The sequence below is a fragment of the Polyodon spathula genome, chromosome 18, assembly GCF_017654505.1.
Source record: "Polyodon spathula isolate WHYD16114869_AA chromosome 18, ASM1765450v1, whole genome shotgun sequence".
Lineage (NCBI taxonomy): Eukaryota > Metazoa > Chordata > Actinopteri > Acipenseriformes > Polyodontidae > Polyodon > Polyodon spathula.
Window position 1 is genome coordinate 34,778,837 of NC_054551.1, and position 70,801 is coordinate 34,849,637.

Here is a 70,801-nt window from a genome sequence, read left to right on the forward strand (position 1 = left end):
CACATGCTCCAATCAGCAGGGGCAGTGGCTTATTTAGAGTGTGTGCATGGATTCTATTGGTTCACACTGCTCATCTCCCAACACTGGTTCAACCTATAGGAATTGGTCTAACCACAACTTTCATTTCAGTCTGACAGCAATATTCAGAAACACTTGAGTGGTAAGTAGGCCAAATTAATGGATTTTTCCCTATTGAGAAAGCACACGAGTGAGCATTAACATGCAAGTGCTGGTTCTGAGCATAGCTTAAAAAAATTCTGCTGCAAATCAAAAACCCCAACAAAGCAAAAGTAAGTGAAGTGGTAATGATGGTTTAACCTCACAATAATAGTGAACTGGGTTTCTTTCTTAGGCCATAAGGAGAAACTGCACATCCATTCTCAACAGTAGAATGGAAGCAGCCCTCTCTGTGTACAGCCAGTGCTGCATACTCACATGGAATTGAACATTCCCATCAGCGCAGTAAAGCAGAACCCAATGGCAAACATGGACTTCATTCGCACCTGCAACCAGAGACCCGACAATGACAAATTGGGATGCTGGCAGGAAGCATGGTCTAGGGGTTAGAACAGTCTAGAGGAACAGGCTTGTGTAATTGTTAGGAATCAAAATTCAGTAAACAGATTAAAAAAAGAGCCGACTCTTACCATGGAGAGATCTCGATTGTTACTCTTCAGTTTCTCTTCTTGTCTCTCTGTAAAGAACAACACACTGTTATTGCATTACTATAATGAAACGATACCCATGAGTCAACCCTTGCAAGGAACTACTTTCCCCACTTCGACAGAAGAATACAAAAAATAAAATGCATCCAAAATAAAAAGTAAGCAGAAATAAAAAGCCCATTCCACATCTCCATTGCTATCCGAGCACACGCATGCCCTCCACAGTTTACAGTGCTCAGTATTATAGTTTGAGTAGCGAGGGTGCTACTCCAGGGGTGATCCAGGTACAGAGCATTCCTTGTGTGTGATTCATAGTGTTGTTAGGGAGAGGAAGGGCCAGCTTTACCAATCTTCTTCTTCTGTTGTTTCCCTGCAGATTCGGTGATGGTCTCCTTCTTCTTCTCCACTGAAACAGGAAAAAAAAAAAAAAAAAAAAAATCGCTACTGTAATAAAACAAGAGACACATTTCAAACTGGATTCATGATACACACAGCATGTTACATGCACTCACATTTTTTACTCTGCTTTTCAACTTCAGCCTTCAGCCTTTTGTACTTGTCAGTTCTATAGACGAGCACCCAAGTTATACCTGGGCAGGGGAGATGAAAAAACATAATAAAAATCAGAACTTTATCAATTCCAATTCCTTTTCAAAATCAATTCCCAATTCCCTTTTAATTAATTCCAATTCCAAGTCTTGGAATTGATTACAAGGGAACTGGGAATTGATTTTTAAAAGGAATTGGAAAGGGAATTAGAATTGAAAAAACAGGAATTGGCCCAACCCTGCTAGAATACAACTTAGATGGACTTGAATGATCCTGCAAGTAAATGCACAAGCACTGCAAATCGCACGCTGCGCTAAAGCGCTTGCTTAAACAAGGAGTACAGTTTTGGAATGCTTCCTGAAAAGAGGCTGGGGTCAAGGAGCTGCTCAGACCCCTGGCACTGCAGCAGAGTGGCAGGGCTGCAGGGTAGACGGGTCGCTCAGACCCCTGGCACTGCAGCAGAGTGGCAGGGCTGCAGGGTAGACGGGTCGCTCAGACCCCTGGCACTGCAGCAGAGTGGCAGGGCTGCAGGGTAGACGGGTCTCTCAGACCCCTGACACTGCAGCAGAGTGGCAGGGCTGCAGGGTAGACGAGTCGCTCAGACCCCTGGCACTGCAGCAGAGTGGCAGGGCTGCAGGGTAGGCGGGTCGCTCAGACCGCTGGCACTGCAGCAGAGTGGCAGGGCTGCAGGGTAGATGGGTCGCTCAGACCCCTGGCACTGCAGCAGAGTGGCGGGCTGCAGTGGGGGCGGGTCTAGTACAGCTGCTACCTTTGTCACCTGCTGAAGGCAGCAGCTTCGAAGCAGACACATTATCTTGCCAACCCCCCAAAGACGATGCGATCACGCTAACTAAATCCACAGTGCAGATTACTGGATTACCAGTAATGCTTCAGACAGACTGCTCAAAAAAATGCCAGACTTTGCTTTCACCTTCAATAAACCCCAGTGATTTCAAATAAATAAACACATAAATAAAAAGGGGTGAAGCTCAGTTGCCTTTTAACTTCCCCATTTTCTGTGTGAAGCTTAAAAGCCATTTGAAAAAGCACTATATTTATGTCTTCATAATCAGAGCTGAGACACTGGGTTCCAATCCCACACCATAGCCATGAACTATACAGACAGACAGACAGACAGACAGATAATGTAGTTAAAGCCAGGGGTCACAATTCTAACAATTTTTGTCAACAGTAGATACAGTTGTCAGATACAGTAACAGTGGATACCGTTGTCCTAAAAGCTGCAACATCCATGTTTGACCCCGTGTGACCTTTGCAAAGCCACATGACTTCCACTTACACATCAAAGGTCTGGATCAACTAACCAATCCTCTGAAAGTCAGAACTGAGAGGTTCCGTGACAGGAGTAATAAGACACGCATTTTCATTCCAAAGTAATTTAAATTATAAAAAGCAGACCTTTTTAAAACCACTTACAGACACTCAAATTTAAGAGAAACGTTTGCAATGCACCGATTTATTTACCGCACTGGTAGGCTATACCGCCAGCCCGAGCGGTTCTGAAAGAGCTGGCTTTTAAAAACACAAACTGCACAAACATGGTGTTCTGTTATCCTACCACAGCCGCACACAAGCCCATAGCATCAGCTATAGCAGGGCTAGTACTGGTCCTCGTAAACAGCAAGGTAAACCGGATAGGGAAGCATTGCAGGAGTGCAGGCAGGCTGCCCATGCGACTCACCTTCGGCTAACAAAGCCGTGCAAACCGAGATGAACACGATCAGGGCGGTATCTGCAAACATCGTCGTCATCTTGCTCGTTTGCTCTTTTGCGTGGTTTTTCTTGTACAATGTTTTGAAAAGACGTGTGATTGACAGCAGCCACACTCTCCACCGAGGCAGGAGGGACTCGAATTGAATCGTCAGCACTGACAGACACCACAGTGTCCGGAAATAACGAAGAGCGGCTCTTCCTCCGTGATAAACAATGGCATTGTGGGATACGAGCAGGCCTCCAGCCCCTTTCAATATGCTAATCAAAACATGTGGCTTTGTCGATTTATAAGAAAATGAGAATACTACTGTATCAAAACGTGTGACTCTCGATTTATATGCACATCTGTAAAGTGTGACAGACGTGCAGTTACAATGACGCGTAAATCTACTGAAGGAGGCACTCCCACCTCCACGGTATCTGTGGCAGGGACATGCACCCCCAACGCTGGTTAATGAGATTACCTTAGCTTTAGGCACACTGCGCCCCGAGGTATGGTGAAGCATAGGGAAGCATTGTAAAGCACAGAGAGGTCTGGTAAAGCATAGGGAAGCATTGTAATGCACAGATAGGTCTGGTAAAGCATAGGGAAGCATTGTAATGCCCAGAGAGGTCTGGTAAAGCATAGGGAAGCATTGTAAAGCACAGAGAGGTCTGGTAAAGCATAGGGAAGCATTGTAATGCACAGAGAGGTCTGGTAAAGCATAGGGAAGCATTGGAAAGCACAGAGGGCTCTGGTAAAGCATAGGGAAGCATTGGAAAGCACAGAGAGGTATGGTAAAGCATAGGGAAGCATTGTAAAGCACAGAGAGGTCTGGTAAAGCATAGGGAAGCATTGTAAAGCACAGAGAGGTCTGGTAAAGCATAGGGAAGCATTGTAAAGCACAGAGAGGTATGGTAAAGCATAGGGAAGCATTGTAAAGCACAGAGAGGTCTGGTAAAGCATAGGGAAGCATTGTAAAGCACAGAGAGGTCTGGTAAAGCATAGGGAAGCATTGTAAAGCACAGAGAGGTCTGGTAAAGCATAGGGAAGCATTGTAAAGCACAGAGAGGTCTGGTAAAGCATAGGGAAGCATTGTAAAGCACAGAGAGGTCTGGTAAAGCATAGGGAAGCATTGTAAAGCACAGAGAGGTCTGGTAAAGCACAGGGAAAGCATTGTAAAGCACAGAGAGGTCTGGTAAAGCATAGGGAAGCATTGTAAAGCACAGAGAGGTCTGGTAAAGCATAGGGAAGCATTGTAAAGCACAGAGAGGGTCTGGTAAAGCATAGGGAAGCATTGTAAAGCACAGAGAGGGTCTGGTAAAGCATAGGGAAGCATTGTAAAGCACAGAGAGGTCTGGTAAAGCATAGGGAAGCATTGTAAAGCACAGAGAGGTCTGGTAAAGCATAGGGAAGCATTGTAAAGCACAGAGAGGTCTGGTAAAGCATAGGGAAGCATTGTAAAGCACAGAGAGGTCTGGTAAAGCATAGGGAAGCATTGTAAAGCACAGAGAGGTCTGGTAAAGCATAGGGAAGCATTGTAAAGCACAGAGGGGTCTGGTAAAGCATAGGGAAGCATTGTAAAGCACAGAGAGGTCTGGTAAAGCATAGGGAAGCATTGTAAAGCACAGAGAGGTCTGGTAAAGCATAGGGAAGCATTGTAAAGCACAGAGAGGCTCTGGTAAAGCACAGGGAGCATTGTAAAGCACAGAGAGGTCTGGTAAAGCATAGGGAAGCATTGTAAAGCACAGAGAGGTCTGGTAAAGCATAGGGAAGCATTGTAAAGCACAGAGAGGTCTGGTAAAGCATAGGGAAGCATTGTAAAGCACAGAGAGGTCTGGTAAAGCATAGGGAAGCATTGTAAAGCACAGAGAGGTCTGGTAAAGCATAGGGAAGCATTGTAAAGCACAGGAGAGGTCTGGTAAAGCATAGGGAAGCATTGTAAAGCACAGAGAGGTCTGGTAAAGCATAGGGAAGCATTGTAAAGCACAGAGAGGTCTGGTAAAGCATAGGGAAGCATTGTAAAGCACAGAGAGGTCTGGTAAAGCATAGGGAAGCATTGTAAAGCACAGAGGGGTCTGGTAAAGCATACGGAAGCATTGTAAAGCACAGAAAGGTTTGGTAAAGCATATGGAAAAATTGTAAAGCAAAGTATGGAAAGCATGCAAAACATAACCATGGAAAATAACCATGGAAAAAAAACATTTATAAACGTACAACTGGTCTAGATAACACATCTCCAGATTGAAAGATGCAAAAGAGAAAGTTGAGGATGTTGAGTTGGATGAATTGCAGGAATGCTCCTGCAGCAACGAGCCATTGCAGAAAGTACAACTGGTTTTGAGAGAAGGACAGTCGAGGAAGGAAAAGCAAACATGTGAAGTGTGAGTTTCGCACAGCATGTTAAAAAAAAAAAACATGATAAAGAAGACTGAGAAATGCAGAGATTCACAACTGGGGTGTGTTTCATTTAGTGCGGTATCATTATGAAGGATTAGCAAAGGACCATAAGATACAATAATATTTTTTATTCTGTTACATACATGTTAAAACAAATAGTAAAAGTTCAGAAATATATCAAATAGCATGCGTGTTTCTTAAGCTTTTGAGTCCTGCTTTGAAGCTGCTGTAAACATAGCCTGCTCCCTAATTATAATGACATCGTGACATATTATTATTATTATTATTATTATATTATTATTATTATTACTAGCAATAGTAGTCTTATTAGACTACCATAGTAGCTTAACCGTGTGGGATGTTTCATATAATTCATTCATTAAACACACCTGTGCCTAATAGAGACAGTTAAGCGAGAACTGCTGCTGCTGATTTTGAATCTGACACACCGGTGAATAAAGTAGGACGGCAGGAGCAGGGACGTTGGCTTGTTGTGGGGGCGGAATCCAGCGATAACACATCAGTATCATTTCTAGATAGATAGAGGCCACAATGTGTGTATGGCGTTGCTTGTGTTAGAAGCGCCTGTTGGAATGCATCCAGGCTCCAGCACATCACCACACACCGGGTGAGGGAAGGCGAGAGAGTGATTGCATCGAGGAGGAGGAGGAGGAGGAGGAGGAGCAGCAGCAGCAGCAGCAGCAGCAGCTCCACGGCAAAACCCCCTCCGAGCGATTCACCTTACCCAGAGCAAGCATGGCAGGCGACAGCGAGCGGCGGCTGGAAGAGCATGCCCAGAATGACCACGCAAACAGGCAGCCGTTCCTCATCGGAGTCGCAGGAGGCACTGCTAGCGGCAAGGTAGTTTGTTTGTTTAGCTGAAGTGTTTACGTGTGGCATGTTTTATTTGTATTTTATGAAGTGTGTTTAAATGGTCCTTCTGACGCGCTGTGTGATGATGAGAAGCGCTGTAAGTGCCCCGGCGACCGCTTGTCTGAGGCTAGAGCGCAGAGACGGATCTGATCGATTATCAGCAGTCGCAGCACATCCTCGTTCTAACGGGAAATTATCTGCAGTGTTGTACATACAAATAACAAAGTTTGCTCTTTTTAAAGGCAGCAGCAAAGCGATTCATTCAAACAAAAAAATGTATAGTATTTTTCTCGGCCGTCTTCTGGCAAGGCCGTGTGTGTGTGTGTGTTTTATTTTATACAGTCGCTTTTCGGTAACATGAGCGGTTCTGATTACAGTTGAGTACGTCATTGCCAGCAATGCGTGTTCTCTCTTCTGCTATAAGCACGCCAGCGAACACGGATGTTGCGTTTAAAAAGTATGGTGTTGTCGTGTTCTTCACACAGTTTAAACATTCCGGCCGGGTTATTGCAACTTGGTATTTTGGTTGTTGCAATGTCCTTGTGTAGGGGTTTTCCGTGTGGTGGTAAACAATATTTAACACGTTTTATTAACTGCATTTGAAAAGAATATGATTTATTATTAAACCCAAAATTCATGGGCATGGTTAAAGGGAGGGGGTTTGTTGTGGTGTTGCTATTATGACGTTTCCTTCCAAGATGGCTCGGCCCAAGCCAGGCGGATTTGTACCTGTCTAACAGAGGTCTAGCACTAGTGCTGTTAAGAGGTATTCTTTTTGGCCACTATAATGGTAGCTGTATTTCTTTATTGCGGCTCCTGTGAAGAATGATGTCACAGGCAGTTCTGGGGCTGCACAGAACTATTCTGTATGGGCAAACGCAATGCAGTTGGCGTGTCCTCTTGCGCAACAGGAGCACTAACGTATTTCATTAGATGGGCTGAATTTTAGATAACCCCTTCTGAAGACACGTATTGGGTAGGCGGTGGAGGCATTGCTTGCTTTCCACAGCTAATCTTTCCCCCATGCAGAGGAGAATGGTTAGTTTAAAAAAAAAAAAAAAAAAAAAAAAAAAAAACGCACAACCCAGCGATATTGTACTTTTAGATAACATCAGCATCACTAACGCCCCCTGGTATGCTGTACCTGGGTCACCACCTGATATGCGGATGGGCTATGTGATTTCACGCTGCGTTTTGAAGAAGCAGAGTCGACCTGGGTGACCAGAAGCAACATTCACATGACCACCCTTCATATCTGTACAGACTTTCAACATGGCAAGCTTGTTACTGACACTGCCAGCCAAGCTTCTGTGGATTGAATTGTCGGCCCAAATGGTGATGAGTGAATGTAGTGAAATCTCATGGTAAAACCTGGAGTGGGTGAAACTGCTACACAGGTGGAGTCATATTTCCATCCCTGAACTGGATTCATTGGTTGATGCTGGCTCTTCACCTTGGTGCTCCAGCCTGACTTGTGTTTGTCAGTGGTGACAGTAATCTGGTAACTGTCACTAGGAAGCTTGTTGGGTCCCTGTAGTGTATAGGAAGGGAGCACCCCATGCTTCTGTTTAAGGTCTGCTGTCATTCTCTTTATGAATGACCTTCATGACTCAATGGGTCCTCTTGATTGCCACATGTGCTGATGATGCAGTCGTCGCTGCTGGGCTGTGGCTGTAGTGGAATGCAGGGCTGTGTGCCTCACCGGCACGGCCTGGACTCTGCCACACGAACCATAATCGTGATGTTGAGCTCTGGAGACCAATGAACAGATTACTTGCATGCATTTATTGTTATATATTCATTTACTGGTAACTCAAACTGTAAACACTCCACTGACTATTAGAAACCCATAAGAAACAAAGTCAAAAAAACATTTGTCAGTTTTTTTACCTTTTAGAATTAAGGCAATTGGAGGAAAAAATGAGCCCACTGGATGCTCTGATACAATCCTACAGTCACCCCTGCCGATGCCCTACCACACAGTTGCCAGTCCCGTTTTGTAAACAAGCTGTGAAACTGGGATACAAGGCTGTGGGGTCTGCGGCAATCGTGGAGCTGCCATGGAAAACCATTAACTCTGGGCTTTCCTGCAGGAATGAAGGAGGTTTTAATCAACAGACTAGACTGACCTTCACTGCTCACTCTCTGTGTGTGTTTGACCTAGTTACCACGCTGAGCACACTGGATATGTACAGTAGAAAGAACAGGTGAAAGTGTTATGTGATAGGAGTCTTCTTCCATCCCTGAGTTCTGAAGTAGAATTGTAAGCATGTTTTAAGTTGCATTGGTGTCAGGGGAAGGTGGGCTGATCGTGGGTGTTTTTTTTTTTTTCTCTCCCATTTCCAGACCCCTAATTATGGGAATAAGTGGGGCGGTCTACAAATCTGACCCAGATTTAATTTCTGCTTGGACCCCAACATTTAAAACATGTGCCCCCCCCATCCCTCAACCTTGCAGCCTTGGTTTCTTTTTGAAATCAGACATCTTGCCTCAGTTCAACAGTGAGGCTGAATTCTCACTAAAGAACAATGGAAGCTTCGTATTGACGGGAGAGAATGCTGGTCTTGCAATGATGCTATGAGGTCTGTTTGTGTCTGCAGAGAGAGAAATGCTCTTCAAGTACATTTGTAAGCCAAATAAATTATTTCATCATCATTGTCTTCAATAAAAGAACCAATGCTGTAACCTCTTTCTGAATCGTTAATCTGAAACGCTAGTACTGTATAACCAGATGGCCTATGGGGCAGAAATGAGTAGTTTAAAATCCTAGACTAGCAGTATGTCTGTGAAGTGAATTCAAAACCAACATGTCGGGACACGATTAGGTTGCAGGCTCTTGTTTTTTGCATTTTCCATTGTCATCCACAGGGCTTATTTTCATGAAGCCATAGTTTTGTTCTGATTGCTTATCTAAAGCCATGCAAGTAAACATTTGCAATATCTTGATGTTGCATCACTTTTCTTAACACGGCACGGCTGAACCCCCTTCAACCCCAAACAAGATGTGTTGACGCTCCCCCCCCCCCCCCCCCCCCCCCCCCCCCCCCAACAGTGTCCACTATGGGCTTCATTGAACTGCAGTTCCATGTTAACTGATTAATTGCTGAATCCCTACAGCTGAAGTGTTAAGAGAAAGGGCATCGCACTGGGCCCATATCAAGTGTTTGGATTGTGGTTTTATTTAATGTCTGCTGAAGGATTGTTTTTTGTTTGAGGAATGGCTGTCCTTGATGGTTTCACTGAACGTGGTGAGCTCAATGTCTGATAACTCTTCTATAACAGGAAGACGCCACGCCAAAACATGCCGTGCCTTTGTCAAGCCATGGAAGATAACGACTGCTCAGTGTTGCTGACGTGACCTTCATTCCCACGGAGGGCCAGGACATCTTTTGGTGTAGTTTTAATAAAGAAAGAAGTAAACTATCCCAGAGCAGACTGTAATGAGCAGCATGACCCTCAGGCTTATTCCAGCGGCAGTGCTGCAGGGGCCTAGTCATGCCTTGTGCTTTGAGTGGGCGTCGTCGGTGTCTTCCTCCAAGGGCATTGAATCGCCCAGTCACTGTCTTTACCATACAAGCACTGAAAACAAGTACACGTTTCTTTAAAATCGTTCTCTCAATATCCTGACTGCTCCAGATTTTACAGCTAGTATTTTAACTGTAATGTAGACACAGCAAACTGACAGGACAGGTTTGTGAAGAATTACTGGCAGGTAAAAAAACGTGTGTTTTGTTTGAGTAAATTGATAACAAAATGCAGGGGGGGGGGGGTTGGGAAGAGGAAGAAGAGTTCTAAGCGCAGCAGTTGGATAGGTCACAAGCATTATTTGCATTTTATTTGAGTTTTTTATAGCATTTGCAACATCCATTTCAACATTCTCCACGAAGGAGTGGGTTGCTAATAATGCAATGTCCTCGCTGCTGTTCAGTGCAGTGTCCTAACCTGTGTCCACACTGTACAATGCAGTCATTTTTTTTTTTGCCTGCTGGCGGGGGACACCGACAAAGTACAAATACTGCAGTCTAGTCTTTCTTCTTGCCTCTCTCAATACAGTAGAAGTGCAGACTGTCTGCTCAGCACTGGCAGGAGAACTGGTGAAGCCTGCCCTAGACTGCATGAAGAGGGCCAAGTGCTGAGTGTGACAGAGGAGCGCTGGCACATTGGAAAGCAAGCCCTCACCCAGAATACTGATGTAGCTCTAGGTAAGACTGGAGGATCAGAAGTCTGGGGCTACACACCTGTGAGAGAGAGGGCATAGAGGGCACAGTGTGAGCTGTTTGATCTTGTCGTTAATGTCGATTGTCAAACACCTGTGACCTCATTCCGATGGAACATGTGCGGGTTGGACCCCAGCCGTCTGTTTTTAAACCCCTTGCAGGCTCTCTATGGCACTGAAGCAGGGCTGCCTTCCCCTTGCCGCTTGGCATCCTCTCCATAGTGGTACTGCAATGTTTTTTTTTCTCCAGCCCCTCATGCTTCACACAATAAAACAGGACTCCTTGTTGACTGTTGCTATATGCTTCCACAGTATTGGTGTATAGCGCACGTGTGTGTGTGTGAATGTATTCTCACGTTCTGTCATTGCTAACAGAGTGATAACCCTTTGTTTCTGTCACAGTGCAAGTCCTCTCATGCTTTGTTTCTGTCCTGTTTACGATCCGGTCTCCTCTTTACTGTACACATCCTGTGCACTCCTAACAGTGTCCTGCTTGCATTGCATGTAAAGCATGATGTGGAAGAACACGGTCACCTGGAGTCCAAGTTAGATGGCTGTAAAGTACCACAAAGTATTACCCACATCCCTTGCTGCCCCCTCTTGGTGGACATCTGACTACATCCTTCTTTTTTTAATTAGGTTTTTAAGGTTTGTCTTTGTTCTAAACTCTCTCGGGTATGTCCTCGGACAGTGCCCCCTCCTCTTCCTAGTTCCTAGTGCTCTGCGGCAGTCTTTACCTGCCCTTTGTGTAAGCGGCTGGCTCGGCTCCAGTCCTGTCCCGTATTTAAATTGGTAGGGATTTGAAGTTTAACAGGACGTGCTGTGGTGAAATCTCTCTATTCCAAACTTGTTTCCTGTGCTCTCAGGTGGGCTGATCGTTCCTGCTGCTTTCAGTACTTGAAGCTGAGGACTGGGAGCAGGGCTACTGTGTTTCAACCCCTAGGCTCATGCTTTCCACACTGTAGATGTGGACGGGACGTTGCCGTTCTGCTCTGGTGGGTTCGTGTACAGTAGCTTCGCTTCTACATTGTCTAGTCAATGTTCTGAAGTTAGGCGGAAGTGATACAATATGGTAATGTTCCTGTGTCTCCTTGCTGCTGGTTCTTTTGAAAACAGATTCTGGAGTGTTTTTGTATGTGTTCTCTGGGTGATTTTGGGGCCATGTGGCAGCTGGGCATATCTCCCAGTATTTATTTCAGTAACGGCTGTGTATGCTAGCTCTTATTAAACTGGGAGAGACTGTTCCAGGCACTTTTTTTTTTTTTTTTTTTTTTTTTTTTATTTTGAAATGGAAGTTACAGCCACTGCTATTTTGACAAGACGCTTTTATTTTGGTTTGAAGGCCCCTATTCTCTGTTTACCTATGCAGGTGTTGGCTTGCACAGACTAGAAATATTTTCACTGCGTAATACATTCTCATTTCTATAAGAAAGCAGTTCACTCCAGTTATGTAAACATGTTTGTTACTTGTGGGAGCCTGGATTTGTAATGATTTACAGGACTGCTGGTTCAAGCACAGTACATGGGAACTACTGTAGACTCTGGAGCATTGCCACAGCTGTCGGAATGACATTTTTTGTGCAAAGGCAACTTAAGACAATCCACTTTGAACAAGAATATAACCACAACTGTGCCGATCTGTCTTGGCTGTTTTTATATCCTTCCAATGTATTTCTTTGCACTTGCTACTACACCCCTGAATCATAAAGGGACTCCTTTCTTCAAACGCAGCACGCTGCTGTTCCCATGTGCTACCCAGCTGTATTCTGTGATTGTCAGTGTATTCCATTGCAGGTGCTGTTTGGTGAACTTGACTGTTTTAGCCTCTAAGCATACACCGTGCAAACATCGCTGGGTATTTTCTAATGCTGAATTGTGGTTTCTTTTCAGCTCACTTCTGGAGTCTGAAAAGAATGGGTGTGATTTTGGCTGAGAAGAGGCTTAATTGGCTGAACTTTCTGAAGGATTTGGGGGGGCGGGGGATGTCCAACGCAATCAGTTTGGAGTTTTGTTGAAGGCTTATCTGCCCCATATAAATAGTAGCTTGCTATATTCTCTGTATACAGGAGTGCAGGATGACCTGCCTGGTTGGGCTTGAAGCCTAGTTGTGGTGTTTATCCAGGCCCCAAACCAGTGTGTGCTGAATGGAGAATTGTGTTAAGTGCTTGCATTTCATCACAACTTCATGTTGTAATGAAACTCTGCAACATTTATTGGTGCAAGTTATTGTACCCTGCAGGGCAGTATTCTGGTCTATACCTCGCATTAAATTGTATTGTTTCAATAATATATACTGCAGGGCAGTAGTCTGGTCCTTACCTTGCACTGAAATGTATTGTTTTGCTCTCGGTTGGAGCTGTGGTGTTTGGATATGAATGTCGCTAAGATGCAGTTTCTCTCTCTCTCTCTTGCCAGTCGTCGGTGTGTGGGAAGATCATGGAGCTGCTGGGTCAGAATGAGATTGACCACCACCAGAGACAGGTGGCTATCCTGAGCCAGGACAGCTTCTACAGGGTGCTGACCGCAGAGCAGAAGGCCAAGGCTCTCAAGGGCCAGTTCAACTTCGACCACCCAGGTAAGGGGGCGTGAGACAGGGGGCCAGCCCTCCAGACCCCTGGGAGGCCCGTGGAGTGTGCTGTCGAGGGCTGGAGTCCAGCATCCTGGTGTGTTGGTTAGAGCTGTTTGGAGTATTCAGATCAAGCTCTCCACAAACGAGGGGTACTGGTGTTTATGGGGCTAGTTTACCATTCAGAGTGAAGAAACGGCTGCTTTCGTTTGTGTGGATTGCTGTTCTCCACAGTCTTAAAAGCAGCAGTCATTGCACTTTGAATGGTAAATTAGCCCAATTGACAAGTAACTCTCACCAGACTTGCCTACATGCACAGGGAAACTGCAGACACTGTCGTGCATAGTTTAATATAAATGCAGTAGTTGGAATCTGTAGTAGACAGTTTCTTTGGCTGGCTTTCAGGAGCATAGGCAGAAAGGTATTTGAGGCATTCGCTGGCTATAGACTCTGTCAGGCCTGCACTGTAGAGAGTGGTGTGAGCACAGTGTGGAACTGACATTGCAGCAGCCAAGCTCGTCCGGTGTGTGTGTTTCTGGATTCTGGACTGCATCCCTGTCCATTCTGCCACACGGGAGGCTTCCTAATAGCGAAGGCTCAGTGGTGCTGCTTGGCCCTGTGAAGTGAGGGCTCAGTGGTGCAGTGCTGAGAAGGTGCTTTTCTCTTCTGCCCAGATGCTTTTGACAACGAGTTGATTCTGAAGACCCTCCGAGAAATTGTGGAGGGGAAAACCGTTCAGATCCCAGTGTATGACTTCGTCACCCATTCCAGGTCAGCCAAAATATTTAGTTATAAATGCTTTTAACTGTCAACCTGGAATGTGATGTTTTTGTGTGGTACCAGTTACCTGGTTCCATTGCCCCTGGTGGTGTGGTGTGCTAGTTAGTTAACCCATCTCTTCCTACGCTCTGCTCTTTCTCCTCCTCTGTGCTGGGGGGCGCTGTAGGAAGGAGGAGACGGTGACGGTGTACCCAGCTGATGTGGTTCTGTTCGAGGGGATCCTGATGTTTTACTCCCAGGAGATCCGGGACCTGTTTCAGATGAAGCTCTTTGTAGACACTGACGCAGACACCCGGCTTTCCAGGAGAGGTACAGAGCCAGGACAGGAGGGGGCGCACCATCCCTAACCCTCCCCTCCGCACTCCAGCAAACACACAGGAACAGATACAGGGTTCTGGGAAATAACATTTACAAGCCTTCTGGGCACTGTGTAAAGTTAGCTATGTTTGAGATTCTTAAAAACAGAGAAAGCATTTCCTCCACAGAACACACATGCGTAGAGCCTGTAGTGATTCCATATAGAAGTAGCAGGTTTTATTATTTATTTCTTTAAATATACAATTGCATATGTGACGTGTGTAATGGTATACTGTCATGATGCGTATCACAATATGCAGGTCGTCCTACAAGGTGTATTGTGATGGTGTATCGTATGTGGTGTATGAATGGCCATTTTTAATGATGGACCATTAAGACCCACATTAAATGCCTATATACACCCCGGGTGGGGGGGAAGAGTATAGAACCATCTGTTAAGTCTAAAACCTGGAACAGCTCAAGCTGCAGTGCCTGGGTCAAGCTGAACTGTTCTGCTGTGTGTCGCAGTGCTCAGAGACATCAGCGAGCGCGCCAGAGATCTGGAGCAGGTCCTCACTCAGTACATCACCTTCGTCAAGCCTGCCTTCGAGGAGTTCTGTTTGCCAGTGAGTACCAACTGTCCCTCTATCTATACCGGGTGCAGACATGTAGGGGCTCCTGAACTACTGCAGACATTTAAACAAAGCCCTTGAAATACCATCTTCTCCAAGGGGAGCTGCTGATTTTACTCCAACTAAAACTATTAACTTCATTGTGAATTTCTTATCTACTATCTGGTATTCAACAATCAGAATGCACAACATTTAAGTCTCCTATTGGTAGCATGTTTTGATGATGCTTTGCATGGGCACTTGCTTTGAGTTGGTATACCAGCGACATCTTATAAATAAGGTGCTTGCTCTTCTACCATCAGAGTAGGACTGCAGTCATTGTCTGCTTCCTCCTATTAAACCTTGTTGTAACCTGTTATTTCAAATACCCTCCCTGCCCGGGGTGTTGAAACCACCCAGATCATTGTATTAAACATTATTTTGTAGCTGTTAAGCGGATCCTTTTAAAACTGAATTTGACCTGTCTTTGAAACCGCAGTGTGAAGAGGCTTGCTGGAGTCTGCTGCAGTTTAACAGAAATTAGTTCTCTGGGCTTTGTTCTCTAGGACGGTAGAGCACTTTGAGGGGGTTGAGCTGCTTTGAGTCTGTATTGTAAGACAGTCCGGTGCCACTCCCTGCGCAGTCCAGACATGCCTGAGACATGAGAAAAGCAAACCAGCCCTTTTCCTGCAAGCACACACCAGGGAGGCTTGCTGTAGTACTCCTTGATCTTTTTAGATGTGCCAAACGTGATCATTTTAAGCTACACCTGCATCATGCACTAGCCCACAATCCTGACCTCTGACTCCAGTCAGACCGCTTTGATCTTGGTCTGGTGCTGATGGGATTGAACAGGACTGATTTGAGATCGCTTTCAACCCAGTAGCAGGTGGAAACGTGCCATTTACTGGAGGTGTCGCCCCTAGTATATGTTTGTGCCCAGGTGGTATACCTTTTACGCTGCGTTATACTGTATTTTGCCTGCATTCTTCCCTTTTCTAAAATATCCTATGACTGTGTTTTGATTCCAGACAAAGAAGTACGCGGATGTCATAATCCCACGAGGTGCTGATAACCTTGGTAAGCGGCCAAGTCTTGTGATGTAACTGGCTTCACCCTGTCAGTGCCGGGTCATGTGGTGCCCAGCACAGTCTGCTACAATAGAACAGGGTTTGTTTTGTGTGTGTTTCATTTTTATTGTAAAGTGCAATAAAAATCGTTCAGTCTTTTTGCAAGGATTTCAGGGAAGCTATTAAATATTGAGAGGAAGTCTGTTTGCAGGCAGATTGCTTCATGCTTGTCCTTTTTTGAGGTCGGGTTGTCGACATGACCCAGCCTTCGTTTTTGTAATTGATTTAGCATGACTGTAGCTTTTGTTTTAACGACTGCTGTCTGGTATGAGAGACATGTGGTCTCCTGTTTTGACTGGATGTGTTTATACTGCCGGGAGATTCCCTCATCCTGGATTCAGTCTCCTGTTCTGATGTATCTGTATCTACTGAAATGAACATGCCGGGCAGGTTTCAGTGCTTCTGCATGGAGGGAATCTACATAGGGCTGTCGGCAGAATCCTGGCTTCTTTCTCTCTGTTCCTTGTTCTCATGCCTGTGTAGTGTGCACCAGTGACAAGTTCATTTTCTTCTTCCATCAGTCGCCATAAACTTGATCGTGCAGCACATCCAGGACATTTTGAACGGGGGGCTGACGAAACGACAGAACGGCTGTTTAAACAGCTACAGCACCCCCCTGAAGAGACAGCCATCGGAGTCCAGCAGCCGGCCGCACTGACCCCGCCCCCTTCCTGGAATGAGAGACGAGGGAAGTGTTTCATATGTACTGCCAGTCAGCCGCACTGTATTTAATGAGAAAACAAAGCCAACCCACAGCAATGCCTTTTATTTGTACTACAAACTTCATGCTTAAAGTCCTCATTCAGGGACAGCTGCAGGTCATTGGGTGAAGTTTCTCCTGGACAAAAAAAACCGACCCAAATCTGGGGGGAAAAAAAAAAAAAAAAAAAAAAAAAAAAAAAAAAAAACAAAAAAAACCCGCGGCGCGTGCACCACAAGCCACTATAAGAATTGCCTGTTCAGTATTGTGGAGTACGGTAAATAGTGTTTGCATTAGGGGTCTTTTTTAGGCAGTGCAGTTAACATGAATGCAAAACAATTGGACTAAAGGCAGTGCTTAAATCCCTGCTTTGCATTTGAGACAACTGGGCTGTTTGTATTATCTAAAAAAGGTTTCCCTATGAACACTAATGCAGCTGGGAATTCTTTCTGTACGTCCTCCAGGGCTGTGCTAGCCTGCTGCTGCTTATTTTTTGTCTAATTCTTTTTTTATTGTTTTGGTCACGACTGATTTGCATAGAATGAATTGGTTCTTGGCTACTGTGATCTAACAGAAGAGACTTGTTTAAAAACCTGCATCTTAAACGTATTTTACTTTCTACCGGACCTGCTTGGTCAATGCAGTACAAAACGCCGCCCTTCCTCTGTATGGTCTTCATTCCTGATTCTGTTTTGAGCCACATGAAACCAACCAGAGACCCTGCTGAAAATTCTGCACGCCGATTAGCCTTTACAGTAGAATTCAGCGCTCCTGCACAATCCTCTCAGCTTTTCATTCCACCCCCGAGTGCAAACGAAAGCCAGGGGGCCTGTTTCTGTGGGGACCCCTACTTCCCAAAGACCCTGATGCAATCTGGAGCTGCTAGCTCCTGCAGGCTTCTGTCAGACACCCTGATGCTTGATCTGCTATAAAAACCAGCGCTGGAAACAGACTGCTGCTTCTCTACACAGTTTAATAAAAATAAAATGTATTTCTGTACTGTGTTAAAGTGAGATGGGGATGATGTGTGGAATTCATTCCCATTCTATTCCTGTCCAGAGGTTGGCCAAAATCCTTCTAAGGAAGCCCTCTTACTATTGGTCCCATTCCATGTTGCATCTGTTGGTTTGGAGCACACCCACCCTCCTCCATTGGTGGAACACCTTGTTTGTTTTTATATAGCTAAAAGCTTCCTAAAGGAACATTTTTTGTTTTTAAAATGTAAACTCGCAAGGAGTAATTTCTAGTCCTTTTAATATTGTAACATGGGATGGGCCAATCGTAGGGTCGTCCAGGATCAGTGCTGTTCCGCAATGGTACGAGGAGACCTGCTCTGTACCGCACAGCTTGTCGTGTGTTTCAAAGATTCATGCTGAGCATGCCGAGATTCATGCTGTGTGAAAGGAGGCAAGTTTCCAATGCAGTGTAAGGGAGATCCTGACGACGGTGGAGGGGTCCTCGGCTGAACTGATTTCTGGGGGTCCCTCATCTCCGGCTGCTTTGTGGATAGCGCTGAGACTACTCCCCGCTGAGCCTTGTGTCCTGGGCTAAGAATATACTGTGTAATACCCTGCCCTACACACGCACAAAGAGAGAGAGAGAGAGAGAGACTACACCCAGAGCCTACATCTGAGAATGAATATACTGTGTAATGCTCTGCCCTACACACAGAGGGAGAGGGAGCGGGAGAGGGAGCCTACAGACCATGCCTGCATCTGAGAATGAATGTACTGTGTACTGCCCTGCCCTGCATGTGAACATGGAGAGAGAGAGAGAGAGAGCCTACAGCCCATGCCTGCATCTGAGAATGGCAGAAAGGTGTAGTTTGAGAGTACCTGGATGAATCCCTGTTAAGCGAGCTCCACACTGCAAAGGCATTAGTTTGCTAGTATTACATGGAAAGATGCAGGCTTTTGTTTGTTTGATAGTCTTGGATACAGGCTTTTTCTTATTTTATATCGTGTAAGATTCACCTGGCTTGTAAGATGAATAAGAGTGAATCTAATAAAGGCTGTCCTCCTTGATTCTCATATAGATGCAGCGGTGAATGGCTTTTTAATTTTTTATTATTAATCCCTGGTGTTTTTGCAACAGTTGCCATCCAGTTCACAATCCAAGGCTGCAATGCATTTGTATTTCATATACAAATATTAAACAGTATATTGCCATTGTATATTAATGGTCATTCTACAGAGTTTGCTATAACTGTACTGCTGTACTATTTAAAAAAATAAATACTGCATTAAAACCTTGTGGTTCTTTAACACTTATCTTAATAGGCAGTGATACATTATCCCAAACAAACTGTTTAGTAATAAATGCAGTATTTGTGTGCATATATATACATACAGAGTCAGACATGCCTGTGTGTACCTTTTATACTGACTCCTGTAAATGTGTGTACCTATGCTTATATATTAATTACAAGTGTGGGTATATTTGTATATGTAAGTATGTTGATTCTCAATGGAGAAGTGGCTGCTTTACAGCGTGTATTGGGAACGGTGTGGGACTGGGGTCCAGTTCACAGCCCAGCAGCTGCTTCTGATCTGCACTGACTCAGACTGCCTCATTACCATCCTGCACCCTCCCCTCTATCCAGGGCTGCGATACCCTGGGTGTGTTTGTTCAGCATCTTCTGGTTAATCCTATTAAGGGAATCCTCCGCTGTGTCCACTGCTGCTGTCTCTGAGGAATCCTTTTCCAGACCTTGAGTGTGTGTGTGTGTGTGTGTGTGTGTGTGTGTGTGTGTGTGTGTGGCTGTGTCAGCGAGCCCTCCACCTGGCATGGTCATGAGGACCACAGCACCCTGCTAAACCAGAGGGGAGGGGGGGGTTACTAGCTCCACCTCAAACTGCACAGGTCACCGGGAGCAGGGAAGGGGTCAAACTCCACTGAGCCAAAGGTAAGAACACTGCATATGTTGTCCCAAGCCTTGGTGCTCGCATAGAATGAGTCGGAGGGGAATGCATTCAGCGTTTTTATGCAACTTCAACCCTATATGTGTGGGATTAGACTAGATACTGTAGCTGTCCCTGTGTGGAGCCGGCGAATGCTTTGACCCGCAACGGTGGCGCCCCCTGCTAATAGTGTCCTTTGAGCTGGGAAGTGCATTTTGAAGTAATAAGTGGGATCTTGGATGGTGATTGGTAGAGAGCTGCAGTGTGTTCAGAAGGAGCTGCTGGGGACAGTCCTCGGAAGAGCTTGGTAGCAGAGCACTCTGCAGCAATGTGTTTCTGTACCCACTCTACCGCGGGCTTGCTGAAGTGTTGCCTTGTATTACCTTGCTCTGGATAGTTAGTCAGGTGAGCATGCCTTCACAGGCATGCCAAGTGTTGGTCTGTGCCTTGTCTTCACGCTGTCTTCATCATTTAACCCCTTACCCATGTATTATACTGTAAATGATCATAGATATTTGAGAATGGCACATGCAGGGAGCAAAACTGTACCATATTGTGTAATTATAAAATAAAGATTTTCTATGAATGCCTTGGACTCTTATTTGTTTGCATGTACTGTGCGGGGTGTCCCAATGGAAGTGCTGTATTCTTACACGGTGTTGGACACTCAAGTCCTCTGGTAGAATAATTGCAATGTTAACTCTTTCTCCTGCACACTAGAATGGTGGCAATATTAACTCTGTCCCGTACAGAGTTCAGCTGAGCGCTTCTTCTTCTTTTAAGGGGGATAATTTGTGCATCCTCTTTTTAAAGGAACAAAACATCAACTATCACTATGATATGTAATAAACAGTAGCATAACATGAGTGCTAACTGCTAGTTCAGTAATTTTATAAAGAAGAAAATGTTTTGCAATGTAATAGAAGACTGTTCCAGAAATGCCCAGCAGAGGGCAGCAGCCTCTAAAGCCTGGCCCAGTGGCCCTTCATTAACAAGACTCCGTCCGGTAGATTTGTTTAGCGCTAGTTGTTTGTGCTTGTCTAGATCAGAGGTACTAATTGCTTTTTTTTCTGCGCAGGGTGTGGTTTTCTGTATTTTGTTGCAAAAGAGAGCACTGAAATCCACTTCGGTGTTATCTGATTGGAGCTAAATTGTAACATCAAACAGTAACCCCTACATGAAATATATATGAAAGAGCCGTGTTCAGAGAATGAGGCATATGTCTCCCGCACAGTCACACCGTGGTGTTGGGCGGTGAAGTACGGGATCGCCCCCTGCTGGGTGGATAAAGGCTTTAGAATCAAGGTTTTCTAAATATAGGCGGTGCAGCAGTGGGGTTTGCCTTCTGGTTGAGGGACCATCTGGATCTCGCTTCACAAAACCATTTGCAGTTTCTACTCAAGTGGGGTGGATGCCATGTAGTCTGAGTAATGAGATTAGTGAAAGCGCAGCTTGTCTTACACCCGCACGAGAGGCAGATCCAGGTAACTGCTGTGATAAAGAATTGCAATCATCTTTTGCTGAAAACCCCGCTCACGTTCTTTTGTGATCATACAAAGCGCATTGCTAAAATCGTTTGTCTGTCTTCTGTAGGCGGAGGAGTGTTTTTAAAGGTCTGGGTGAACAGATCGGTTGAGTTATGAATAATGATATCTGCAATGATAAAGTTGTCAATTGATTCAGTAATATCCCAAGCCGATGCTGTAATCGGTTTCTGTAATTATGCTTATTGCATGTTGAACTTTTTTTTTTTTTTTTTTTTACTCCCGTGTAACTCAAATCCCCTTTTTCAGCCCAGCTTAAGAGTGTGAAAAACCCAGCCTAGTGTTTCAAATGGATTCACAACAGCTGAGCAGAGCGACCCACAGACAGACAGCAGCACGTTTCCCTTGGAGTTTATTAGAGGCCTCTCGTGAAATACAGCTCTTGCTGATTTTGCGGTGCTTCTGGGGTCCAATGAACTCCAAGCCGGTTGCACAGTATACTTATTGAACTGGGATGAGCTCCAGCACAGAGGGGATGTAGACGCCCATTTATCTGATCCTGAATGCAGTTAAGTGGGGTGGGTCCAGGCTCGATACCGGCTCCCCAGCCTGTTCGTTTTCATTAAGTGCGTTTCTGCAGAGGGCGCAGACTCTGAACGCCGGGAGTGCGTGATGCCCTCCTCGAGTTTGGTGAAAAGGGGGTCGTGTCCAGGCTCTTTTTCTGTACAGTGACTAAGCGGTTCCTCTGTGCTGCAGGAGCCATCCTGGCCTTCGCGTCTTGAGGTTGTTTTTTTTTTTTGCAGTCATTGCTTAATTAGGGCCGAGGCTGTTACTGAGAGAGACTCGCCTGCCAGCTCTCACAAACATCTCCAGAAACTGTGGCTGGTGTATGTTACATTGGAGGTGCGGGAACACAGTTTAAAAAAAAAAATAAAAAATTTCACACTTTATGTTTAGCACGTATTTATCATGTATCACCAGCTTTTTTGTTTTATTGTGATGGCGGGTGACTGGGAAAATGATTCTTAAAAAAAAAAAAACACTTTGCTACAAACTTTGAGTATTTAAAACAAACAAAAGAAAGTCGCTGTGGTAAAACCTGATTCCACATGTGTTAAACTGGTTTGAGTGGCTCAATGATTAGAGAACTGGGCTACAGCGTCTTGAAGCCACAGCACTTATGCAGAGCTGGGAAGAGGGGCTTCTACTTCAGAACATTTTAAAACCCATTTTAATGGATGTTTATTAGATGTTTATTGGCTTTTCCATTAGTTTAAACAAAGCAGCGCTGCTATTGTCACCAGGATAACAATATAAGTCGGGGAAATCTTTATCCTGAATAAACACCTTGATAAATATTTCAAGCAAGCAAGTAATTGATGCTGGAACCAGTTTGAGAATGCAATTAATGCAGAGCGCTCTGCAAGCTGGAGGTGGGCTGTGACGGGTGATAAGTGTGTTTTATTTAGCAGAGTCGTGTGTTTTAAATCAGTTTACAAAAATACCTCCCTCGAGAGGCGCTGAATGATGAATGGTATGGCAAGCTGCATGCAACGCTTCAGTGCACTCTGAGTAATACATTAGTATGCACTAAGTGTAGGTGGTATGAACAAAATGCCTGGCTTAATCTGGTCATACTCACTGTGCGCCTCTGGGGGCTGAACATTCAAGAGAAAACACATTGAAAAATGCAATAGTAATACTGTTATACTAGCAGTATATTACCAAAGAAACCAGAGCAAACCATAGCAGACGACCAGCAACACAATGGTTTAGAAACAAGTGTTTTGAACCGTGGTCTTGATAATAACTTAAGTTTTAATAGGAGCTTGATCAGCCCCTGTGCACAGGTAACAAGTTCAGGGGTGTATTATTATACTCCTAGCAAAGCAACGATTGGATCAAACTGACAAGCAAGGGGAGCCTTATTTCCATCCCTGATGTGGAATGGAGAGCCAGTGTGTCTGCGTTCATACTGTTGTGAAACCCTTGGTATATCCAAAAACACATCGTGGTACCATTCTACCAATTACTCACACCATTACTGCAGCGTCCCTCGTGCTGCTATTAGCATAGTGCAGAGCTATTGAATCACATAGCACGGGAAAGAAAGCTGAAGTTACAGTCTCAAAACAATTCCACATTGCTGGCGCTTGTGTACCTCATGGGCACCCAGCAGTTGCTGTAGCCAGTGCACAAAGGGGCAATCCCATTCCTATGTGCAGGGGTGTCAGCACAGAGATACACCCCTCTGCTGTTCCACGCTAAGCTGTTTGCACGAGGACTGCATTCTAGCTGGTTTGTGTTCATTTCAACCTTCCATTCATGCAGAGGGACACATTCTTCTTGGAAAAGAATGTGCCTTCAAATCAAAAACAAATAAAAAAAAAAGAATGCAGCACAATGCTTTTACATTATATGAATAAGCTTTTTTTTTGCATTGTTGACCTTGAAATGAAGGAACATGATCATAGTCAAATAGTCATTTGCACCAAATTGCACTTCCTTTTTTCTGATGATGTGTGCTCTTTCATGCTGCATGGTTGTCGGGCATCACTTGCTCCAGTACTGGGTCTAAAGAGTTGTATTCCTTGTAGCTACATATGCTGTTGATTAGCTATGCACTGCCTTGAACTTCATTGATACTGGAAGTCTCTTTAATGGCTCTAACTGTATTGTGTGGAACAGGGAGAATTATTGGAGCATCAGACACCTCTGATCAATACTTCTGCAAGCCAAAGCAAGATCTACCATCTTTAAACACATCAGCAGAGATTATCAAGCACGTGTATGTCTTCAACAAAAAGATGTTCTCTCCCGCATCGTTCCTCGCTGCCCTTTGTGACACGAGTATTGTGCTGTAATGTAAGCCTGTCACAGTGCCACAGCTGCTGAGTGTCTGTGTGCATCAACGCATTGCTCAGTTTCATTATCACCATGCACATGTTCGAGAGAGGCAAGACGTTTCTCACTTGTAAAAATAACCCTGGGAAACGAAGGTCTCGACTGTTTAAAGGACTAATCACTAGAGACTTGTTCAAGAAAATCAGATGTGCTGCAGCAATAGCTATAGTTACCCCTGTTATAAATGACATCAGTAGAAAACCAGACCAATCACAGCTAAGGATTCTGCTAAGATTCTTATTCTGTGTACTGGTGTAATCTGCTGAAAATACTGCAGCAGAACATTTTTTTAACATGAAGCCTACACATCTGCTCTTCATCAATACTCACTGACTGCTGTTTTGTTTTTAATCAGTAATGCACAGCACAAAACAAACTGTAACCAAATGAAAGGACAATGCTGAACACAGTAAAATGTATGCAATTCAAGTTAAAGGGATATTTTATATGATCTACTTTTCCCAAATGTGTCCTTTCTCTTCTGTTTAATACCTTTTGTTTGTGTTCTGAAATCATTATGTGGCATGCTTACTAACGATTCCTGCAAATGCTGCTTCTGAAAAGACTCCTGAAGATTGATTCTGGGGTCCCTAATAACGCTGTGCTGTGCACCGAGACCTGTTAATAAAGCCTGTGCAGCACGGATATCCTTCTCCAATACTGAGGAGTCTTTTAAGGAGCAATAGTTGCAGGATGAGTTATAATAGTTATAGTAACCATGGCAAATAATGATCTAAATGCAACAGGACATTAAGCAGACGAGAATCAAATCTCACAGAAACGTGCCCTTTAATGAATACTTCACTGGTGCCAGAGTGCATTACACAGATACTTTTTAAGAAAATGTGCTTGATAAAAGATTTAGGATGCTCAACTCTACAGCTGTGCAATATCACAACCAGCTTACATGCGGATTGAGGATTGAGGACAAGGAAGAACGTAGGAAAGGCCCGACTGGTGTATTTGAGATTAGTCACATTTTTAGCTGAGAGCGTTAATCATTTATTTGCATTGGCAGTTAGAAATTAATTAAGTTTTGATAGTACAGGGTCATATTGTTTTTTCAGACACACTGTTGATGAATCATTCTCTATTTCAAGACACACACACCCCCGCCCCCCCACACACACACCCACAAGCCAGTATACCCCAATTTCTATTTAAACCAGATGTAGCCACTTGTACAGATGCTAGCGGGTTTCTATAGTACATTTCGTATAGCACTTTGTTATTCTTTGTAGTTTCATTTTTCTTTTACTTTTACCATACTGGTCAAAATAAACACACGTTGGCACGTTTTTTTTTTTTTTAACTCTTGCTTCATTTTATAAACATATTGCATGCATGCACTTCTTTTAGTAAAGCACTGCAACATGAACAAAATGCTCAGCCTTTTCTTGGCTGGTGCCTGTTGAGTTGTATAAAAAGGCTCCTGTGTAGAGAATCCTGGCACAGTTCATACAATCAGCACCATGGACAGTTCCACTGTGCTACTCGGCTTATAAAATAGAATGTAACAAAGCAAGCTTTAACAGGGCTGTACACGGGAAACACTCTGTCTATTATAAACATATATTAAGGGCTGAAGGTTAAGATAGGTACCGTGCTTCACTCCAGAGCTCTGCATAGTGTAAATGTTACCCAAAAGAAAAATCCAGACTATATTAATTTAAATCCAAGTACAGCAGTATTCCCCAATTGCATCTCCAAGCATTAACATCAAAATCCATAACGGGTCTCACAAGCCGCATGTTATTAACCAATTCCTGCCCTTGAAGAAGCAGCTCAACCAAGAAACGATGCACACAGGGAAACAGTAAAACGCGACGCACCCAATAAAACAACAACTGGGCAATCAATATCAAGATCAGGATCAACCGAGTCTATCACGAAAACAAAGTACAAACAACACTAAAAACAAATATCAATATCAAGATCAGGATCAACCGAGTCTTTCACGAAAACAAAGTACAAACAACACTAAAAACAAATATCAAGATCAAGATCAGGATCAACCGAGTCTTTCACGAAAACAAAGTACAAACAACACTAAAAACAAATATCAAGATCAAGATCAGGATCAACCGAGTCTTTCACGAAAACAAAGTACAAACAACACTAAAAACAAATATCAAGATCAAGATCAGGATCAACCGAGTCTTTCACTAAAACAAAGTACAAACAACACTAAAAACAAATATCAAGATCAAGATCAGGATCAACCGAGTCTTTCACGAAAACAAAGTACAAACAACACTAAAAACAAATATCAAGATCAAGATCAGGATCAACCGAGTCTTTCACGAAAACAAAGTACAAACAACACTAAAAACAAATATCAAGATCAAGATCAGGATCAACCGAGTCTTTCACGAAAACAAAGTACAAACAACACTAAAAACAAATATCAAGATCAAGATCAGGATCAACCGAGTCTTTCACGAAAACAAAGTACAAACAACACTAAAAACAAATATCAAGATCAAGATCAGGATCAACCGAGTCTTTCACTAAAACAAAGTACAAACAACACTAAAAAGGAATCTGTGTGCATCAATACCCAGCGCCGCGTGTGACAAGCTGCATAGCACACAGAGCCACCCCAAGACACCACCTCTTGTGTTTTATTGATCCATCAGTTAGCTGAATCCAGCTGCAGGTCGATTTTGATCAATACTTGCCCTTTTTCCCCCATATCAGACTAGTAATGTACCATAGGAAAGAAATAATGACATCTGTTTCTTCATTTTGTTTAGTTTTTTTAAAGGCCAACTTGGTTTGCACCTCACTATCGAACTACAGTAGTCCAAGTACTGTAAACACTTCTCCACCTACCAAACCCCAACCCGTTACCCTTCCCTTATCCCAAACATGCAGCCTGAAACCTGAATCCTGTGCGGGCAGCAACACACGTCAGTACAGCTTTAACAGGACTGCCTTTCCCTCCTGTCTCGTCTTGCCAGTCGGCCAAATGCGCATCACTACTGTCTCGAAATGAACTGCATTGGTGTTACTGGATAGATGCGTGAGTATCTATCTTTGCTGTTGCTTGGTTTTGCTTTTCAAATCCTCCTGTTTGAAGGTAAACGGTCCTATTTGGGAGGAATGACCACCATCGGGGGCCCTCTCTTGGGCCTCCACATGAGCACTTGTGCGTCGTTGGCGTTGGGTTTGACCAGGGCATTGGCAGGGATCGCTTCCATCCTGGTGAGCACTCTGGGCTGCTCCTGCTGCGCTTGCCCCGCCAGCCTCGCACGCTGTCCCAGGGGCTGGTAGGGGTCCACCTCGATGTCCACTCGCATCCTCCACTTGATGGTTTGCAGCAGGATCTTCTCCTTGGTGGCGGTGTTGAGAGCCACCAGCCAGGTGGTGAAGCTCTGGTCCCGTTTGATGCGGGTCAGCATGGGCAGGTTGCTGTCGCTGACCGGCACGGCCCAGGTCACGCTGGGGTAGAAGTTGTCGTTCATGCTGACGGTGAAGCGGGAGACCTTGCTGGTGGGGCCGACCAGCGTCACCGTCTCCGTGGTGTTGCCGTACCAAGGGTAGCTGACGCCGTCTGAGTCGCTGATGGCTTTCACCCTGCCTTCACGCAGGTCGGGCAGTTCCCAGCTGGACCTGCAGAGGGAGACAGAGAGGACAATTCGAGTAGGGGGCAAAACTGCATCGACCCTGCTCCTGCGTGACAGGCATTTGGAACGACTTGTCTTAAAGGCGTGATTGTATCATTAAGTGTAAACTGCAAAACAGATTCACTGCCTAATAAACAAAAAGGAGTCACCCTTTTCAATATGCCATTGCTTTATGGATGGTTCTGAATTTACACAGAAACTGTTTTGTGTCTGCATGGAGTTTGCTTTTTTTCCAATGATAGCAGATTTACACAGAATGAGTTTAGTGGGTTGATTAAACTGTGACAGGTCCTTGGGGATCTGGTACTTTCCTTACATATTTCTCTCTGAACCTCGACCTGTAAAATCTCCTCATTGTAGTTAGTAGCAGCAGTAGTAGGGCATGTTCAGTAACACTGGTAAGCAGTCTCCAGCAGGAGTACCCCAGGCTGCCTCACTAGCTGTAATCCACACACCCCGGGGAGTTCTAGAGAGGATTGAGAGCTGTAGGACCAGAAAACCTCTCCTTAGCGTCAAAGTGGAAATAAAGGATTCTCAAAACTATTTGCTCCAAAATGAATAATAAACAGCTTTAGCCTATGCACAAGACCCTGCAATAAATGTCTGAGTTATTTATTTCTAGTTTGGGTGTGTTTTGATGATTGGAGTAAATATCTCTGAGAGTCTGGCAAACCAGATTATCTAAATCATTATGATAATGAGCGGGGAAATCCTTTACCCTTCTGTGGCAGGCTGGCGAGTGGATAGAGGCCCAGAGACAGACTGCAGTTCAAAAAAAAATAACTATTTTATTATAAATAAACAAAAATAAAGTGCACAAGGGCAAAATAACAGATACTCAAACACAAATAAAGCAAAAACAAAACTCACAAAAATAAAGTTTCCAGGCTGGGCAATGCCTTCACTGGATTTAGAAAATTCAAAAACCACAAAAACAAACACCAACCTGCTTCCTCAGCTCCCTCTCTCCCAAATGAGAAGCTGAGGCCTCCTTTTATATCAGGTGGCTGGGCGCTGATTGATCGTTAATCAACCTAATCAACTAATCAACCCCAGCCACCTGAACATAATAAACCCAGGCAGGCAGGGGAAGTTAACCCCATCCCTGCCAATTTAAAAGGGCAGAGCTTTGCTCTGCCACACACCTCCCCCCATGTACAACGTACACCGGCCGCAATCGGCCAACTCCCCCCCCCCCCCCCCCCCCCCAAGAGTCCAATTATGTCCCTTGGGTGGGCTGTTATGGTGGGTGGTGGTGGGCGGGGTTGATGTCGGAGCCCCCAAGCCTTCTTTGGTTGAGGGGGCCCCGAATGTCCAAGGTAGCATGGCGACGGCGGCCCGGCTCCCTCTGGTGGCGGAGGCGGCGACGGCGGCCCGGCTCCCTCTGGTGGCGGAGGCGGCGGCGACGGCGGCCCGGCTCCCTCTGGTGGCGGAGGCGGCGGCGGCGGCCCGGCTCCCTCTGGTGGCGGAGGCGGCGGCGACGGCGGCCCGGCTCCCTCTGGTGGCGGAGGCGGCGGCGGCGGCCCGGCTCCCTCTGGTGGCGGAGGCGGCGGCGGCGGCCCGGCTCCCTCTGGTGGCGGAGGCGGCGGCGGCGGCCCGGCTCCCTCTGGTGGCGGAGGCGGCGGCGGGCGGCCCGGCTCCCTCTGGTGGCGGAGGCGGCGACGGCGGCCCGGCTCCCTCTGGTGGCGGAGGCGGAGGCGGCGGCCCGGCTCCCTCTGGTGGCGGAGGCGGAGGCGGCGGCCCGGCTCCCTCTGGTGGCGGAGGCGGCGAGGCGGCGGCCCGGCTCCCTCTGGTGGCGGAGGCGGAGGCGGCGGCCCAGGCGGCCCGGCTCCCTCTGGCTCTGAGAGCGGCGGCGGCTCCTCCCTCTCGGGCTCTGAGGAGCGACGGCAGATCCTCCTCCCTCTCTGGCTCTGGGAGCGACGGAGGCTCCTCCTCCCTCTCTGGCTCTGGGAGCGACAGCAGATCCTCCTCCCTCTCTGGCTCTGGGAGCGACAGCAGATCCTCCTCCCTCTCTCTCTCTGGGAGCGACGGCAGATCCTCCTCCCTCTCTGGCTCTGGGAACGACGGCCGATCCTCCTCCCTCTCTGGCTCTGGGAACGACGGCAGATCCTCCTCCCTCTCTGGCTCTGGGAGCGACGGCAGCTCCTCACCCCTCTCTGGCTCTGGGAGCGACGGCAGATCCTCACCCCTCTCTGGCTCTGGGAGCGACGGCTGCTCCTCACCCCTCTCTGGCTCTGGGAGCGACGGCAGCTCCTCACCCCTCTCTGGCTCTGGGAGCGACGGCAGATCCTCCTCCCTCTCTGGCTCTGGGAGCGACGGCAGATCCTCCTCCCTCTCTGGCTCTGGGAGCGACAGCAGATCCTCCTCCCTCTCTGGCTCTGGGAGCGACAGCAGATCCTCCTCCCTCTCTGGCTCTGGGAGCGACGGCAGATCCTCCTCCCTCTCTGGCTCTGGGAGCGACGGCAGATCCTCCTCCCTCTCTGGCTCTGGGAGCGACAGCAGATCCTCCTCCCTCTCTGGCTCTGGGAGCGACGGATCCTCCCCCCTCTCTGGCTCCTCGGCAGCTCCTCTCTCTCTGGCTCTGGGAGCGACGGCAGCTCCTCACCCCTCTCTGGCTCTGGGAGCGACGGCAGGCTCCTCCTCCCTCTCTGGCTCTGGGGACGACGGAGGCTCCTCACCCCTCTCTGGCTCTGGGGACGACGGCGGCTCCTCACCCCTCTCTGGCTCTGGGGACGACGGCAGCTCCTCACCCCTCTCTGGCTCTGGGAGCGACGGCAGCTCCTCCTCCCTCTCTGGCTCCCGGGAAGGCGGCTCACCCCTCTCTGGCTCTCGGGAAGGCGGCTCACCTCTCTTTATTGGAGTGACCGGGGGATCTCCCATGTCTACCGCCAGGTAATTAACCACCATGAGGGCAACCTCTGGGAAGGATGCCGGGTGGTGTTGTTCCTCCCACTGTTCCCACCTCTCCCCATCTCGACGCCACAGCGTGTTGATAACTATGGGGAGATCGTGGACGAGGTCTGCCTCAGGGTGCATCAACCAGTCCCAGATCTCCTGGGACGGTGGTGAAGGTGGTGGTGCTAGAGGTAGTGGGGTGGCCCCTGATGCCCGGGGTGAACAAGGCACCTCTTCCTGGGCCTGGTTGTAGGGGCATCCTGCCCAGTTGTGGCCGTCCTCCTCACACCGGCCACACCAGTTTGCCGGTGGCACGTCTGGGCAGGACCGCCAACGATGGTCCTCCTTCCCGCACCAGGAACACCAGGGGAAGAGGCTGGCCGGGTCCTCCAGCGGTGGCTGCAGCAGCTTACATTTCTTCAGCTGCTTTTTTCCTGCCTTTGCCGCTGTCTGCTCTTCTTTCCCATTTTTTTTTTTTCCCAAAAAAAAAAAAATAAATAAATACTGCTCTGAGCCTCTAGGTGGCGCTATCCCACTTCTGACACCAAATGTGGCAGGCTGGCGAGTGGATAGAGGCCCAGAGACAGACTGCAGTTCAAAAAAAAATAACTATTTTATTATAAATAAACAAAAATAAAGTGCACAAGGGCAAAATAACAGATACTCAAACACAAATAAAGCAAAAACAAAACTCACAAAAATAAAGTTTCCAGGCTGGGCAATGCCTTCACTGGATTTAGAAAATTCAAAAAACCACAAAACAAACACCAACCTGCTTCCTCAGCTCCCTCCCTCCCAAATGAGAAGCAGAGGCCTCCTTTTATATCAGGTGGCTGGGCGCTGATTGATCGTTAATCAACCTAATCAACTAATCAACCCCAGCCACCTGAACATAATAAACCCAGGCAGGCAGGGGAAGTTAACCCCATCCCTGCCAATTTAAAAGGGCAGAGCTTTGCTCTGCCACACCCTATCATCTAATATCAGTTTTATTACCCTTCTATCATCTAATATCAGTTTTATTACCCTTCTATCATCTAATATCAGTTTTATTGTTTTTCTAAACCTCATGTAGTTAGATTTTGATCAGATACAATAGCAGATATTCTGTTTCATAGTTTGAATAACTTCTTGAAACTTTTTAAAATTACTGCAGGGACCATATGTGAAAATGATTCACAGTACATTTTCAATTTGAGAAGTGAAAACCGCTGGTCTCCTGACACTACTGTGAAAGCAGTAACACCTAATTGAACTCAAACTGCAACACTAACAATCTGGCTGCTGACAATGACTGCATTACAGATTATTAAAAGCACTGAAACAATGTTTTAATGTATTTCACATCAGCATTCAAAGCTTGCATTCACAGCCAGTCTACAGAGAGGTTTGAGGCAGTTCAGTGCATTGGTGGCTAGAGGTGAAAACAATAACTCTTTAACAATCTTACACCTGACTGCTGGGTTTGGGAGGTGTTGCAATAAGCTTTGTTTTCTGTATAACCTTTACTTTGTAAATAGCTCCGACAGAGCCTATAAAAGTCAGATCTAGAGGTTAGTTCACTGAATTCCTTACAACCAAAAGCAACGTTCTAATTTGTCCAGACATGGTAAATATTACTTTAGTTCTGTATTAGGCTATCAACTTACAATATGTTTTATAAGTTGTCGCAATTTTACATATATCGGTTCAGACTGATTAATATTAATTGTTGGTAAAAGGGACATGACCTCACACTGAGTGATGGCCCACTTCTTTTTGGTATACTTATATATTGTTGTTATCTCAGGACAATGTTATGACTGCAATGTGGTATGTCACTTTGTGATAGAACATCATTTGAGGCATGTTGAATTGCTGTTTACCATACTTTTAGTTCTATGTGATGCATATCAGTTTGAATAAAAAAATACATCTATCAAAATGGAATCATTATTACAGAGCATGAAAACAAATTCTCATACTAATACAAATCCAGCAGCATGACTGTGATCGATATTGCTCTGACTTCAGCGATAATGGCATCCAATTGCTCATCGAAGTGCCACCAAGCGTTATTTTAATGTTTGACATCATCAGACCACATAGATTATGCCCATCATGCAGACAGTTATATTCTACGGCTGAGGTCATACAGGGACACTGGAATACACTGCAGCATATACTTCTCTGTGCTAAGAAATGGAAACTCAGTCATGCCTAAGGAAATAACTGAGCTACGCACGAGGCAAGAATGCTCCTAGGTGTTCTGAATAGAACCATATGTTGCCTGTGTGGAATGCCAGCGTTCTGTATGGAACACACCAAGGGCAAGATGTATCATGTTTGAGACAACAAATTTAAGAGTTTGAAATAAAACCTGGTATTCAGCACACTTTCCTCAGCGGTAGGTTAAATAAAGCCTAAAAACCAAGCATGAATGCCAAACTTGATTTAGTTCATCAAAATAGACTTTCCATAACCCTAGAGTTATGCCTTTGTATACAAGAGTCCTATATGCAAGGATTCATACTAGACGCCAATATATGGCAGCCAACTTGGCTTGGCACATAATATCCCAACTAAAACAAACACACAGTGAGTCAGCACAATAATTGCTATGTTGTCTGTAGAAAGATACCGTGTTGGCATGTCTTTTGGCAGCAGGAGTTAAGCTCAAGGGATAATGGGGCTAATTCGTGCTCGAGAGCTTCTCACATAAAGAAGTCTGTTATTAGTGTGCAATAAGAACACAGAGTGTCTGCTATTGTCTGCTCTGAAACTCTCAGAAAGAGTCAGGGAGGGTGCAATGGTCTGTAGCCTGTCTGAAAGGGCTTCCTGCAGCCTGCGAGTTTCCAAGGTGACGAATCCAACTCCTCAATCAAGTTATCTAGTTAATGAGGCTTAATTACTTTATTTGAACCACCTGTGCCAGCCTTTCTATCGAAATGAAAACTAACCAGGGGGGTGTTTGCCTAACACTGCAGATCACACCTATGTGCACTCGCAAATGATTTACCACATGGATCTATAATGGGAGCAAGCGGGTGGGTTTGGTAGCAAAAGCTGGACCCGCGCCTGTTTCTGCCCCCTGCACTGCAGAGCTGTGTGTACGTTTTCAGTGAAAGTGCAGTAAGTTGATAACAATGGAGTTTAGTGAGACTGCAGGCTGCCCAGTAACTTGAGCTGCAATATTGAGATACACACTGATCCTCGATTCCTTGTGTTAGTGCACTATTGTTATTTCCTTCTAACACCTGTGTGTTACCATGCTTTCACTTTATTAGGATTTGTACTATGGTACACTTTTAGAAGGGCAGGGCTCTCTCACTATACCTCTGTAGAGGAACAGCAGTTCATACATAGCATCACAGAAAAGGGTAATAATGCTGGTTATAGAGGCTGATGCCTGTGCTTTCAGCTCAACTGAAGGGCTCTGCAACAGCAGATGAGTGACGCTTGTTTAGGGCTCATAAAAACAGAGCTTGGCATATTCTTTTTAAACCTGGTATTGTTGTTCTACATTGTGGCACAGAACACATTCTGGGTGAATGTGCGAGAGCTAGGAAGCAGCACAATATAATGATGACTGCATTTATTCATATACTGCACCTCCAGCCTTTTCTTTCTTTTTTATTTAAAGTGTTTAAGACATCAGTTTGCCATTTTGAACTGCTACTGTGGGGGAAAACAATTTTAATAATATAAAACTAGCAATGCAACTGGGCCTAGCCGCAACTAAGCGGTTTCTTCATAGTTTGGAACAGCTTTAAGGATTTAAAGAAATTAGACTAAGCACCTCCCTTATAAAGACTCCCCATAGTGAAATCATAACAAAGTGTAATAAAGCACAGTGAACTTATGGTAAAGCCATTCACAAGCGTTGTAAAGCACAGAGGTAAAGCATTTCAATAATAATAATAATAACAATAATAATGTTAATGATGCACACAGATTGTTCAGCTGTAGTGCTCACTGAGAACGATGCTGAGGTCACCATTGGGTGCATCGTCCTCTAAGGCAGCACAATTATTAATCCTTACAATCGTTTACTGTGAATATAATTGTTTGTATGATAATAGGTGTGTTCAGGATATCAGCTTTCAGACTTAAAGGACACTGCCCCCCCACCCCCCCCCAAGTTGAGACCCCTGATAGCTGTGAGAGGTCAGTCAAGGTCAGGCAATGAAGACGCAGCTGCAGAGATTGGGGGGGATTCATTTTTTGTATTTTCTCTCTCATCTGTTCTGCAGGGTGGTGTGATGCACTCTTCTCTTTCGGGAGTAGTCAATCAGCTATTCATCTCATTTCTATTAACGTTTTTTCTAGTTTTGAAGACAAAGCAAAAAAAATTTTTAAATCTATTTGTCGGAAGCCGCTCCTGGGACACAACGTTTCGATTTGGAGATGAAGTCATAAGACTGCGTAGCACAGGACGTTGTAATCCTCTTCAGAATCTTTGAAATAAATGTGACACTCTGTAGGAACTGATTCTTCAAACGGGAACTAGTTCAGTCTCTGTGTCACAGGTCATAGGACCTCATCTGAATGTCTCCAGGCAAGCTCAAACCAAGTGCAAAGCCAGGTGAAAGCAGATTTAGAAATAAAAAAAAGATAATAAGCAACAGGACCTAGAGCCACTCGGAATTATTGCAGAAACAATAAACAAGCAACAAGGGATATGCAATAATAAAGAAGCAATTCAAATGACATGTGCTGATTAAGGGGGGTACTGTAATGAAGGAGGACACGAGACAGATGGCCAGTCCCACTGGAGTCTCAGCTCAGGTCACAGCCCCGTGACAGAGAGAGGAGAGCAGCTCTCCCCAGAGCCTGCGTCAGCACAGCAGGAGCTGTGGGACAGGATGACTTCAATCATCTTTTTCTAACTGCAGCACTCCTGGAATCTGCTGAGCTCCAGGCAGCAGTGCATTAAATCCAATATTACAGGGGAGAGAGGAGGCCTAAATAGAACTGAAAATGCAGGAAAAAACAAGTCCTCCAGGGAATAAGACTCGTACCAATAATAATAATGCACTTTCAGATCTAAACCAGTGTAACAGCACATGCAATCTCAACTATCTTTCAGATCTAAACCAGTGCAATAGCACATGCAATCTCAACTATCTTTCAGATCTAAACCAGTGCAATAGCACATGCAATCCAACTATCTTTCAGATCTAAACCAGTGCAATAGCACATGCAATCTCAACTATCTTTCAGATCTAAACCAGTGCAATAGCAAATGCAATCTCAACTATCTTTCAGATCTAAACCAATGCAATAGCACATGCAATCTCAACTATCTTTCAGATCTAAACCAGTGCAATAGCACATGCAAGCTCAACTATCTTTCAGATCTAAACCAGTGCAATAGCACATGCAATCTCAATTATCTTTCAGATCTAAACCAATGCAATAGCACATGCAATCTCAACTATCTTTCAGATCTAAACCAATGCAATAGCACATGCAAGCTCAACTATCTTTCAGATCTAAACCAGTGCAATAGCACATGCAATCTCAACTATCTTTCAGATCTAAACCAGTGCAATAGCACATGCAATCCAACTATCTTTCAGATCTAAACCAGTGCAATAGCACATGCAATCTCAACTATCTTTCAGATCTAAACCAGTGCAATAGCACATGCAATCTCAACTATCTTTCAGATCTAAACCAGTGCAATAGCAAATGCAATCCAACTATCTTTCAGATCTAAACCAGTGCAATAGCACATGCAATCCAACTATCTTTCGGATCTAAACCAATGCAATAGCACATGCAATCTCAACTATCTTTCAGATCTAAACCAATGCAATAGCACATGCAATCTCAACTATCTATCAGATCTAAACCAATGCAATAGCACATGCAATCTCAACTATCTTTCAGATCTAAACCAATGCAATAGCACATTCAATCTCAACTATCTTTCAGATCTAAACCAGTGCAATAGCACATGCAATCCAACTATCTTTCAGATCTAAACCAGTGCAATAGCACATTCAATCTCAACTATCTTTCAGATCTAAACCAGTGCAATAGCACATGCAATCTCAACTATCTTTCAGATCTAAACACATCCTAAATAACTAGAACTGACTGTGAAAGAAATGGCTAGCTATACATCTAGTTCTAGCACTGCTGATTCAATGCACTGCGAGGCTCTGTGAAATAATACCTAGAGGTTACAGGAACACAACCCTTTCATGAATGGTATATTGGAAAGTGAAATGGTACAGCAGTCTGTTATGCTGATTCAAGAAGCTTACAGTCCCTCTGCAGTCACATTATACAGGGAAGTCTGGTAAAGCTCAGGGAAGGATTCAGCAAAGCTAGCGCACACAAGCCAAGGGGCTCGTTACTGTGATCATAGTGGCTGCCCCATCTTGTCCCACATGATCAGGGTGCCTGGGATGAATAATTTGAATGGGTTTTTTGTTTCTTTTTTTGCACATTTTCAATTAATCCATTTTTTTTTTTGGTCCCTTTTGTATGTATGACCATAATTCATTTATTTATTATTCAATTTGTTAAAATTGTTCCCTACATGTTGAAGTTTCATTGTACACTGTCAGATTCAAGCTGGCCATGCTAAAATATTTTTTACAAACAATAAATGTTTTTTTTTTCTTTCTAAAAAGTATGTCTATTTTTCTGTGTTTTTTGTTATCTGTATTGAACAGGGTGAGTTTCAGACTATTTCACGTTTTCACTATAAAGGTTACAGGTATGCCATGTACCTGTAACCTTTACAGTTAAAGAGTTATAGCCACAATTCTAACAACAGCAAAAGACAGGCAGAAATAGCTTAGACCCATAATCCCTCTTTAAATACTAATGGAGTCGAGATTTTGCTAATTGATGTCTAAGCGGCACCTCTCACAGAGTTTTGTTTTTGTGTGCAATGTGCAGCTAGGCTGATCCCAGGACAAATGACAGGTGGAGAGGTTAAAATAATTAGATCTCTTCAGCTTAAAAAAGAAGTGAAAGGGTGACTTGTTTGAAGTCTAGAAAATCATACATACTACAGATAAAGTTAACCCAAGACACGACTTCAAGTTTAGCACAGAGAGAAGAACAAGATGGCATGCATAGATGCTGAGTTATAAATGCATGGAATAGCCTACCAGGTGAAGTAGTAGGATCTAAAACACTGGGGAAAAAGACTCAATTCTGTGCTTTTAAATTAGATGGAAACTTATGGAAACTATAATAAGATCCAAAATGGAAAATTACCTATATGATAACAGGGTCCTGGGAGACAGTCAACATAGTTTTAGGAAAGGGAGATCGTGTCTAACTAACTTGCTTGATTTTTTTGAGGATGCAACATCGATAATGGATAATTGCAAAGCATATGACATGGTTTATTTAGATTTCCAGAAAGCTTTTGACAAAGTCCCGCACATTAGATTCCGGTATTGTAAGCAAACTTGTTAAATTTGCAGACGACACAAAAGTAGGAGGAGTGGCAAACACTGTTGCAGCAGCAAAGGTCATTCAAAATGATCTAGACAAGATTCAGAACTGGGCAGACACATGGCAAATGACATTTAATAGAGAAAAGTGTAAGGTACTGCACGCAGGAAATAAAAATGTACATTATAAATATCATATGGGAGATACTGAAATTGGAGAAGGAATCTATGAAAAAGACCTAGCAGTTTTTGTTGACTCAGAAATGTCTTCATCTAGACAATGTGGGGAAGCTATAAAAAAGACTAACAAGATGCTCGGATACATTGTGAAAAGTGTTGAATTTAAATCAAGGGAAGTAATGTTAAAACTGTACAATGCACTAGTAAGACCTCATCTTGAATATTGTGTGCAGTTCTGGTCACCTCGCTATAAAAAAGATATTGCTGCTCTAGAAAGAGTGCAAAGAAGAGCGACCAGAATTATTCCGGGCTTAAAAGGCATGTCATATGCAGACAGGCTAAAAGAACTGAATCTGTTCAGTCTTGAACAAAGAAGACTACGTGGCGACCTAATTCAAGCATTCAAAATTCTAAAAGGTATTGACAGTGTCGACCCAAGGGACTTTTTCAGCCTGAAAAAAGAAACAAGGACCAGGGGTCACAAATGGAGATTAGATAAAGGGGCATTCATAACAGAAAATAGGAGGCACTTTTTTACACAGAGAATTGTGAGGGTCTGGAATCAACTCCCCAGTAATGTTGTTGAAGCTGACACCCTGGGACCCTTCAAGAAGCTGCTTGATGAGATTTTGGGATCAATAAGCTACTAACAACCAAACGAGCAAGATGGGCTGAATGGCCTCCTCTCGTTTGTAAACTTTCTTATGTTCTTAGATCTGCCCAGTAGGAGATAGTAAGCTCACAAGAGATGAGCCTGGATGGGCTGAAATTCTTAGTTATCAAAAAAATAAAACAAAATCAGCAGACAAGGGATTTACAGATTCCAATCAGAACACATCATTACTCTGAGCTGAGTCAGAATGGTACAGATTCCAATCAGAACACATCATTACTCTGAGCTGGGTCAGAATGGTACAGATTCCAATCAGAACACATCACTACTCTGAGCTGGGTCACAATGGTACAGATTCCAAACAGAACACATCACTACTCTGAGCTGGGTCACAATGGTACAGATTCCAAACAGAACACATCACTACTCTGAGCTGGGTCACAATGGTACAGATTCCAATCAGAACACATCATTACTCTGAGCTGGGTCAGAATGGTACAGATTCCAATCAGAACACATCACTACTCTGAGCTGGGTCACAATGGTACAGATTCCAAACAGAACACATCACTACTCTGAGCTGGGTCAGAATGGTACAGATTCCAATCAGAACACATCACTACTCTGAGCTGGGTCACAATGGTACAGAATCCAATTAGAACACATCACTACTCTGAGCTGGGTCAAGTTTATTTCTGGTCCATCTAGTGAATGAGGGAAAATCCAGACAAAGTGAAAGTGGAACCTCTCTGTGGGAAGCTCTGTTCCAGATCTATGTCCGGTCCTGTACTTTTCTTTCAGGAATGCCCTGTGGTTCTATTCCTGGCTTCTGTGCATGCTCCTTCGTAATTTCCATCTTTAATAAGATCATCTGCAGCTCACTGAAATGATCTGTTTCTATAAAGCTAATATGATAAGGCAGGTCAATCTGTTTCTGCTATTAAAAGGGGAATAGCTTCATATATATTGAAACAGGGAAGGGGTTGTGTATTTTCCTGGCCCATCCCAATCACTTTCCTGCTGAGTGGTGTCAGGGATCCAGGAAATGTAGATGCTAAACAGTTTAATGCCTTGTATGAAGGCAGTGTGCACTTCTGATTAAGGAGTGTGCATTTCGAAGACTGACGCTTCAGCTTTATTGATCTCATAAACATTATAACTTGCTGACTTTACAGTTTACTGGGCATGTTAATACAGCAGTAAAAGGAGCAGCCACACACACACACACGCACATGGACCTGCACACACGCACACAGGCGGACACACACATGGACACACGCACACACACACATACACGCGGACACACGCACATACACACGACATACACACACATGCACACACATGGACACTCTCTGACACAAAGGGATTAGTCAGTTAATCAGATAAACTTGCAGTAGACTGGCTGCCCCTCACATGACTGAGCTATTCTAAAGAACAGGCTTCACTGCAGAGGTCCACCCCAGCTTCCCTGCAGGAATATGCAATAAGAGTAAGCACTGAGGAATGGTCCTGTATCCCTCCAGAGCAGTTTACAGCTTTGAAGACTCCTCACAATGGATCACTGTGTTGGCTGGTCATGTTGGACCTGCAAACCAACTGACAAAGGGATTTCAAATGTGTTGTTCCCTTTATATACATAGATACACACTCTAAATAATAATCTTTACATAGTGGAGAAAACACCTGACTCCATCTTTGCAAGCTGTCAGTGAGGTTACATTAATACAAACACTCAATCAGAAACTGGTTTTCAACACATTTCAACTGTGTTTGCTTAGAGTGGGCATGTGTACATAGATGTACATACACACAATGATGTCACATGATTGTGCACACACACACACACACACACACACACACACACACACACACACACACACACACACATATATATATATATATATATATATATATATAAAGTGGGGAACTGGATGGATATAGGCTGGTATAGACTAGGAGAATTAACTGTCAATAGACATATACCCTAACGTATAGCTTTCATATTCACCCTTAAAAGTTCTATTGGTATGTAGCACTACATGCAGGTAGGCAGGAAGGTATAATAATGTTTTGAGGGGTTTATCTGTCCACAGTATGAGTGCATTAGGTGAAGCTCAGGTTGCACACATCAGCGCTGACAGCGCAGAACTGTCGCTTACAAGGAGTAAAGCAGGGTGCTTACATGCCCACGTCACTGTACGTGTTGTAGAATTCCATCTGGTTGCAGGTTTGGATCCAGCCGACCACCCAAGTTTCGTTCCGGGGGACCGGGGGCATCACCACCCGGCAAGACGCCTTGAAGTACGGGGTCTTGTACCTTAAAACAATCGGGGAGTTCTCCTCGATCACCGTGGGGCACTGATCAATGGTAGCGGACACATCATATACCACGATATTCTCTCTTCTGATCCTCGATTTGCAAGTAATGCTTTGTATGCAACCCATGGTGCGCGTTCATTAATTAATTAATTAATTAATTAATTTAATTAATAATAATAATAATAATAATAATAATAATAATAAATAATATTAAATTTAATAGCAATGTATCGTTATTAACTATATATATATATATATATATATATATATATATATATATATATATATATATATATATTATTAAAAATTCAAATTCAATAAATGCCAATTCAAATTAAACAATGCCAATTTTTAAAACGCGAATTCTGAGCTATTTCAAAGGCAGCCAGCGGCAGCAGCTCAACAGGAGCGATGTTCAGGGGAATCCTTCTCAGGTGCCCACCAGGCTAGGCTGTATTTGTGAAGATCCCCCCATCTTTTAACCATTCACCTGATTATCTCTTATCTTCTGTCCTTTCTCTTGAAATCCACGCGTCCGGCCCCCGGTCTGTGCTCCTTTTTTCTTTTTCCCCCTCGCTGTCATGTCACAAACAGGAGCAGGGAATCAGACGAAGACAGGGCAGCCGCATGTCAGCGGCCAGATCAGAGGAGGAGAAAGGAGGGATGCGCGGCTTTCCCGTCCGAGTCGCAGGGAATGCAGAAGAGCGAAGGGTGAGCCCAGCAGTACCGGCATACCTGCTAGGCTAGAGGCAAAGCGGATAGCGAGAGCACAGCCGGGCGGGCTGTCTCCCACTGCCACATCTTCCATTTCGTGGTCATCTCCTTTCCCCTCTCCCTCCTTTATTTTATTTTTTGCAAAAGAAAGAAACGCATGCAGTCTAATTCCCCGTGTAAGTGTTAGTCGTGTTTTGTTAAAGAACACAAACCGTCTTCTCTTGTCTCCGTCGGCACCCCATTGATGGACTGACGAGCCCGGTGATGTGCTGGTGCTGGTGCTGATGCTGAATGAAGCGCGTTTAAAAAAAATATTATCTTTTTTTTTTGACTGCTGTGCTGTGGTTTGTCCGCCATGGGGTTCCGGCGTATCTTACGAATCAACGAATCATACGCACAGAAACGATAGTAAGCTTTATATTTATTATACAGGTTGATGCATATTATTTCAACTTACGATTGCTCTGTTGTTGTTAATTTTTAATCCAATCCAAAAATGCCATTGAGATTATTTGCATTTCGCACGAAAAAAAAGACAAATATTATAGATAGTACTCTACTCTCAGTCGGTATAGAGCACAGAAAGACTGGATCCTGTTTTTACGTTAACATTCATAAACATTTTATTGCACTTAATTTGGAGAGTGTGGTTTAAAAAAAAAAATACTAAAATAACATCATATGTTAAGATTAGGCATATTATTCATAGTTTGGTAAGGTATTTATTGGTCAACATCAAGGATTAAGAAAGAGAATATTTAATTGAGTTTAGAGAAATGGAAAGGGTCATATTCGGGGAGGGGAGGAATTTGGGTTCGGTTTGTGTTCTGGGCGCACGGTAATAAAACAGTGCATATATATATGCATATATACACACACTCACAATGCAAGCTCTTTCTCCCTGTAGCACACGATGCATGACTCCCGGTTCCCACCACCCTGAAACTGCTTTCGGCACAGAGGACAAAGAACGGGCCAGACAGAGCTGCCCTCTGGGAGTCTATGCAGGAAAGCCTGTCACAAACACACTAGTTGTGTTTCTTACAACGTGTTCCTGTAACTTGCTGCTGAAGGTACTTCTATGAGTAAATACAGCATATATAACAAACGGCGTGTCTCCTCCCCAGCTTTACATGCAGATGGAAACTGCAAGTACCAGCTACTACACAAAGAAATGACTGTCGGTTAAACTCGACAATATACAGCGTCTTCGCTTAATAATGCAAATACCAGAGAGGAACAGATTCAAGCCAATTCATTTCAGGGTCATCCGACGGTAGGAAATTAAATACATGTACACATACATTATTCACTCCAGAGACATACCAAACGCAGTATTTAAGAAAACAATTGAAAAAAATATTATTGTGATGTCAATTTGCAGTTTTAAATGGGACACTCTGGAAAGGCGGTTTTTAAATTAAGTGTAAAATATTTTTGATATATATGGAAAAAATGCATTGCTTTTTGTTTGTCAATCTTGTAAACATTACACACACACACATTATATATATATATATATATATACATACATAAACTTCGATTCGCCTTCACCCCTCCGTGGCAAGTGAACGAATCAAAAGGCAAGCTTCCCACAAAGGGGCGTGGTCTGCCTAATAAAATACCCCGCCCATTTAGAAATACGTGAGCGTGCCCGCCATAAAAAGAAATAAATACGTAAAATATCATAACCGCCTTCCTAGCGTCACTGCCCCTGTCTTCCCCTAACAGCCAGGGAGAAACCCATACACAGCAGCTGCCCCGGATCTCTCCGGCGCTTCCCGGTGCATGCTTTACCGACTGCTGAGCTGTGCAACCCGGACAGCGACGGCCTCGGCTTTTTACCGCCTGCCTGCTCTCATAATGCAGCCGCTCGTTTACTTCGTTCTCGGGGGCCCTGGAGCCGGGAAAGGCACCCAGTGCGCCAAAATCGTGGAGGTGAGTAATACAGCTTCATTTCCGTACAGCGATGTGTGTCAAGGACGGATCCACCGCTCAGAACTGGTAGACATTGAGTTTGCGTTCAGTGAAAACGGAGGCTTCCGGTTGTCTCACTCCGGATGAATGAAGGGCACTGGTTATTACAACCCGACCTGCAGGCAGTGCCGTGGAAATGTCGGCTTACCAGGACAGGTCACCCGCGGTCTCCTGCAATAACTGCACTACAATTCAGCACGACTGTCGCCTAGCATCAAGACGTCTGGAGTCGAAACAATAAGAAAATATCTCAAAACACTGTAATTCTCGTTTACTTCTTTAGCAAGAGAACGACAGTGATTACTGTTTTGACACCCCGGTCGGTCTTTTGCAGTCATTTTACAAAGCCTCGATTTAGCAATACACTGGAGCAATATTGAATCCCGTTGATTTTAATATGTAATTAACTTTCTCTAAGTGTTGAAGTATTTCGAAGTATATTAGCCCAGGTTTCTTGTATTGGTGTCAGAATACTAATATTATAAAGCCTGAATATCGAGGCTTTATAATATTAGTATTTCATTTTTAACCAAGTACCAACTGTTCATTCCAAAACTGAAATGGCTGGTGCAGAATTGTAATTGTTTTGACTAGGTGGGCGTTTATTGACCCCAATTGTATATTGACACTATCAGAGCCCCAAAAGGAGATTCAAAATCACACCCCAGTCCAGAAAGACATGGGTATTTCCTGTCTATCTAGACGCACTGGAAAACACTGTGTGGATCATCAACACAATGCTTGTTTCATCTTCAAAGATTCAGAACCTGAGTGTGTTTGTGAACGTGCCGTCAGATCTGTGCAGTCACTTTGGCATGTAGGCACCAGTGTGATTTGTTTATCCACCGAGTATGGCATGTTGTGTCACCCCCTGTCACCGTGTCATTGAGTTGTGTCTCTGTCTCGTGTCTCAGCCCATCAGGTCTTTGCAGATAATCACAGGGGTGGAAATAACCCTCACATTCCTGGTTTTACTGCTTAGTGACACACCTGAGCTTGTTGCCTGTACACCAAGGCTGTTTGATGCTCATTGTAAAAGCTGGATTGGGGAGTCTCGTTTTTATCGATTTATTTCTTTGAAACGGGAAGAGCAAAATGACCCCCAAACTTAACTATAGTTTGTCTCCTTAACAAATAATAATAAAAAACAGTTTCTCTTTTATTGAGTGTCTGCAGGTATTTACTGAGTCCATTGTTTCAACACTATCGTGAGCCAAAAAACAGTTGCTTATACTCAACACAACCTTTGTTCCAGGTTAAGAAACTAGTGGCGATCTGATTGTCAGACAAGCAGGTTGAAATCTGAGGTACGTCTCAGATAAGATCCTCCTCGCTCTAATAAAATACCTGGCTCCACAGTCTCAGAATCATCTTGCATGTGGAATGACTGATGAGAAAAATTTCTAAATTGTTACGTTTTGCATCCTTTACCCAGAAATACGGCTACACCCACCTGTCAGCTGGAGACCTGTTGAGAGCGGAGCGGGGGAGGCCGGGCTCGGAGTTCGGAGAGCTCATTGAGAACTACATCCGGGACGGAAAGATCGTGCCAGTGGAGATCACAATCAGCCTGCTGCAGAGGGTGAGAGAAGGAGACTTCAGAGAGGAGCAGACACTGCCAGGACTCTGGAATGCTCTCTCTCTTCAAGGGGAGATACAGTTCTGTCAGCAGACACACATATTGTTCCTTGGAAAAGAAAACAAAGTTGCAGCATTCCCAGAGTTTGCGATGTTAGAAATTGTTTTGCTTGCTGGTGTTGATGACCGTGAACTTGCCATAAGCTTTCTGACTGGGTGGTGGCTTTTAACTTTGTAGGCTGGTTTCACAGATCTCGATCAGCCCCAATCTGACAGACTATTGCGACCTTAGGTAAGATTGGTCAAGATTGCTGCTGATCGTGGTCCTTGAAACCAGTCGTTTAAATGTTTAGAGGTTCTTTTTAATTTAGTTAATCGAAATGTAGGTTCCCCTATATGTAGAGGTTATGAAGTCCCTTCCAGACTGGCAGGCTCATCTGGTCCCATGCATTATAAATAGAAAAAAAAAGACTTCTGTGGTCTGATAGCCCAAATATGAATCAATCCTGAAGCTGTGAGGCTGATTATGCAAAATAAGGTCAGTGATGTCAGAATAGAGGCTGAAAAGGAAGAGGTTAATGTTGTGAAAGGGGGGGGGTGAGGGGAGGGGGAGGGAATAAAACAAAACCATGCAACAAATAGGTTTGACATGTTTTTCTATCTTGCTCTGAACTCTTCACCTGCCAGAAGATACTCTGTCTTTAATAGCACCTTTTGTAGTTGTATCTTTCCAGTATCCATAGAGGGGGCATCCTTGCTGTGTGTGTGTGTGTTTTGGTGGCAGCTCAGTGCTAGTGTGCCTGTTATCGGTCTGACAATGTAAGCTCTTGGCAGTACAAACCACAACTTGACCACTGCCTCTGTGTCTCAGGCCATGGAGGAGACGATGAAGTTGAACGAGGAGAACAAGAAGTTCCTGATCGATGGCTTCCCCAGGAACGAGGACAACCTGCAGGGCTGGAACAGGACCATGGACGGCAAGGCGGACGTGAAATTCGTGCTCTTCTTCGACTGCTGCAACGAGGTATTCCTCTTCGCTTGAGTGCGCTCACATTGGAAGAGCTGCAGAAATACAGGGCCAGAGGCTCTGCCAAAAACAGCGTCCCTCCAGACTTCACCAAAACTGCAGATCAAACCAGTGAAGTGATTTCTATGTATAAATATATACACTTGCATCCTGCGTTCAGCATAGTGCTTAATTACAATATTTCACTGATTCATTGATTTAAAGATCTCTATACCTAGCAGCTGTTTCCAATTTCAGATAGTGTCTGATGTACACTAACAAACAGAATAACCAGGCTGATTAATATTGGGTTCCAAACATGTTTTTCTTTGTTCCTCTTAACCGCCAGTCAGTTTTCGGCTGTGCAGTGTGGCGGGATGCTAGTTGAAGACTGCAGTTATTTTTGTTTTTCATTAGGTGTGCATCGACAGGTGCTTGGAGAGGGGGAAGAGCAGTGGCCGAAGTGATGACAACAGAGAAAGTCTGTTAAAAAGGTAAGTGCCGGGAAATTGGCTTGAAAGTGCTTTTCCACAGCCTATGATCCCTCAGGCTTCGCGCTCTGTAGGTTGCAGACCAGGGGGAGATTACAGGTGCACTGTTAATAAAAGGAGTTGACTATAATAACTGACTTCTAGCTACATGTGGCTGGAGCTTTGTCGGAGTTTGGTTTAAAGTTTGTTTTTGTGTCTGATTTGTCTCTCAGGGTTGAGACGTATGTTCAGTCCACCAAACCCATTATAGAGCTGTATGAAAAGCAGGGCAAGGTCCGTACCATCGACGCCTCCAAGACTGTGGATAAAGTAAGTGTGACCTAACCAGGACCATATAAAACACATACACACACTCTGTCTCTATCTATCTAGTGCTCCCCCCCCTTTGGAGTTCTGTCCTTAAGTCTAACCCCTCGATTGTGTTTCTCCCCCAGGTCTTTGCTGATGTACAGAAAATCTTTGACAAGGAAGGATAAAGCCTGAAGGAGAGAACCAGCCTTTGAAAACTATAAACCAAACTGATGGAACATTCTCTTTTTTTTCTTCTCTTTTTATATATAAATATTTTATTTTTACTTGATGGAATAAATCTGTTTTTAATGTTTTATGGAGGTAACTGAGATCTGTGAGAAACTGGACAAAATAAATAAATGTAGCTTTGGGGCAGAGTAAGAAATGTGCACGGGGTGAGGAAAGCCTTTCTACTGTTTGGGCTCACCCAGGGGCAGACTGCTCTGGAAACATGTTGTACGCTGCAGACCGCACCATGTTTAATTGCACTGCCTGTTGGGGTTAAAGACTCCCTTGGCAGTGGCCTGACCAAAGGACCAAATCGGCTACCTTCCACAGTCACTGCTCTTGTGCCATATAGGTGCTTAGCCTTTTTTAATCAAAGTGATCAAATCGTTAACAGGCAGCTGTTGATGGGTCTGGGGTTTGCACAGATTGCCATTTCTTCTAATTGTAGTAGTCACAGTCTGACAAACGTAGGTTACTGCTGTGCACAGAAGTGGCAGCTGTTTACATGAGGAGTTTGTCTTGATTAGGGCTCTATAACCTTGGGGTGTGTTCACTGCCTTTAAGCCAGATTCCAGGTTGTAGTCCATGCATAACAAGCTTTCACTTTCTCTCATTAATATTATTACTGTAGTTATATACATGTTTAAATCAGGATTTCACTTTGCAGTTGCATTTGGTTTCTGTACCAGCTTTATGCAGATCTCAGAGAAAGAGGGCAGGAATGAATTGGGAGTCCTATGGTATCCTCGGACGTGGTGTGTATTTTATTTATTGGAGTGTTTCTCTTGACGTATCCTCTCGTTTCCAAGAGAGGCCTGTGAGAGAGCCTTGCCCAGGCAGCAAGATGCATCTGTACTGGACGTCTGCGCTGGCTGCATGTCCTTTTAGAATTAAGAACACAAAATGAGTATAGAACAGATGAGATGGTGCGTATTGAGGGAAATTCATTTTCTGAATTCTGAAATTGTCATGTAAATTGCTTGGGAACTCCCATAGGAATGGTATTAGGTTAGGAATACAATGGATGCACTATAGTGTCATGGTAAACCAGAGTCTGAATGAACTCCAGATGGCTGGAAAGGCATTTCAGTTTGGTGCACCAATCCCCTTAGGTGGGATATATAGGAATTTCCTGGGTTAGAACGGCATAGGAATGGGTGAGCGGAGGTTTATTGTGAAATTATCTCCTCTGCCGGCTGGAGAGCTTCATTACAAAGTTACTTGGATCTGTTGGATCTCTGTTCAACAACCCAGCTTTGGCTAACGGTGGTGTAAGGGTTGTGGAAGAGGAAGTCTGAGTTTTGTTTACTAACCGTGATAAACTGCAGTGACTCAGTCTGGTGCCGCACTTCAGTGGATCTTCAAGCCTTTGGTAATTAGACCATTCTAGTTCACCTCCCCTTCTATAGATCCTCTTCACATTTCGATTGTTTCTAAATGAAGTCCCTGCTCACCCTGACGCCCAGTCCTCTCCCCACATCCGCAGCTCGTCGAGTCTCTGAAGCGGGACACTGGTTGTTCCGCATCCTTAAACTGCCACCGCGTGTTCTCTGCTCGTGTTTGCTTGTATTTCTGCTGCTTTGGTAAGGTACTGTTTGCTATTAAAGACAAATATGCATTTCTCATACAATCATGGGGAGAAAGGACCAGTTTGTTTTTAACTTAATGTGTTTTAGCCAAGAAAGTCTCATTTTAAAACAAATAAAGCCATCTTGACTTTTCCCTGCTTGTCTGTCTCACTGTTATTCTTATTCATGATGGCAAATCCTGCACAGCTAAGGGAAAGCTGCTGCAGAAATCTGGGGTTTTTGTTTTTCCTGTAGGAAAGGAAGTCTGGTGGTGACCTGGGGTAGCGTTCGTTCTCGGGCTCTGAGGCAGTGTGATTGCTGTAGTGTGCACTGCAGCTTGGGCTCTGAGGCAGTGTGATTGCTGTAGTGTGCACTGCAGCTTGGGCTCTGAGACGTGTGATTGCTGTAGTGTACACTGCAGCTTGGGCTCTGAGGCAGTGTGATTGCTGTAGTGTGCACTGCAGTTTGGGCTCTGAGGCAGTGTGATTGCTGTAGTGTACACTGCAGCTTGGGCTCTGAGGCAGTGTGATTGCTGTAGTGTGCACTGCAGCTTGGGCTCTGAGGCGTGTGATTGCTGTAGTGTGCACTGCAGCTTGGGCTCTGAGGCAGTGTGATTGCTGTAGTGTGCACTGCAGCTTGGGCTCTGAGGCAGTGTGATTGCTGTAGTGTGCACTGCAGCTTGGGCTCTGAGGCGTGTGATTGCTGTAGTGTACACTGCAGCTTGGGCTCTGAGGCAGTGTGATTGCTGTAGTGTGCACTGCAGCTTGGGCTCTGAGGCAGTGTGATTGCTGTAGTGTGCACTGCAGCTTGGGCTCTGAGGCACTGTCTGATTGCTGTAGTGTGCACTGCAGCTTGGGCTCTGAGGCAGTGTGATTGCTGTAGTGTGCACTGCAGCTTGGGCTCTGAGGCAGTGTGATTGCTGTAGTGTGCACTGCAGCTTGGGCTCTGAGGCAGTGTGATTGCTGTAGTGTGCACTGCAGCTTGGGCTCTGAGGCAGTGTGATTGCTGTAGTGTGCACTGCAGCTTGGGCTCTGAGGCAGTGTCTGATTGCTGTAGTGTGCACTGCAGCTTGGGCTCTGAGGCACTGTGTGATTGCTGTAGTGTGCACTGCAGCTTGGGCTCGGGTGGAGGTACATTTCTGCAGCAGTCCAGTGACTTATTGTAGATTTCGATCAGCTGTTAGGTCAAATGAAATCTTGTCTGAGCAGCATTGCTTTAGTGTGCACTGCAATTGGGCTCTGAGGCTTTGTAATTGCTGTAGTGTAGACTAACACTTGGGCTCTGAGGCACCGTTCTCAGATTTTTGTCTACAGGTGCAGCTTGGGCTCTGAGGCAGTGTAGATTCACTGCAGTTGGGCTCTGAGGCACGTGTGATTGCTGTAGTGTGCACTGCAGCTTGGGCTCTGAGGCACTGTGTGATTGCTGTAGTGTGCACTGCAGCTTGGGCTCTGAGGCACTGTCTGATTGCTGTAGTGTACACTGCAGCTTGGGCTCTGAGGCAGTGTGATTGCTGTAGTGTGCACTGCAGCTTGGGCTCTGAGGCAGTGTCTGATTGCTGTAGTGTGCACTGCAGCTTGGGCTCTGAAGGCAGTGTGATTGCTGTAGTGTGCACTGCAGCTTGGGCTCTGAGGCAGTGTGATTGCTGTAGTGTGCACTGCAGTTTGGGCTCTGAGGCAGTGTGATTGCTGTAGTGTACACTGCAGCTTGGGCTCTGAGGCAGTGTCTGATTGCTGTAGTGTGCACTGCAGCTTGGGCTCTGAGACGTGTGATTGCTGTAGTGTACACTGCAGCTTGGGCTCTGAGGCAGTGTGATTGCTGTAGTGTGCACTGCAGCTTGGGCTCTGAGGCAGGTGATTGCTGTAGTGTACACTGCAGCTTGGGCTCTGAGGCAGTGTGATTGCTGTAGTGTGCACTGCAGCTTGGGCTCTGAGACACTGTCTGATTGCTGTAGTGTGCACTGCAGCTTGGGCTCTGAGGCAGTGTGATTGCTGTAGTGTGCACTGCAGCTTGGGCTCTGAGGGAGTGTGATTGCTGTAGTGTGCACTGCAGCTTGGGCTCTGAGGCAGTGTGATTGCTGTACTGCAGCTTGGGCTCTGAGGCAGTGTGATTGCTGTAGTGTGCACTGCAGCTTGGGCTCTGAGGCAGTGTGATTGCTGTAGTGTGCACTGCAGCTTGGGCTCTGAGGCAGTGTGATTGCTGTAGTGTGCACTGCAGCTTGGGCTCTGAGGCAGTGTGATTGCTGTAGTGTGCACTGCAGCTTGGGCTCTGAGGCAGTGTGATTGCTGTAGTGTGCACTGCAGCTTGGGCTCTGAGGCAGTGTGATTGCTGTAGTGTGCACTGCAGCTTGGGCTCTGAGGCAGTGTGATTGCTGTAGTGTGCACTGCAGCTTGGGCTCTGAGGCAGTGTGATTGCTGTAGTGTGCACTGCAGCTTGGGCTCTGAGGCAGTGTGATTGCTGTAGTGTGCACTGCAGCTTGGGCTCGGGTGGAGGTACATTTCGGTCTGCAGCAGTCCAGTGACTTATTGTAGATTTCGATCAGCTAACACCAGTTAGGTCAAATGAAATCTTGTAGAGCAGCATTGTTTTAGAGTGCTTTGTAATAAAGAATATCCTTTTAAATGCAATTCATGTAGATAACCACTAGGTGGAGGCACCGTTCTCAGATTTTTGTCTACAGGTGAGCTGCCTCTGAAGTAGTGTAGATTCAGTACCTAACCACGGGTCATAGGATCATGCATTATGCTTGCTTGCTTTCTTTTTTTTTTTTCTTTTAGTTGATTGGTCCCACAGCTGCTGACGGGTTGAAAGAAAAAGTTCATTCCTGAATGTTGTGAATTATTTTCAATGCATTAAAAAAAAAAAAAAAAAAAAAAATTTCAAACGCACAATAACTCAGCTTATGTTTTTTTTTATAAAAATCAGTATGATAAAAATCTTATAAATATGCATACTTTGTTGAAACTTAAATACAGAATGATGCATTTAGTTAAGACAATTTAGCATTAAACCAAAAAGCTTGACAATGCCAATTAATTGGCATCTGCTGAAACTAACAAACAATACCAAAGCAATGAAAGTTGTTACTCGAATGAGAGCGTAGTGTATTTTAACAATTCAAAAACCCAGTTCTCATATCCTAGAGATAGCATGCAGCCCAGAAATAAAGGCTATTGAATACGCATTGTAAAATCAAGCACTACAATTCAAGTAAACAGAGCCCCACTGGTTACCCATCCCTTGTCTGTAGGGAGGACAAAGCTGATCTTAGCCAGAAAGGAAGGATCGGGCTACTTTGTTATTCTGCAGCACTTTTAACATTCCAGCACACATTGGCTGCAGTTCCCTTTAAACATTCCTTGGACTTTTGAGCCGTACAGGCTCAAAGAAAAACATGAACCTTGGATCTGGTGACCTATTACCAGATTAGAGATGGACAGAGCTGCAGTTTTATTTGCCTGCTGTTGAAACCGCCTTCAGAGAATGCAAGGAAACTAGAAGGACAACAGGGTCTGGTTCCTGTGGGGGGAAAGAAGAAGAAAGGCACGGAGTACACTTTGGAAGAATGCAGTAAAAAAGTAACGGTTATTTACATGAAAATAAACATAATTGCTGTACAATGCAGTTAGAGAGATAGCTTTGTCTAAAGCTGTCAATCTTGCATTTAAGAAAAACCAGTAAAGCTGAGGGAACACAAAGCCACTTTTTTTCAGGACCAGTGGTTAGAAAGCTGGTTCCAGACCAGAATACTTAGTTTAAAACAACTTCTGCTGTAGCAAACCCCCAAGTCTCCCTTGATGGGCAGCGCAGCGGCCTGATACCTAGTCTCTGAAACCAAGTTCCAAACCAAAAAGTGGCTTTATGGTCCCTCAGCCTAAGCCTTGAATGAACTAGCAGCCTTATATAACATTGTTCTAACAAACAGCTAATACATGCTGAGCCTTAGCATCGCTATCCCTAAAGCTCTCTGTTCACTTGGTTTAATTATAGAGGTGTGCTTCAGTGAAGCTCCAATGCAGATGTGACTGCTGTCTCTCGGGAGCATTTCATTACTCCCACTCCTTATCTCGCTGTGTGATAAAGACCTGCCAGGAGGCTATATTAAACTATTAAAATGACTTGAATTCATGACTTTGATTCAACAGTGCAGATCTCTTTGTTGCCACTAGGCTGTGTAAGTGAGGCACTGTGGGATCATGTGACTAGTCCGTCAGTGTCACACAGGGAGTCAGAGGGTGAAACACTACCGTTACCTTTTAAATAGTCCCCATGGTTACAGTACAGAGGTACTGCACAATGTTGCTATAGAATGGATAGATCCTTGATAAAAAAAAAATTTGAATTGGGGAGTATTGTTGCAAACTCCTTGAACAAAGCATTTTAACACCGGGAAATAAGTGCATATGCTATACAAATCTAGTCTGCACTGCAACACAACCTATCTTAATTAGTCATTGTGCACTTCACAATGTAATACACTGTTCCAGAGCACACTGGATTTAACAGGGTTAACCCTGCAGTCTTGCATCGATATGCTTCTACTGTGTAATAAACAGATAAATGCTTCTGTAAGTATGAAGCTGAAAAGAACTAGTAACAGTACTTGACAAATAAACAACCACCTTATTACATTGAGCCAATTCAGACACAGAAAGATGTCCTGAGAGTGGCGCTCAGAGACGTAAGCTGGAATTCTTTTATCGACTCCCCTTTGACCCTGTGCCCCTGATGAAAATCAATGGTTTCCCCAGGACAGTTTCAAGGCAGCCAGGCCTGCAGGCCCCCCCCCCCCCCGACTTTTTCACCGCGGGGAGGGAGGGCCGGTTGCTAAGGTGACAGAGGGAGGGTCTGGCTTCGGTCCCAAGCCTGGCTTGTGGGAACTGTCAACACCTGGCTGGATCCCTGCACTCAACTCACCTGACTGCTACCCAGCGCCGCCAGAGTTTAAGAAGAAGCCAAGGAGGGTGCGTGAGATCAGATGCCTGTGTTAGGTATCGGTACCTGCCCAGGAGAGAGAGTGAGTGAGAGGCAGACAAAGGAGCCTTATTGAGAAGAGAGACTGCAGCTCCTCGTCCTGTGAAAGGAGACCCTTGTTGAACCAGCCCCCCCCCCCCCAAAGCTTATTCGAGAGTGGCCATTTTCGAGAGGCCTCGCTACTCTCTTGTCATTTGGGAGGAAAATGAAGGGAAATCAGAATGGAAGAGGAGATGAATAGATCAGTTTCAGGGCAGGAGCCTCCGTCATACCTGTGCGTCACGATGACTTCTACCAGACATAGAATCCAGCCAGGAAGAGCCCAAGAAGAATGAAGAATACAATGTATTTTACCGTTGTTTGCAGCCATATCAGTCAGCATCAATGAGGAAGCATTTCTTTACGTAATTGAACCTTATAACTACAGTGAAGCCTTGCTATTAACAATTTTAATATGGTCTCTCCCTCTGCCCTCCCCCTCCCCAGTAAGCACAGGGATAGGCTTTTAGGTCTGATTCAGCCCAATGACTGTGCAAACAAAGGCAGTACTTGCCCATTGTTCTGTTTGCAGACAGAGGCATTCAACATGCTTCATTTGTACTTAAAGAAGTCTAGCTATTAAATAAAACGCAGGACAATGGTCGGGATGCATCTGGCAACAATAGCACAAGTGACTCGTTGATCTATAAATGGAAGTGTCCAGGGAATTAAGAAGCCAGTAATCCAGCGGTTTAAACACCTTGCTTTTAGCGGAGGGGTTTATTTATGTCTTAAAGGCAGACAGCAAAGAGCAAGGAAAAGGTCCCTTGCATTGAACCAATTCAGGGAATATTTCTTTAGCACAGCTGATCGAAACATGCTTCATCTGCTGTCTATAGGATCCAGCTATGTGGCACAGCTTTACAAAGCAGCATGTTTACATTAAAAGAATACAGAAATAAATCATTGCGGTCGTACAGTATATGAATCAATGCAAATGAGTCGTACAGTATATTAATCAATGCAAATGAGTGAGACACACTTGCGCCTGGAAACCTTTGCGCAGCTGTGGACTGGAAACATCTGGCGATGATGAGGATGAGGATGAGGATGACAATGGCATGAAAAGATAAAGTTTATATGAACCTGCTGGATCGCACTTGAGAGTGAGAGGGGGGTGAGGAGGGGTTAGTGCCAATCTGTTCATTACTAAATGTTCTGGGACACTACACTTTGAATAGCATGGCTGCTGCACTGAGAATATTATTTCAGCTGACACATGTTTAAAAGTAACCAATAAAGCAGGCTGTTATATTCTTCCAATCTGACCCTTATTAAAGTTTCCCACAGCAAAAGCATAGCAAGGTGTAATAAAGCACAGCATGGTAAAGCATAGGGAAGTATTGTAAAAAATAGCAAGGTATGGTAAAGCATATTAATAAACATGGCAGCCCAGGGTAAACTATGGAAAATGCATTGTGTATAACCATGGGAAAGCACATACAGTGTAGAAATACTGTGGTAAACATTTCTACTTGAATATAGCTTGTATCAACCACAAAGTCTCTAATTGGCTGTGGGTTGCTATCCAGCTATCTTTGACCTGGAGCAGCGCTGTCGAGGTATGGAACCTGTACTGTAATAGGAAATGCTTTCCGAGTGGACCTGCTTTGTAGTAAGGGCTGATATTTGCTGTGCTGAGGCCCTTATTCATGATCCCAAGTGAAGCTTTCTTTATGGGATTTCATTAAAAACTGGGAGATGCTTTCTGAGACTGGAGAGGCTCCTGTCCTTGCTGGCTTGGTTAGTGCAATGGCTGTATAGTGGTTTAATGTTAATCTCAAAATGTCCCCACAAAGATAGTAACTCCTGAAAAAACAACGCTGTGTGGACATCCACGCTTTGAAAACACGTCTTTAAGAACTAAGCATGCCTTCAAAAAAAAAAAAAAAGTGCCAAAATATTTTATTTGTTTTTGACTTTCACCCTGGGTGGAGTTTTGTCTGACTGGAGTGTGTGTGTGTGTGTGTCTCAATGTATGTCTCAGTGTGTGTGTGTGTGTGTGTGTGTGTCTCAGTGTGTGTGTGTGTGTGTGAATGTATGTCTCAGTGTGTGTTGTGTGTGTGTGTGTGTGTGTCTCAATGTATGTCTCAGTGTGTGTGTGTGTGTGTATGTCTCAGTGTGTGTGTGTGTGTGTGTGTGTCTGTGTGTGTGTGTGTGTGTGTGTGTGTGTGTCTGTGTGTGTGTCAGTGTATGTCTCAGTGTGTGTGTGTGTGTGTCAGTGTATGTGTGTGTGTGTGTGTGTGTGTGTGTGTGTGTGTCAGTGTGTGTCTCAGTGTGTGTGTGTGTGTGTGTGTGTGTGTCATCATGGTTAACCATTCTCAATATTATGGCTTTAATTTAATTTCTTTTTTTTGGTATAGCCTGCATGAATGTTGTAATTTCAGATTTCATATCAGCGCTACACGTTTATCAGCGCAGACCCAGGTTGCACATTCAGCAGCAGAGCGGGCTGGCTGTGCTGTAATACTGTCGTTTGTATGAAGCAGCCCGTCAGGGTGTGGAGCGGGCTGGTCATGACTTGCTATCCACATTTCACACTGGCCATTGTCTTCCATTGGCTTTATTTACTTTCCAGATTTCACAGCTTCACAAGTGTACTGGGGGCATTATAGAGCTTTACACTGGGAGGGTGGGGTGGGAGACAATATCCCACAGGACTACAACTTTATAACACCCAGTAAGAAGGGTGACCTAACAGCATCTTACTCAGTATGTGCGATGATCTGGGGTAAGTGCTATCTGCTGAGTTAGACTGTCTCCCATTACATCAGCTCTATCCATTAGACCACAGTGCCTCCCAGTCCCTCAGCTCTATCATTATACCCCACTGTCTCCCAGACCTCGGCTCTATCCATTGGATTACACTACCTCCTTGTCCCTCAGCTCTAACCACAATACCCCACTGCCTCCCAGTTCATCATCTCTAACCACTGGATTGCACTCTCCCAGTCAGTCAGGTAAAACCACTAAGCCACATTGCCAACCTTAATCTCTCATTACCCAGCCCCCACCCCCATCCCTTCCACAAAAGAGAAAGGTTCCCACCTGGCACCGTGAGCCGTGAAAGAATTGGCTGCCCTTTGGCCGGTCCGTGGGATGAGTCTCTCCCTTTATCCCCTGAGCGCTAGCCTGTCAGCCTGAGCGAGCTCAGCGCTGTGCAAAGCAAGGAGAGCGAGAAGGAGATAATCCCTGTGTTCACTCGCTCGCTGGCCCTGCTTTTCACGGGCCCTGGGCCGTGCTTGATGAGCTTCAGCTGCTTTGGGCCCTGCAAGAAAAGGCAGAGGCTTCTTTCTCACTGGCCTGGGAGTGTGAGCGTATGAATGGGTTCCAGGTGTTTACTCAGCAGTTTAACACCATGTTATTCAAAAAGTAATTGCACTTGAATGACAAGTATTATGAAATGTACTAAGAAATGCTGTATTAACTTTAGGCTTGCACTACCTTGCTGTCCTGAACACGTGGCAATTTTAGCACACTGATGCTTAAAAGCTGAATGTTATACAAAATACAGCAACAGAGCATTTTAAATGCATATACAACTAAATTTGCGATCAGCATCAAGCCAATAAAACCTGTATTCAACAGACCTGAACTCCAGAGGAGAAGAGAGAGAGAGAGAGAGAGAGAGAGAGAGAGAGAGAGAGAGAGAGAGAGAGAGAGAGAGAGAGAGAGAGAGAGAGAGAGAGAGAGAGAGAGAGAGAGAGAGAGAGAGAGAGAGAGAGAGAGAGAGAGAGAGAGAGAGAGAGAGAGAGAGAGAGAGAGAGAGAGAGAGAGAGAGAGAGGAGAAGAGAGAGAGAGAGAGAGAGAGAGTTGGTAGTGGTGGGTGCTTTTCTTTCTGAAATGATCAGACGCTCTGATATATTATGACAAGGTTCCATGAATCCACAGAATGGCAGTAGGGATTAGGCCCTGGTCGCTCGCCCCAGGCGCTGCTTCCTGGGATGAGCTCTGTGTTTGTCAAGGCTGACCTGCCAGCAGCCAGGGGCCAGATCTTCTGTGCAGATAGGGCACCAGGCAGGATCCCAGGGCTGTCCAAAGATGTTAACCATCAGCTTTTGAGGGCCCTGCGGGGGGGGGGGGTGGGGGCTGGCCAAGTGGGGGGGGGGGGGGGGGGGGGGGGGGGGGGGGGGGGACCTGATGTGAAAATGCCCTGAGTCACGGCGCAAAGAGCCTGTCTCAGTTAAAATCAGCCTGAGAAAAACAACTGAATGTTTTCAGGGAGCCGCAATTTTCTTTTTAAAGAGCTCCAGTTTTATGATTGAAGCATAAATAAAGAAAGTGATTTTTTCTCTTTTCTGGAGGGTTGTGGGATCTGCAGATGTGACTCCACAGAGCTGGTAATGCCCTAGTAGTGTAATATAACCATATACAAATTTACATGCCACTGCATTGTAATGTTAATAATGCGTCACTAAAATGACAATGTAATCAAATGTTTATTCCTTTTTTAATAAGTCAAAACTGTTAATAACACATTTCTAGATGTTTTAATAATGGATCCTTAATCTAAACTGTGTAAAGTGTGGCAGTGAAAATGATAAAGTTATGGGAGGGGGTATGATTGGGGTTAGGGTTAGGGTTAGGGTTTGGGGTAGGGGTAGGCTGAGGGTTAGGGTTAGGGATGGAGGGGTGTGTTGCTTAGGGTCATGGTTAGTTTTAGGGTGAGGATGAGGGTCAGGGTTAGGTTGAGGTCTGGAAGGGGTTATTGCTTGTACCCCAGTTAACAACTCAAGATGGGATCATTTAAAAGTGGACAGGACAGCGCATTTGAAGAAAGCGCCACCCAACCTTGTAAGCTTGTTGAAAGTGAAGCTGCAGTGCTGCCCTGTTGATCTGATACCGTCTCCCAGTTACAACGTGACCACAGTGTACAGCCTTTGCCAGCAGAGTCTGGCCCTCCTCCCACTCCTAGCAGTCTGTACGTCGTCCTGCAAAGTTTTCTGTTCAAATCCTTTTTAGCAACAACACGTGTGTGACTTCAGCTCAAGTGTAGTTACACAGCCTAAAGAAACAGATCGAAAAATAATAACACGGGGTTCAGAGAAAAAAACAAAACTAACTTTAAATGTAGCCGTAGCAGTGGATGGGTACCGTTACATGTCGATAACCTGGAACCCGATTCCTTCAATACTGCGGGAGTCCAGCCTCTCACCACTGAGCTACTCCACCGTTACATTTCTGCTTATTAGTTATACGGCCCTTCATGGGTTTTAGGTCTTCATAGTTACAGGAACTGCTGGCACCTTACGCTTCGAGTCACACCCTGAGATCAGCGAATGATGAACTTTGGGTAGTTCCTATAAGTCATCTACAATCAGGAGGAGCGAGGGAGCCTTCAGCTGCTCTGCTCCCTGCCTGTGGAACTGCGTCCGGAGTCACTCTGAATGTGTTCTGTGTCTGGCCAGTAGGGTTCGCTGTTGCGCGATGAGGAGAAGCAATCCTTGCCGGTTTCTCATCCCCCACCCCGGGAGTATCAGAACCAATGTGACGCCCCCCTCGGAGACCACAGCAGAGTTCAGCCTCTTTGCGCAGCCTGATTAATTACTACTTTTAATCGTCAAACCAAGCACCCCCCGGAATATTAAATGCGTCACGTAAAAGGACTGTTATTTAAAGGGGTCTCTTTCAGTGAGTTTATATGCATTTCGCATATATGTTTGCAGTGCAGCTATTATTTTATCAGTAACAAGAAAAGGTGGTACTGCACAGTACAGGCACACTGTAACTCCAGCTGACTGGAGAGTGTTGCTACTCTCTCTGTTCATTCCCATGGTGAGCGACATCACAGAGCAGTCCTGGAACTGCATGCTGACTGGGGAGTGTTGCTACTCTCTCTGTTCATTTCCATGGTGAGTGACATCACAGAGCAGTCCTGGAACTGCATGCTGACTGGCGAGTGTTGCTACTCTCTCTGTTCATTTCCATGGTGAGTGACATCACAGAGCAGTCCTGGAACTGCATGCTGACTGGAGAGTGTTGCTACTCTCTCTGTTCATTTCCATGGTGAGTGACATCACAGAGCAGTCCTGGAACTGCATGCTGACTGGAGAGTGTTGCTACTCTCTCTGTTCATTCCCATGAGTGATATCACAGAGCAGTCCTGGAACTGCATGCTGACTGGGGAGTGTTGCTACTCTCTCTGTTCATTCCCATGAGTGATATCACAGAGCAGTCCTGGAACTGCATGCTGACTGGGGAGTGTTGCTACTCTCTCTGTTCATTTCCATGGTGAGTGACATCACAGAGCAGTCCTGGAACTGCATGCTGACTGGAGAGTGTTGCTACTCTCTCTGTTCATTCCCATGAGTGATATCACAGAGCAGTCCTGGAACTGCATGCTGACTGGAGAGTGTTGCTACTCTCTCTGTTCATTCCCATGGTGAGCAACATCACAGAGCAGTCCTGGAACTGCATGCTGACTGGGGAGTGTTGCTACTCTCTCTGTTCATTCCCATGGTGAGCGACATCACAGAGCAGTCCTGGAACTGCATGCTGACTGGGGAGTGTTGCTACTCTCTCTGTTCATTCCCATGAGTGATATCACAGAGCAGTCCTGGAACTGCATGCTGACTGGGGAGTGTTGCTACTCTCTCTGTTCATTTCCATGGTGAGTGATATCACAGAGCAGTCCTGGAACTGCATGCTGACTGGAGAGTGTTGCTACTCTCTCTGTTCATTCCCATGAGTGATATCACAGAGCAGTCCTGGAACTGCATGCTGACTGGAGAGTGTTGCTACTCTCTCTGTTCATTCCCATGGTGAGCGACATCACAGAGCAGTCCTGGAACTGCATGCTGAATGGGGAGTGTTGCTACTCTCTCTGTTCATTCCCATGAGTGATATCACAGAGCAGTCCTGGAACTGCATGCTGACTGGGGAGTGTTGCTACTCTCTCTGTTCATTCCCATGAGTGATATCACAGAGCAGTCCTGGAACTGCATGCTGAATGGGGAGTGTTGCTACTCTCTCTGTTCATTCCCATGGTGAGCGACATCACAGAGCAGTCCTGGAACTGCATGCTGACTGGAGAGTGTTGCTACTCTCTCTGTTCATTTCCATGGTGAGTGACATCACAGAGCAGTCCTGGAACTGCATGCTGAATGGGGAGTGTTGCTACTCTCTCTGTTCATTCCCATGGTGAGTGATATCACAGAGCAGTCCTGGAACTGCATGCTGAATGGGGAGTGTTGCTACTCTCTCTGTTCATTCCCATGAGTGATATCACAGAGCAGTCCTGGAACTGCATGCTGAATGGGGAGTGTTGCTACTCTCTCTGTTCATTCCCATGAGTGATATCACAGAGCAGTCCTGGAACTGCATGCTGACTGGGGAGTGTTGCTACTCTCTCTGTTCATTTCCATGGTGAGTGACATCACAGAGCAGTCCTGGAACTGCATGCTGACTGGAGAGTGTTGCTACTCTCTCTGTTCATTCCCATGGTGAGTGACATCACAGAGCAGTCCTGGAACTGCATGCTGACTGGGGAGTGTTGCTACTCTCTCTGTTCATTCCCATGGTGAGCGACATCACAGAGCAGTCCTGGAACTGCATGCTGACTGGGGAGTGTTGCTACTCTCTCTGTTCATTCCCATGAGTGATATCACAGAGCAGTCCTGGAACTGCATGCTGACTGGAGAGTGTTGCTACTCTCTTTGTTCATTCCCATGGTGAGCGACATCACAGAGCAGTCCTGGAACTGCATGCTGACTGGAGAGTGTTGCTACTCTCTCTGTTCATTCCCATGAGTGATATCACAGAGCAGTCCTGGAACTGCATGCTGACTGGGGAGTGTTGCTACTCTCTCTGTTCATTCCCATGGTGAGCGACATCACAGAGCAGTCCTGGAACTGCATGCTGAATGGGGAGTGTTGCTACTCTCTCTGTTCATTCCCATGAGTGATATCACAGAGCAGTCCTGGAACTGCATGCTGACTGGGGAGTGTTGCTACTCTCTCTGTTCATTCCCATGAGTGATATCACAGAGCAGTCCTGGAACTGCATGCTGACTGGGGAGTGTTGCTACTCTCTCTGTTCATTCCCATGGTGAGCGACATCACAGAGCAGTCCTGGAACTGCATGCTGACTGGGGAGTGTTGCTACTCTCTCTGTTCATTTCCATGGTGAGTGACATCACAGAGCAGTCCTGGAACTGCATGCTGACTGGAGAGTGTTGCTACTCTCTCTGTTCATTTCCATGGTGAGTGACATCACAGAGCAGTCCTGGAACTGCATGCTGACTGGAGAGTGTTGCTACTCTCTCTGTTCATTCCCATGAGTGATATCACAGAGCAGTCCTGGAACTGCATGCTGACTGGGGAGTGTTGCTACTCTCTCTGTTCATTCCCATGAGTGATATCACAGAGCAGTCCTGGAACTGCATGCTGACTGGGGAGTGTTGCTACTCTCTCTGTTCATTTCCATGGTGAGTGACATCACAGAGCAGTCCTGGAACTGCATGCTGACTGGGGAGTGTTGCTACTCTCTCTGTTCATTCCCATGAGTGATATCACAGAGCAGTCCTGGAACTGCATGCTGACTGGGGAGTGTTGCTACTCTCTCTGTTCATTCCCATGGTGAGCAACATCACAGAGCAGTCCTGGAACTGCATGCTGACTGGGGAGTGTTGCTACTCTCTCTGTTCATTCCCATGGTGAGCGACATCACAGAGCAGTCCTGGAACTGCATGCTGACTGGGGAGTGTTGCTACTCTCTCTGTTCATTCCCATGAGTGATATCACAGAGCAGTCCTGGAACTGCATGCTGACTGGAGAGTGTTGCTACTCTCTTTGTTCATTCCCATGGTGAGCGACATCACAGAGCAGTCCTGGAACTGCATGCTGACTGGAGAGTGTTGCTACTCTCTCTGTTCATTCCCATGAGTGATATCACAGAGCAGTCCTGGAACTGCATGCTGACTGGAGAGTGTTGCTACTCTCTCTGTTCATTCCCATGGTGAGCGACATCACAGAGCAGTCCTGGAACTGCATGCTGAATGGGGAGTGTTGCTACTCTCTCTGTTCATTCCCATGAGTGATATCACAGAGCAGTCCTGGAACTGCATGCTGACTGGGGAGTGTTGCTACTCTCTCTGTTCATTCCCATGAGTGATATCACAGAGCAGTCCTGGAACTGCATGCTGACTGGGGAGTGTTGCTACTCTCTCTGTTCATTCCCATGGTGAGCGACATCACAGAGCAGTCCTGGAACTGCATGCTGACTGGGGAGTGTTGCTACTCTCTCTGTTCATTCCCATGAGTGATATCACAGAGCAGTCCTGGAACTGCATGCTGACTGGAGAGTGTTGCTACTCTCTCTGTTCATTCCCATGGTGAGCGACATCACAGAGCAGTCCTGGAACTGCATGCTGACTGGGGAGTGTTGGGTTGTTTGCAGACTGGCTGATTCTGTTTAGAGATCCACTTAAGGGATCAGTGGTAGTGAATGACTGGGGCTGCACTCCCATTATTCTGCCTGTTAGTGTTCCATTGTCTGAGCAAATGTGCCCTCATTGTTTTTCCTCTAATCTCTGTATTGGGACATCATTAATATTGTTGCCACCAAATGAACACCACCCTATCTGCAGCACATGTCCCTGTCTGGACTGAAGTTAAACTCATGTCAGTATTTTTAGGATTATAGTGTAGTTGTATTTTGTGGTTTTGTTTTTTTAATTGTTTTTTCTGTTAAAGAAAAAAAAATGTGTATGGATACTATATATATGGTACAGGTGTATATATGTGCACAGTTATGGATATGAAGGTTATACAAGTAAATATAAGCGATTATTTACAAGATGCATTGACTACATCTAAATATATAACTATATATGACATGGACTTGGTCTTTCCTTTCAAGGTCTTGAAATGTAATAAACTTTGATCAAATCAATCATTCAGCGAAAGGCTGCTGTGACGCCCCTGTATATCAGAAGGGGACAGGGTCCGGGGATATGACAAGATAAACAGATTTGAAATTCAAAAGGTAATGGCAGAGAAATTCAAATTATTATGTAATTACAGGATAAGTGGTTCTGTATAAACACAATACAACATAATTAAAATGAACAACGCAAACAATAACCAATATCCAGTAATCAGTAATAAAGGATATATAAGAGAATTGTGGGTGCAGAAAGAACCCTGAGTCAGCCGGTTTAGAGGAAGGTGTGATTCCCAAACAGCAGCTCGGTCGTCTCATTAGTGCAGGCCATTAGACCCCATTGCCTGAGCAGCAAGCTGAGCCAGGGAACAAACCCTCAGGGCAGCAGCGTTACCTGAGGCTGGGACTTCTGGGCTGCTGGACTGACAAACCACTTAACCCCAGCCAGTCAGGGTTAGCGGCGATGCTGCAGGGAGAGACAGGGCAGATTAGGCTGGCAGACAGACAGGGAGGCACAACTATTGACATAGGTGCACTGAGGCTAAAAGAGCTCTTAAGCATTGCAATTTGTTGAGCCTTAAACTGACCTAAGCTTCCGTTGGAACTCAGACATACAGATGCACAGACAAGTAAATAGAGAGATAGTTATTAAACAGATCAATAGACAGACTGATGCTTAACTTATAGACAGAAAATAGATGGATAGAATAAAAAAGAAGTAGAACAGTAATAAGAGCACGACAAGCAATTTTGCTTTCAAACTGAGTGCAGTGCTGTTGTGCTGTATGAGAGACTGTCCATGTGGGCTGGGCTTTCTGTAGAGCAGAGCAGGTGAGCAGAGCAAGGTTGTTGTAGATTTTGTCTTGTAGGTAGACACTTTGCACCAGCACTTAAACCCCACGGCATACAAACAGGGGGATTGAATTAGGGATCAGGAATGAAAACACAGATTCTTTCAGGGATTTCCTTAAAACATAGTGTGAATGGACAGTGCAAACATTATTGTGCTGCTGGAAACATCTCAGGGGCTCATACAGTATAGCACAGGTTTACCATGCACAGAGAACCACTCAGGACTCATAGAGTACAGCACAGGTTTACCATGCACAGAGAACCACTCGGGGACTCATAGAGTACAGCACAGGTTTACCATGCACAGAGAACCATTCAGGACTCATAGAGTACAGCACAGGTTTACCATGCACAGAGAACCACTCGGGGACTCATAGAGTACAGCACAGGTTTACCATGCACAGAGAACCACTCGGGGACTCATAGAGTACAGCACAGGTTTACCATGCACAGAGAACCACTCGGGGACTCATAGAGTACAGCACAGGTTTACCATGCACAGAGAACCACTCAGAGACTCATAGAGTACAGCACAGGTTTACCATGCACAGAGAACCACTCAGGACACATAGAGTACAGCACAGGTTTACCATGCACAGAGAACCACTCAGGACACATAGAGTACAGCACAGGTTTACCATGCACAGAGAACCACTCGGGGACTCATAGAGTACAGCACAGGTTTACCATGCACAGAGAACCACTCGGGGACTCATAGAGTACAGCACAGGTTTACCATGCACAGAGAACCACTCAGGACACAAAGAGTACAGCACAGGTTTACCATGCACAGAGAACCACTCAGGACACATAGAGTACAGCACAGGTTTACCATGCACAGAGAACCACTCAGGACACATAGAGTACAGCACAGGTTTACCATGCACAGAGAACCACTCGGGGACTCATAGAGTACAGCACAGGTTTACCATGCACAGAGAACCACTCGGGGACTCATAGAGTACAGCACAGTTTTACCATGCTCAGAGAACCGCTCGGGGACCCATAGAGTACAGCACAGGTTTACCATGCACAGAGAACCACTCGGGGACTCATAGAGTACAGCACAGGTTTACCATGTACTGAGAACCACTCAGGACTCATAGAGTACAGCACAGGTTTACCATGCACAGAGAACCACTCGGGGACTCATATTGTACAGCACAGGTTTACCATGCACAGAGAACCACTCGGGGACTCATAGAGTACAGCACAGGTTTATCATGCACAGAGAACCACTCGGGGACTCATAGAGTACAGCACAGGTTGACCATGCACAGATAATATTGTCTGTAATAATTATACAGTGGAATGATATTGGATGCTATAGTTATACAGCAGAGTGGTATGCAGACTGCAGGTGTACACAGGTGAGCAATGAAATTAAAGTTAATCTGCATAAACACAGCATTCTTCAACAGAGAGAGCCAGTCAGAGATGTAAGAGGCTGTTTCAAGATTTCAAACTTCTGACAATTTCTAATGTAAACCCCTTCTGTACAAGACTTGAATTATTGTTTGTATTTATTTTTTATTTTTTTTACCATTTTGGGTTCTTCATTATTATTATTATTATTATTATTATTATTATTATTATTATTATTATTATTATAGCTAACATATAATGCTCTATTTTATGAAAAAGGAAAATAAAATTAAATGTCCCAACCCTTTTTTTGTAAATGTTTTATTGTCTGAAATATGCACACATTGTTTATGTTTTATTTTGTAACTGTAATAGTTTGTATTATCCTCTCACAAAGGAAATGGTCAGAGTTGTGTTTGAGAATTCTTCCCATATGCATTTGAACCTATTCCTGATCTTTTCCTATTGGAAAAGCAAATGCATTTACAAGAACAGATACTGTGTGCTTTTCAGTTCCAGAAATGACCACTAATGCTTTTTATACAACGCAATTACAAAACAGTACGTTTCAAAGCAGAATTTTTATTTTATTTATTAATATAAACAAATGTTGCTGGTCACAGTATATAGGATGATATATTATATATATATTATCGATATATATATATATATATAATATATATATATATATATCATAAAAATTTTAAAAAATATATAAAACAATTGTAAATATAAATCGCAAATATGTTATGAATAATTATGTTGTTCACAAAATATATTTATTCATGTTATTTCAATTCGGAATTTAGCGCATGTATCATTTACCGCTGTTGCTTAAGTGCTGCCTATAATTACATTCGACAGGCTACCTGAACCACGACAGGCTACCAGAACCACGACAGGCTACCTGAACCACGACAGGCTACCTGAACCACGGGAAGACTGAACGACAGGCTACCAGAACCACGGGAAGACTGAACGACAGGCTACCTGAACCACAGGAAGACTGAACGACAGGCTACCAGAACCACAGGAAGACTGAACGACAGGCTACCTGAACCACAGGAAGACTGAACGACAGGCTACCAGAACCACAGGAAGACTGAACGACAGGCTACCAGAACCACGGGAAGACTGAACGACAGGCTACCAGAACCACAGGAAGACTGAACGACAGGCTACCTGAACCACAGGAAGACTGAACGACAGGCTACCAGAACCACGGGAAGACTGAACGACAGGCTACCTGAACCACGGGAAGACTGAACGACAGGCTACCTGAACCACGGGAAGACTGAACGACAGGCTACCAGAACCACGGGAAGACTGAACGACAGGCTACCTGAACCACGGGAAGACTGAACGACAGGCTACCTGAACCACGGGAAGACTGAACGACAGGCTACCTGAACCACGGGAAGACTGAACGACAGGCTACCTGAACCACAGGAAGACTGAACGACAGGCTACCAGAACCACGGGAAGACTGAACGACAGGCTACCAGAACCACGGGAAGACTGAACGACAGGCTACCTGAACCACGGGAAGACTGAACGACAGGCTACCTGAACCACGGGAAGACTGAACGACAGGCTACCTGAACCACGGGAAGACTGAACGACAGGCTACCTGAACCACGGGAAGACTGAACGACAGGCTACCTGAACCACGGGAAGACTGAACGACAGGCTACCTGAACCACGGGAAGACTGAACGACAGGCTACCTGAACCACGGGAAGACTGAACGACAGGCTACCAGAACCACAGGAAGACTGAACGACAGGCTACCTGAACCACAGGAAGACTGAACGACAGGCTACCAGAACCACAGGAAGACTGAACGACAGGCTACCAGAACCACGGGAAGACTGAACGACAGGCTACCTGAACCACGGGAAGACTGAACGACAGGCTACCAGAACCACGGGAAGACTGAACGACAGGCTACCTGAACCACGGGAAGACTGAACGACAGGCTACCAGAACCACAGGAAGACTGAACGACAGGCTACCTGAACCACGGGAAGACTGAACGACAGGCTACCTGAACCACGGGAAGACTGAACGACAGGCTACCTGAACCACGGGAAGACTGAACGACAGGCTACCAGAACCACAGGTACACTGAAGTTTGCTCCTCCAGTTGCTCTGGTCCATAGCATTGCCGAGCACTGGATATGTTATTAGTGTCCCGAGAGAGCGAACTTATTTCGGGATCACAATTACGAATTAGTCGACCATTGCTTCCCCTCTAAACCCTTCGTCCGCCGGTGCGCTCCTCTCCAGATTCTATCTCTGAATGAAGTTCCAGGAGAGGCATTAATTCACAATGAGGGGCGGCTGATCTTTATCAACGCGCTCTCCATTATTGATTTCACACTGCTGCTGTGATAGCGTCTGTAACTGCCTCTGTATTTAGCTGTATTACACGCTGAAGTACCGTTAGCTCTTTGGAAGACAGTCTTTAGCGAGAAGGGCAACCAGAACAATCACTAATAAAATTGCACACTGTGTCAGTTGTTTTGCTTCAGTATTATTTTTTATCGCTGATAATAAATAAATAAATAAAAAGTTTATTTTTCCATTATGTTTGGTTATCATTATCCATAACAACAATGTTCTGGTGAAGCATTTTTGCTTGTTTAAGTATGTCTTAGATTAATTAATATACTGAAAGACCAGCCACAGCGCAATTTTCAGATTTAAAATTATATAATAATAATAATAATAATAATAATAATAATAATAATAATAATAATAATAATAATAACAAAATGTAGAATTTACACGGGTTATATAAACAGACACTAATAATAAAACCTTGACATCTGTACAACATAAACTTATACAATGCAACACATACCAGTTAAAAAGAAAGACACCAAACAGAATATGAACTAACACACTGAACTGCAGTGTTAAAAGCAGTGTAGTGACTAGGCCCATATTTAGTTTATTGCGCCGACTTCGTTGCAACCGCTGCCAGTATCTGAGCCAGGGCACCGCGCTATCCCGCAGTATCGACCTGTTCATTGCACAGTGTTTATGGTTTATTCCATACTCTGTTTCTGGTATATATAAAGATAACATTTTATTAGACTGTCTCTGAAAGTATAGTTGATATATACCCGCACCAATAAGTATTTTCTAGATATCTTGTGTGTTTCACGATTCAGAGTTCAATGTAAAGTATAAAGAACGGCTCATATTTCATTTTTCTTTACAAACCTTTGTGTATGTGTGCACGTGCTTCGTTATTAACTGGTTCTACTTTTTAAAAAGTTATAATGTTTTAGCTTCACAACGGGTTTTATTACACGGAATCCAACATAAAAATGTAAAAAAAAATCTGTACTGCATAAATGACAGGCCATATGCATTAATGATTTAAGTGGGGATGTTTTGAGAAGATATTTTCATGAACTAAACATACCCATTGTATTTTAAAATAAAAAAAAAGCAATATAGCCCTAAAATATCTCTGTCTCTGCACAGCCCCTGACATTTTCTCGAATATTATACAACCCCAAACCTGCCCCTAGACAGCAAGGACAAGATGATCTTTCCAGCAAGAGCTTTCCATGCACTTTGTCCATGGATCCATTCTTCTGTCCTGATCCACACCTTTTCTTGCTGTCATAGTCCGACCGCCTTTATCGCACAATATCATTGTATCGATTCATTGACTCCGTTTCAGCTTCTTTATTCGGGTTACAATGTTTCATCCATATAGCTGTAGCTGCAGATTTGATGTAAAAATGAGATGCCCGTCAAAGAATATAGGGCATAGGCATTAATGATCAACAATACGCAACGCACAATAACCGAACTGTATAGGTTTTCCTGCAGGTGTGTAGATATTAGATGACTGTGACTGTGCTTTCAGAAGACTGGTCGGCATTGGCCTCTAAATCCAATCCAATCTTTCAGAAAGTGAGGACGGGGTGGGGGGTGCAGGGGTATGCTAATGTTACGCTTTGACTCACACCCTGTTCCAAACAGGGTGGCGCCACGTTCACCCCGCCGTGACATATAAGACAGGTTAACTCGACAGACACAACACCTGACCTGTGAGACGTGAATGCACACCGCGGTCTTGTGACACACACGCTGCTTGGAGTCTGCAAACTAAAGTTTATGAATCTTGAAAACTTATTTTACTTTTCGGGCATGTGCAACATGACTGCGGAATCTCAGTACTCCCCAACCGAGGCGGCGAGTCCCATGGGAGGCTCCCCTAACCGAAACCTGGATTCCCCCTCGCCGGGGACAGCGAAAGACGAGGTGATGATCAAATCGGAGCCTAGGGGAAACAGCCCTGCCACTGACAGGGAGGATGGCAATCTGGGCCAGACTGAGGACCAGTTGCCAACATCAAGGAGCCGACGCAGGAAGCGACCCGTTCAACGAGGCAAGCCACCTTACAGCTATATCGCTCTGATAACCATGTCCATCGCCAACTCGCCCGAGAGGAAACTCACGCTCGGGGGCATCTACAAGTTCATCATGGAACGCTTTCCGTTCTACCGGGAGAATTCCAAAAAGTGGCAGAACTCGATCCGGCACAACCTGACCCTCAACGACTGCTTCGTGAAGATCCCGCGGGAGCCCGGGCGTCCTGGCAAGGGCAATTACTGGACCCTGGACCCGGCGGCCGAAGACATGTTTGATAACGGCAGCTTTTTGCGCAGAAGGAAGCGCTTCAAGAGGACGGACATCAGTACCTACCCGGGCTACATGCAGAACTCCAGCGCCTTCACCCCGACCCCGGTCGGAAGGCAGTCCTATCCCAACACGTTATACCCCGGCATGGGCTCAGGGTACAGCCCCCAGATCCACAGCAGCACGCACCACCACGCCATGCTCCATCACTACCAGAACCCAGGCGTGGTCGGACAGGGTCAGCACAGGATGTTCAGCATTGACAATATCATCAACCAGCAGTCCGTGCTGCAGTCTTCCTCGGGGACCGAGCTGAGCCACCAGTCACTGGGCTTGAACGGGGACCT

General features: G+C 45.0%; 5 protein-coding genes across 6 annotated transcripts in view; 3 read left to right on the plus strand and 2 right to left on the minus strand.

Annotated features, from left to right (window-relative positions):
* Positions 1 to 3,134, minus strand: part of LOC121294124 (calcium load-activated calcium channel-like) — a 4,993-nt gene extending 1,859 nt beyond the window's left edge. The window contains exons 1-5 of the mRNA XM_041217703.1: positions 2,917 to 3,134; positions 1,178 to 1,255; positions 1,012 to 1,071; positions 648 to 694; positions 436 to 503 (exon numbers count right to left, since the gene is read on the minus strand). Coding sequence (XP_041073637.1) covers positions 436 to 503; positions 648 to 694; positions 1,012 to 1,071; positions 1,178 to 1,255; positions 2,917 to 2,986 — 323 coding nt within the window. The 5' untranslated portion in view covers positions 2,987 to 3,134. The remainder of the gene's footprint in view (positions 1 to 435; positions 504 to 647; positions 695 to 1,011; positions 1,072 to 1,177; positions 1,256 to 2,916) is intronic.
* A 2,592-nt stretch (positions 3,135 to 5,726) lies between these two features.
* On the plus strand, positions 5,727 to 16,636 carry LOC121294116 (uridine-cytidine kinase 2-A-like). Of its 2 annotated transcripts, none has more exons than XM_041217693.1 (7): positions 5,727 to 6,189; positions 12,833 to 12,992; positions 13,658 to 13,754; positions 13,930 to 14,072; positions 14,589 to 14,686; positions 15,703 to 15,751; positions 16,323 to 16,636. In XM_041217693.1, exons 1-7 carry the CDS (start codon positions 6,085 to 6,087, stop codon positions 16,457 to 16,459), a joined length of 789 nt encoding a protein of 262 aa, XP_041073627.1. In that variant the 5' UTR covers positions 5,727 to 6,084; the 3' UTR covers positions 16,460 to 16,636. The 2 variants fall into 2 exon arrangements, with proteins under 2 accessions (XP_041073627.1, XP_041073628.1); XM_041217694.1 differs by lacking the exon at positions 5,727 to 6,189 and adding an exon at positions 11,321 to 11,412.
* A 4,545-nt stretch (positions 16,637 to 21,181) lies between these two features.
* Positions 21,182 to 40,974, minus strand: LOC121330942 (protein FAM78B). Its single transcript, XM_041277939.1, has 2 exons — positions 40,692 to 40,974; positions 21,182 to 27,404 (listed from the first exon to the last, which is right to left on the minus strand). Exons 1-2 carry the CDS (start codon positions 40,952 to 40,954, stop codon positions 26,882 to 26,884), a joined length of 786 nt encoding a protein of 261 aa, XP_041133873.1. The 5' UTR covers positions 40,955 to 40,974; the 3' UTR covers positions 21,182 to 26,881.
* Positions 40,975 to 43,223: 2,249 nt separating this feature from the next.
* LOC121331256 (UMP-CMP kinase-like) lies at positions 43,224 to 48,834 on the plus strand. Its single transcript, XM_041278526.1, has 6 exons — positions 43,224 to 43,480; positions 44,955 to 45,101; positions 45,969 to 46,121; positions 46,521 to 46,597; positions 46,807 to 46,903; positions 47,029 to 48,834. Exons 1-6 carry the CDS (start codon positions 43,331 to 43,333, stop codon positions 47,068 to 47,070), a joined length of 666 nt encoding a protein of 221 aa, XP_041134460.1. The 5' UTR covers positions 43,224 to 43,330; the 3' UTR covers positions 47,071 to 48,834.
* A 21,095-nt stretch (positions 48,835 to 69,929) lies between these two features.
* The window catches only part of LOC121330523 (forkhead box protein E4-like), a 1,266-nt gene continuing 394 nt past the window's right edge, over positions 69,930 to 70,801 (plus strand). The window contains exon 1 of the mRNA XM_041277100.1: positions 69,930 to 70,801. This exon is cut by the window's right edge and continues 394 nt beyond it. Coding sequence (XP_041133034.1) covers positions 69,930 to 70,801 — 872 coding nt within the window.

What these genes read in the sequence shown, in the direction of transcription:
- LOC121330942 (XM_041277939.1), bottom strand. Translation starts at nt 40,954, where the DNA reads ATGGGTTGCATACAAAGCATTACTTGCAAATCGAGGATCAGAAGAGAG. An exon ending in ACGTACAGTGACGTGGGCAT is followed by an intron (nt 27,405 to 40,691) that starts GTAAGCACCCTG and finishes CTCCCTCTGCAG; the next exon opens with GTCCAGCTGGGAACTGCCCG.
- LOC121294116 (XM_041217693.1), top strand. Translation starts at nt 6,085, where the DNA reads ATGGCAGGCGACAGCGAGCGGCGGCTGGAAGAGCATGCCCAGAATGAC. An exon ending in GACTTCGTCACCCATTCCAG is followed by an intron (nt 13,755 to 13,929) that starts GTCAGCCAAAAT and finishes GGGGCGCTGTAG; the next exon opens with GAAGGAGGAGACGGTGACGG. An exon ending in ACGAGGTGCTGATAACCTTG is followed by an intron (nt 15,752 to 16,322) that starts GTAAGCGGCCAA and finishes TTCTTCCATCAG; the next exon opens with TCGCCATAAACTTGATCGTG.
- LOC121331256 (XM_041278526.1), top strand. Translation starts at nt 43,331, where the DNA reads ATGCTTTACCGACTGCTGAGCTGTGCAACCCGGACAGCGACGGCCTCG. An exon ending in AGTGCGCCAAAATCGTGGAG is followed by an intron (nt 43,481 to 44,954) that starts GTGAGTAATACA and finishes TCCTTTACCCAG; the next exon opens with AAATACGGCTACACCCACCT. An exon ending in CCTCCAAGACTGTGGATAAA is followed by an intron (nt 46,904 to 47,028) that starts GTAAGTGTGACC and finishes TTTCTCCCCCAG; the next exon opens with GTCTTTGCTGATGTACAGAA.